This window comes from Chamaea fasciata, unplaced genomic scaffold (assembly GCF_029207755.1).
Source record: "Chamaea fasciata isolate MVZ Bird 193981 ecotype frontalis unplaced genomic scaffold, bChaFas1.0.hap1 SCAF_2, whole genome shotgun sequence".
NCBI lineage: Eukaryota > Metazoa > Chordata > Aves > Passeriformes > Sylviidae > Chamaea > Chamaea fasciata.
In genome coordinates, this window is record NW_027094087.1 from 16,483,879 (window position 1) to 16,544,826 (window position 60,948).

Genomic DNA, 60,948 nt, shown 5'->3' on the forward strand with positions numbered 1-60,948 from the left:
CTTGCACTGCTGCGGGAGCTTCTCTACTTCTGCAGAGCATGGATAGCATGCAGGGCTGCTGCTCCAAGCAAAGCCACAAGAAACAGCCGGCCAGAGCACTAGACCTGCCGAAAATTCAATTTCTCGGTTCCTGGGCTGGGAGACGCACTGCTGCGGTCCTTTTTTTGCTTCTGCCAGGTACGGACAGTACGCAGGGCTGCTGCTCCAAGCAAAGCCATAAGAAACATCCGGCAGGAGCCCCATGTCTGCCGATAAAGCGATTTCTCGTTTCCCAGGCTAGGAAATGCAGTTGCACCGCTGCGGTAGCTTCTTTGCTTGTGTAGAGTACGCATAGCCCGCAGGGCTGGTGCTCCAAGGAAAGTCTTAAGTGAGGGCCAGAGAAATGGAGAAAGCAGGGTAGGCTATTGGCTTCATTAACACTGGTGCCAAGCTGCCAAGCATCTCCTTTTACTGAGTGATTGAGATCACTTGGCTTTACCTACTGAGAAAAAAGAGTTTCTCTTTTTTACTAAAGTTCTCTCAATGGTTAATATTGCTTTGCTTTTCCACTCGTTATCTGGTGCATGTATTTAGAGCTATATTGCAGTTCTGAATTAAGGGAAAAGCACAACTACACTGATTTAGAAAACAGATTGTGACTCAAGTTTGGGATTCCTTTTTCATTCTTCTTTTGCTCTAAATGGTTTCATCTGCTAATAAGACTGCTCTGACATGTTCTTCTTTATGCAGACAGCTCCTTGGCCTGGCCTGTGCAGAGGTAAGTACAGGATGAGGAGCTGTGCAGGACAATTCCTGTTTGTTTTCCTTTCTTGGCTTTCAATGAGACAGGGGTGACAAAGGACCCTATTCTCCACTTCACTGAGTGAGGTAGTCTGAGAAGGGCTAGAGGTAATAGTTTTTACACCTGAATGGCTGAGTAATATTGTGATAACCTTTCCCTTAAACTGAGTGTGGGAGATACTGGGAAAAGGGAGGGAGAGCAGTTAAGGGCAGAAGTATTGCTGGACACAGCATATATCCTTCTGAGCTATGTAAAGTGCTGAAAAAACCTGATTTTAATCCATGTAAAGCTACATCTGCTCCAGCCTTAGTCAGTACGTTTTGAGGACCAGGGACCACCTCTCATTTTATCTTGCACAGCAATTACTATAGGATAGATCCAGGCTTTGTCAGTTGCTCTGCCCCCACTTCATTTACTCTGGCAAAGCAAAATAACTCCACACATACCTATGACAATGGAGCAAGTTTCCATCCCAGCCATGGACCACCTCAAATGGTTGGGAGCACGCTTGGTGGTTTGGTGGGATTCCTGGATTCTCAGCTGCCAGCACTTTGGTTTTCAGAGTGGAGTAGAATTTTACCAGGAGCATGTGTGTTTTCCTGACATATTATTATATGATGGTACAGGCAGTGAGGCACAGTGCAATTTCTTAACACAAATTATAAAGACGTTGGAAAGCTTGTTGAATTTGATGCAACTGTTTTGAAGCACCAAGAAGCATTAGAGACAAATTTTGACCAAAGATGACTGGTTCTAGTGAAAGTAGCAGTAGGGCACATGCTGGACAGAATTTGGTCCTTATCATATAAAAAGATCACATCCAGAATGTTTGTCTGCAGCACTTCAGAAAACATGGCAGTACACATACAGTTTTGTAGACTTCTGTTATTAATATTCTTGTTTCTGTTTGTCCTGTTCCTGTTCCTGTTAATTTTCTTGTCTCATTGCTGTTTCCAGTAAACTGTTCTCATCTCAACCCCTGAGCTCTGCCTTTTGTGCCTCCAGTTGAAGGTGGGGGGAGGGGAGTGTGGGAGGCTTTTTTAGTGGGAATACTAAAGTGGAGAATGCCATTCCCAAGCCATGATGGAAGAATGCAGACATTTAAGTTTTTAAATCAAATATTTAATCTATGTTGTGGAACATACCGGAAATTCCAGTTCACCTGCTGGCTGATGTTTAACGCCAAAGGTCAGACTCACCCAAGCTGTAGATGTGGTATCATTATTGCTAGAAATGTTTCCACTATCTAAGCATTTAATCACATTGGAAATCTTATAACTAGATCTCCACACTGCCTATTTTCTCAGTCCTTAACAGTGGCTAACAGTTGTGATAATCCAGAAATCTGTAATATCAACACAGATTCACAACTAAATGAAATTATTTGTATTTTTCTGTGTTGGAGGCAGTATTTGCAAGAAATCCTAGGCAATGTTGACCACCTGAGTCTGGACTAAGTAAAAGAGATTCAAACTCCCACCTGTGTCAAAAGGAGTGATACTGCTTTTCCCACTTAACATTTGAGGGCTTGATATTCATGAAACATTAGACTAAAATACTTTGATTCATCCTCATTAGTTTTAACTCTTGTTTCCTTTATTTTTCTCAGTACCTGAAGAGTGGAGAACCTTTAAGGTTCTCTACTGGTTTGCAGCCAACCAATCAGGTTTAGCTTAGCTGATAATATTTGGGCTCCATCCATCAGAATCCAAGCAAGATTCTAAATTCTGGCATTCAAAGAAAGTTAAACTCCAGAAATATTCCTGTTCTCTGTTCCCTGCAAATCAGAAACATTCCTATCCAGTTCTCAGGATTTCCTTTCTGTGTGGCTTTAGTGAGGGATATGCAAGAAGTGAAATATACATTGCAGGTTGTGTCTGTGAAGTGTCAAAGTCACCTGCAATGCATCTTTTCTTAAGCTAACAACTATCAACAGAAGAATATACCTTCTTCTCTTCTCTAAGTTTTCAGTAAAATTTAGCAAGACTTCCAGTATAATCAGTACAACTATTTAAATTCTTATCCACCTGACACAATGAATTTTACAACTGGTTTCCATTTGACATGTCCTTATGTAATGTAGCAGGTATAGAAGTTCTGTAAAAATCATAAAAGCATTTTTCAGCTTTCTAGTTTATATTAGAAGACTTCTGAACTCAGGAAACAAGAAAAGGCTTTCAACTTTGACAAATTATCTGGATGGGTACCCTTCACTGATGGGTAACCAAAACCTACCTGCTTTTATGTATCTGTTCTGATGAAAAGAATAACTCCTTCTTGTACTGACGCTCAAGCTAAGAAGGAGCTGGTTTGCATTTTATTCCCATATAATTGTTCAAGACAGCTGGTTTAGACCATCATTCTTGTCCAACCTTATACCCAGTGTTCATCAATGCTTGAAAGTGGCTGGAATAATAAAACTGGTAACACATTTGCATACCAAAAGTGATTGAACTTTTTAATTATGAGTGAGATGACTAATAAATGCATTTTTATTAAAACACAGAATGACTCCACAGCCTGAATGTGGCATGTACGGAAGGGGTCTTGGACTGCTGCTGAAGATTTGATTTAAAATTAAAAGAATCTAGAGCTCTACCAGGCTGCAAGATGATCTCCAGCAGAAATAATATCACTTTGGTAAATACCTCCCCTTGTGCAATCCAGCAAAAAAGAAAAAATAATTGTCCAAACAGATGGTGGTTTATTCTAACAACATGGTTTCTCCGTGGTGGTATTATTTCTAACAACATCCCAGGCAACTATGGTTCTGTTATAAATGATCAAGAGCCAATCCAAAATTCAAAGATTTATTTAGCAATTTCAAAAATCAATTTCAAAATGCCACAATAAATCAGGACAACATCGATTGAATGCTGGGTGGACAACCGGGACAGCAGCAAAGGTGCATTCCAATATTGCCCACAAATTCTGAGTCTCGGTGCAGGGTTTTTATACAGTTTTTCTGCCCAGAGGCACTGTCCATTGAAAAGTCCGAAATTTTACTTGTTCTTTTCTCCCTGAGTGAGGTTTTGAAAGGATTTCCTGTTGAATTGAAAAGACGTCCCAAAAGATTTACTGAATCTTCTTTTGGGGCACTTGATGAAATCATCCACTAGATTTTCCATTTCAATCGGTGTCAGATTCTTGAGTAGTTGCGAAAATGCGGCCCGCCTTTGATTAATGGGCCATCTCCACGTTATCTCCACTGTTTCTGTTGCAAATTTCGTGGTGGCAACGTTAGACCAAAAAAGATTTTGGAATTCTGGAGACGCCCTTGGACTGCCTCCAAGAATCCAGGTTTTTTAATTACAGTGTATGATTTTTCCACGTACAACTTTAATACGCGAATTTATACAATGCATCTATTACAGTTCCAATGATGCATGCCCTCCACTCACCTGCACTGGTATTTATTCTAAGTTGGTCTCATACAGTCAGCTAAAAATTACACCGTGTTTTGAAATTATGCCCTGTGATTACAATGTTTCCTTTTATGAGTTACTGATCAGTTTTTGTTCCAGTGGTAAACTTCAACAAATCCCCCCACCCCTGTAAATTAGAGATAAAACCTACTTCCCTTCCCTTCCCTTCCCTTCCCTTCCCTTCCCTTCCCTTCCCTTCCCTTCCCTTCCCTTCCCTTCCCTTCCCTTCCCTTCCCTTCCCTTCCCTTCCCTTCCCTTCCCTTCCCTTCCCTTCCCTTCCCTTCCCTTCCCTTCCCTTCCCTTTCCTTTCCTTTCCTTTCCTTTCCTTTCCTTTCCTTTCCTTTCCTTTCCTTTCCTTTCCTTTCCTTTCCTTTCCTTTCCTTTCCTTTCCTTTCCTTTCCTTTCCTTTCCTTTCCTTTCCTTTCCTTTCCTTTCCTTTCCTTTCCTTTCCTTTCCATCTTTACATGCTCTGGTTTGGGACCTACAATTAGAAGTAGAAAAAACAAGATGACTGTAAAACTAGGAGATAAACAGCTGCTGAGCCCTTTCACCACCACCACCCCACCTAGCTGCCCAGAATTAGTGTGGCAAGCACGTAGTGTGTGAGAATGAGGTGAGAAATCTATGTATAAGAACACATTAGTGCCTTGAATAGTAATTAGACTGTATTGCCCAGGAGGTCTTTACTTACACCAGGGTAAGCTGGCACCCAAATTCACTGAGCGGTGGCAGTGTATTGCTATCACATGGAAATTACTGGTAGTTAATCCAATTCCTCAAACAGCTGAGAATGTTTCCCCAGCAGTTACCTCCCAATTACAGCATTAAAACACCTCTGAAAAGTTTTGAAGTGTGGATTTTGGTTTCTGTGAACTGAAGACACCTCTGTTCTGGTGTCAGAGGGTAAAGATTCAGGCAGTTACAAAAAGAGTTCTGATAGAAACTCTGCCACTGCAACAGCTTTCTGGGAAATGGGGAGGTGGAAGTGAGCTATGGTCAAGATCAAAAGCTACTTAATTGTCCTGAAGACGTTAATTATCAAGAATACCTTGGTGACCTCATGTGGCTGAAGTCTGAAGCTACCATTGCATTTCTCATAGACGTCCCTGGGAGTGTTAAAGGCCAGGCTGGACAGGGGCTGTGATCAACCTGATCTAGTGGAAGATGTCCCTGCATATAGCAGAGGGTGGAATGAGATGGGCTGTAAGGTCCTTTCCAACTCAAAATATCCTGTGATTCTATGTAGGGATGGGTGAAGGAGAGGCAACTGCAGGTCAGAGCTGGGATGGAGGAATGAAGGAATGAAGGAATGAAGGAGAAACAAGGAGTAAGAATCCTTCTTCAGCAAGTCAGGAAGCTCTTATCAGGGCAGAATATATAGAAAGAGAACAAAAGTGAGCTCCTGGGGCAGGCTTTTTGCTAACTTCACAAGCCTGTGTTTTGACAAAGAGTAAAAGAAAAGGGAAAACATTTCTCTAGAAGAGCTACCCATGATGCTCCTTCTGTGGTTTCTGATTAGTGTGCTGTATATCCAACCCAGTGTTTGTTGTTCCTTTCATGCAAGAACTAGCAGAAAACTAGAACCCAAAAGCTGCCTCAGAGTCCCTGCAGCCTGCAGTGCTGGCCTGGGAGGCGTAAGGCCACTGCTATTTTGCAGGTGAAATCTCTGCAACAGAGAGGGGAGAAGGGAAGCTGCATTCTCCACTTAGCAACAAAAAAAAATACCAATTATTATAGGGAAATACTTACTTCTGGTAGCAAAAACCTGCTTCTGAAAAAAAGTATTTTGAGTGATCTGAATGTAGTAAATAATTTGTTCATTTTTTGTCCTGAGTGGGGGGCCTCTCAGGCCAAAATGAGACTAGACATAAATAGCAGCAGAAAATTATTTGTTTGACTGTTCCGGCCACGCATGGTTTTAGAGGTGTATCCTCCTTCCAGCATGGAAACCCATGGTTTATTATGTGTTATCCCAAAAGTTTTCTAGCACAAGATTCTATCCCTGTTCTTTTTGTTTAGCAGGTTTTGACTGCTAAAGATTTTTCAGTGCTTATTTAATAGTAGCATCATTTCAGGTTTTTTGAATCTGCTTTGATAATTCCACTTTTTCCCCCTCTAATTGCAGGTCTGTGTATTTAAAAACTGCAAAAAAGCAATAAAAAGCCTTTGACTAATGTTTGAGAATGCTACTGTCACAAGGAAAGTTTATCCTATTCAATGGAAGTTTGAAACCTATGAAATTGATTTCTTCCATTCTTTCTTCAGAAAAAAACTAATTAAAACCCCTCATTGATCACTTGTACTAACATACGCCTTTCTGAAAGTGGTGTATTAAGCAAAGAGGAGTTTAAATCTATATAATCTTGTGCAGCTTGAGTAATGTACACAGGATGAATAGCAAACCCACCCAATTTAGATAAAAACAGCATTTTGTACTGAGCAGGGTGTTAAAATATAAGATTACAGGAAAATGCAATAAATCAGTCCCTGAATAAACCTAATCTGAAGTCTTGACTGCAGACTAGCTACGTAATCTGATCAGAAAGCCCTAGGGAGACCGTGGCCCTGAGGAAAACAAAATGCTGGATTTGCTGTCTTTACTCCATGGGAATTTTAGGAATTCCCTAAGTGGGCTGATGGCTGAGAGGAATTTTGTTTTCTGTCTCTTTGCTTAAACAAATACTGTACTTAGTTAGTTAGTCCATAGATAAATTGAGGCAAGTAAGTTTGTGATCAAAGCTGAAGTTCTTCAGCCTTTCAGGCTGCAGCATGATTCATTCTTGTTGTTAATAGCTTGAAAATTATATTTGCATCTGCTTGTGCCGCTGAAGACTGGGCTACTGGCATTAGGTTGTAGCGGTGGAGTACTCAAATGTAATGGAACAAATTCCTTCCCAGCTTGATAAAAATGCAAGATAAAATAGGCAATACTGTAGCACTGAACTTGAACAACACACTGACCCTTGAAATGTTCCCTGTATGGGTGTTTTGATTTTCAGGTGTACACAGACTCCAGGAGAGGCAATTAATCTATAAACACCTCTGTAAAATCCTCAAAGCCATCCATCCTATGCAGAGCTTCTCTCCACATCAGAGGCAAATGCTACAGTGGGAAAGGCTGGGACACGAAACTGCAGGGAGGCAGAATGACAGGAGAAAACTCAAGAGAAAGGAGGACATCTTCTCCTCCCAAAGAGTTGGGAGTGGTGATACTTCCCTTTTTCCCTCAATGAAGGTCACCCTCAGCAGGTCACAGCCTGCTTATTCCCAACCCAAGAGAGCAGAAAGGAGGCATGTGCAATTTTCATGCTGTGTTTTTTACATGCAGCCTGCACTTTTCCTAATAAGAGTAGGGGATCAGGATGAGTGGCAGGAGCTGCTTTGCCAGAACATACCTGGAGCTATTCCAGCTTGGAGGTGTGCATGGTACATGCTGTCTGAGAAGGCAGACACACACAGACCTGGGTACTCACGTTTGAATTGCATTAGGACAAGCATTTACATAAAGGAAAAGTGAGAAGGAAATGTTTTAAAGATTTACCAGCATGGGAGGAGAGAACTGATTTGCACAGATGTAAAGTAGAATGATTGGTGGAGTTGTGCTCCCTGGGATTTAAAGTCTGAGTGTAAGTGTATATCCATGCATAAAGCATGAATGTGTAGGCTCACAAATACACAATTGTATTTTCATACAAGAAGTACTTTTGTAATTGAAAGGTATGCACAGTGAAAGCCCTGTTTATTCATGTGTCCTCAGAAAGAGATTTGTTCTGGGAAGCCAGGTGTCCCTAGGATGGGTAGCACTGTCCAAACACCAGAGCTACCTTTGGTGGCTCGAGCTGAGCACTTCAGCACTGAAGGACTTACATTTATTTTTAAAATACTTTTTAAAATTTTCATTTTTTTATGCCAAACCAACTACTCCCTGGACCAAGGGCACTTACACTGAGTGAACTTTAGGAAAGAAAGCTTGACTGCAACTTTGGTTATTTCCCAGTACCCTTTCTAACGTGACCTGGACAAAAGTTCAAGGTGAATGTTACATGAAACTAAAGATCTGCTGATCCTGTCTTGGTTTGGGAAGACGGGTATCTGCTAGGTAATTAAAAAAAAAAAACAACAACTGCAGTTTCTTTTGGAATGGAGAGTGTAAACTCCCCCCTCCACACCTTTTTTTCTTTTTCAATTATAAATTACAATCAGAGGCTCTTAGGCAAAGATTTGGGAAATAGGAAGAGCAGTTCTTTACTAGTATGTAATACAAAGCAAACAAAACCAAAAAAAAACCCCCACCAAACAACTACAGCATTAATAACAAACGAAAACAGTACCAAGAACCTTGAGGGCTTTGTTTCACAAAACCCAGGGCAGTTTGGTTTCGGTGTCCCTGCAGGATCCTCAGAGCACCAAGCTGAAACAGTGGAAAAGTCCCGGGCTGGTAGCTGGGATGGCAGGGTGTCTCGGAAGGCAGGGGCAGGATGTCCTGGCAGCGCAGGGGGTGCAGGGTCACACTGTAGCAAGAGGAGCAGCGCCAAAGAAGCCGAAGGCGAGGCAGAACCAGCCCAGCTCCCGCGGGTGGCAGAGAAAACTCAGGATTCAGGCCGAACCGGTGATAGTAGATTTCCCAGGACTGGATCCTTTTGGCCACAGTGAAACTCTTCCAGCCAGCAACAGCTGTTCTCTCTCTCCCCGAAGGCTGGAAAAAGAAGAGCCCGAAGCTGCTTTAAGCTCTGTCTTTTACCTGCATTATCTTCTCCTTTCCACCTTTGTCCACCTCTTTGTTTCGGTTAAGTACTCTCAAGTATCCAACACTTGGTCTCCTTGGTAACTTATGGGGAAAAAATTCTTTAGAGAAAGAAGGAACAAACCTAACCCTCAACAGATCCCAAAACACGATGCTGAAAATTACCGTCTATTGTAGCACTTAATTTTCTATTGTTCAGATCCTAAAATAGGGGGGAAAAAAGTGAGAGCAGAAAGCTGCATGATCAAAAAACTGGTATGAAATATTAATGGTCACTAAGCAGCTGGAGACTGAAACTCTGGAGCAGGGCACCTTGGGGCCAGATATCTCAGCTCTGTTCACTCAGATCGTGGATGTTGTCATTGCCATTGAGACTCCAGAGCTACATAGAGATACTATATTTAGTTTAGTTTGTCCTTACTGTATTGTAATAGATACATAGTATTAAATTCGTGGATTAAAATTGTGTGTATTAAAACTTTGCAGTGGAATGTAAAAACCCCTGAATTCCTGGAAACAGTTCCAGGGTATCTCTTTGCATACCACAGTCTTTTCACAGTCCAAAGGTGTTACCTCGACATCTGCCAGAGAGATAACCAGGAAACAGCCCATTAAGCATGGGCTGACCACATCTTCACAGTTCATCAGGAGATCCGATATCCATCTGGGCAGCGGGTGGCAGAAACCTTCTGACAGAAGATTCGGAGACTTTTCATTCAGACGTCTTTTCAATATCTCAGGAAACTCTTTCAGATATCTCTTGCGGACACCAGACATTTCAATGATTATGTTATGTACATGATGTCATGTTCTTCGGGTTCTTTGTTACCGTCTTGTTTTCGCCTTAGGGTAGAAAAATGGTATAAAACACCTACCCCGAGACCCCGAATTTGTGGGCAGTACTCTGGAGAAGCACCCTTTGCTGCTCCCGGATTGTCCACCCAACATTCAATTGATGTTGTCCTGATTTATCGTGGCGTTTCCCGAAATTGCTTTTCAAATTTGTTAAATAAATCTTTGATTTTGGAAATTGGCTCTAATCATTTATAGCATGTATCATTGACTTTATTTATAATTTAAATGGCAGAATAAAACAGATCCTAGATGCTCCTTCCTTGAGCTTTCTCTTCTAATGCTCTTCTCAAGGCAGTTTTAACTGAACAAAAGGTCTCAAATCCTGTCAGCTGGAATAATTCCCATGAAAATTCCTGTCCCCTTTTAAGATTTGCCTAAAGGAGTCTTTGCAAAATGGAGCAAAATCTCTCCACCTTTCTTTGTGGTTATCATTCATAGAACTATTATTACCTTAGGCATAAAGGTATAGTGTAATAAACAATTGCAACATATGAAAGGCAAATTTTGCAGATTCTGTTATTTCACCTCCATTACAAAGCAACAGATTTGAAACACAAATACCTGCTAGGAAGAGTTACCGGAAAGAGAGAGAAACGGCCTCATTTATAAACATACAATCTATTAAATATTTGTCTTATTTATCCCCCTCCTTTAGAGCCAAAACAGTGACTTTCTCTGGATGGCCAGTTTCCTGCTTGGCTGAACTTCTCAGCTGTGGCTGGGTGTAGGATCAGTCTGCAGGGCAAGCAGCAGTGCCTCCTCTATCACTCAGTCCTGCCCTTTTATGTTTTCATGGGCCAGCACCCCCCATGGCATTCCTTCACCAGCCAGGAGGGTGGTCCAAAGTCTGCCTCGACCATTAATGCCACCTGTACCACACTGACAGGCACAAAGGGCTCACCTGGGAATGCTTAGAGGTGCTAGCCAGCTCCCTGCTCACTCTGGGAGGGGAGCCAGAGTGCTTGGCTATTGTTTAGAGGGGGTTGGCCAACCTGCTGTGCAGGACCTCTGGTGCCTTGCCCACCTCATGGCTCTGTGCTAGCCATCCACCTGAGAAGCCCTTTGACTGTCCCCATGGGACATACTCTGCTCTGCCTGCTTCCTGGGGACTTTGGGTGGAGGTTTAAAACAGAACTTTAGACAGACTTGGAAAGCCTGCTCAGCCGACTGGAGGGAGTAACTGGAAAGCCATAAGAGGAATGACAGAGGTCACCTCGCTTGTCCAGCCTGGAGAAGAGGAGACTGTGAGGGGAAACCTCATAGCAATCTGCAGCTTCCTCATGAGAGGGAGCAGAGAGGCAGGCACTGATCTCTGCTCTCTGTGACCAGGGACAGGACCTGAGGGAATAGCCTGAAGATGTATCAGGGGAGGTTTAGGCTGGAAAATAGGAAAAGGTTCTCCCCCCAGAGAGTGGTTGGGCAGTGAATAGACTCCCCATGGCAGTGGTTACGGCCTCAAGGCTACTAGAACTTAACAAGCATTTGGACAATGCTCCCAGGCACAGGGTAGGATTGTTGGAATGTTCTGTGCAGGGCCAGGAACTGGAAACAATGATCCCTGTGGGTCTCTTCCAAATCAGGATATTCTGTGATTCTATGAAATTTTCAGTCATAGCTTAGCAGAGGCACAACTGGCTCTCAACTGTTCAAACACTGTGTATGCTTCTCCATGATCCAGGATGGAAAACACCACCTTTGTGGCATGTTTTACATTCCTGTTTTCACAGCAGAGTACCTTCTGAATGCTAGAATTTCTGCTGCTAGCCTGGGACTAACTGTCCTGAATAAGCAGTGAGATTATTTGCAAGAACTCATAAGCAGCTTCACAAGGAAATGCAGCTAAAAAAATCATGAGGCAACGTGCTGTGGAGCAAAGGCATTCTAGTAGGGCACATGTAAGGAACAAAGACTAAGATTTGCTGTGATTCAAATGAAAAGATATTTGCTGCTTTTTCAAAAATAATGCCTGGCCTTTACATGCTCCAGGTTCTTCTGGGAATGGCCGATACTGGTACCACAGTAAGAACATTTGGCCAAAGTCAGGAGGCGTTAGGGTGCCATTCAGGGCCTGGACATCCAGCCATTTTTTTTCCTAGCAAACAGTGCACCTGTCCAAGCCATGAGCAGACAGTTTCTCCAGAAAGCTGTGGGAAATGGTGTCAAAGGCTTTACTAAACCCTAGGTAGACAATCCACAGCCTTTTACTCACCCACTGAGCAGGTCATCTTGTCACAGATGCCAGGTTGGTCAAGCAGGACTTGCCTTTCACAAACCCTGTAGGCTGGGCCTGATCCCTGGTTGTTCTGCATGTGCCACATGATGGGATTCAGGATGGTCTGCTCCATCATCTTTTGAGGTACCTGAGACTTTTCCTCATTCTTTGTCTCTAGGTTTCCCCAGCCATCCAATAAAGGAGATTCTCCTTAGCCCTCGTTTTGTGGTTAATGTACTTACAGAAACATTTATTTTATTGTCTTTTACAGCAGTGGCCACATGAGTTTCCACTCTTGTTTTCTCTCTGCATGACCTCACAATATCCTTGTTGGTTTCCTGACTTGCTGCCCCTTCTTTAAAATGTCATAAACTCTCCTTTTTACTCTGAGTTCCAGACAAAATTCTTCTCCCTCTGGCTCTTCTTTCAGCATAGCCTGCTCCTGTGCCCTGAAGATTCCTTCTTACAGCATGTCCAGCCTTCCTGGGTTGGTCTCCTTTGCCCTTCAGGACAGTCTCCCAAGGGACTCTGTCAACCAGGCCCTTGAACAGGCCAAAGTCTGCTCTCAGGGAGTCCAAGGTGGCAATGCCGCTAACTCCCCTCCTTACTGCTCCAAGAATCCAAAACTCTATCCTTTCAAGATCACTGTTCCCAGGATGGCCTCCCACCATAGTAACATGCAGTAGTCCTTCTCTCCTCACAAACAGCACGTCCAGCAGGTGCCTTCCCTAGCTTCCCCCTCGCCAGCTGTGTCAGGAACATCTCTTCCACACACTCTAGGAACCTCCTGAACTCTTCTCTCTGCTGGATTGTATTTTCAGCAGATATCTAGTGAGTTAAAGCCATCATGAAGACAAGGGCTGGCCATCATGAGACTTCTTTCTGCCTCTTGGTCCTTGGTTGGGTGATCTGCAGCCAACTCCCACCTGGATATCTGCCCTGTTTGCCTTCCCCACAGTTCTTACCCACCAACCCTTGACACTTGCATCACCACTGTCAAGCACTAGACAGTCAAAACACTCACTCACGTAACTGGACTATCCCAGCACATCTTATTCCTTGCCTGTCCCTTCTGAAGAGTTCACCACCACCCATTGCACCATTCCAGTGGTGCCAGTCATCCCATGTCTTTGTGATGGCAACTATGCCATAGTTTTCCTCCTGCACCATGCCTTCCAGGATCTTCTGTTTGCTGCCCATGCTGCACACTGGGGCAGATGCACTTCAGTTGGGTTATCAATCCCAATGCCTTCTTGGGGAGAGAAGCTACATTTCCTGTGTGACCATTCTTAGGAGCTTCCATGATTTCTAGCACATCAATTACACTTGCACTCTTGCTGCTTCATGGATCTCCATTTCCTGTGTCTACTGAGATGGTAGCCTGAACAACCTCACTAACACACCATCCTTAGAACAGTGTCAAGCCACTCCCAGACGTTATCTCAAGTGACCTGTTTTTTATGCCCTTCCCCCTTCAAATCCAATTTAAGGCTCACTCAACATGCCCTACTAACTCCTGCACAAAGATCCTTTTCCCTCTGAAACAGGTATACCCAGCCTGTCATCAGTAGGCATATTATCATCTAAACCATGCCATGATCAAAACCTCCAAAATTTTGTTAGTGACCCCTGGCTTAAAGCCGGGGATTTGTCTGTACAACTTTCCTGTTTCTACCCTGAGCAGTGAACTCCCAGACCAACCTCCCCCAGTTTTACTGCTGATGATGACAACCTGTGGTTGGGAATATGCCTGGGGTCAGCTGGGGTCCAATGTCCTGGTCATGTCCCTTTTCAACTCCTTTCACACCCCCATCCTTCTCACTGGTGGGGCAGCATGAGGAGCACCAAAGGCCTTGATGCTCTGCATTGACTGAAATATCCCTGGTTTATCAATGCTCCCTCCAGCAAAAATCCAAACCACAGCCCCAGGGAAGAAATGGAACTTCTCCTCTTCCCAACACAGTACATTATCCATCCCTTATTCTATGCCATGTATATCCTGCTCAGGTTCTGTGGTATCCAATACCCACCAGCCCCTTTCCACCCTTAGCTATCATGCACAGATATCACTCCCTTAGTCTATGGACCACTCTTATGAAATATCCACAAAATACTTATAAAATGTCCACAAATGTTCATCAAATTATAGAATCACAGAATGGTTTGGGTTGGGAGGGACATTAATGCTGATCTTGTCCCAACCCCTTGCCATGAGCAGGGACACTTTCCACTGGACCAGGTTGCTCTCCAGGCCCCATACAACATTGAACCTTTCCAGGGATGGGGCATATACCTGCTCTAGTTTCGCCTTTTGCATGGCAGCAGTGCTACCAGGGGTGTACCTGCTCTGTTGGGGGTTTATGCATGGCCACACACTTCGAGGTGTTCCAGCATGACCTCCACCACAGCCACAGATGCTTCAAGGTGTACCTTCTCTGGTGTGGTCTTATCCTTGGGCAACATTCCCTTCAAGGTGCTCCTGCTGCAGCATGGACATAGCCACGGTCACCGATGCTTTGGGGTGTCCTGCTTCCACATGGACACATCCACAGGTCACAGTAAGCAGAAGCAGCTGCTAATGAAAACCAAACTAATTTACAGTAAGGCGAGCACAGGAGCCCTGTGGTTTTACTTTCCCTTCTTCCTTGGCCTCCAGGGCTGCCCTATCCAGACTCTCCTCACACCAGAGCCTACTCCTCATCCCAGGTACCCCAAGGGGACAGTGTGTCCTTCTCCTCACCAGGGTTCCCCCAGCAGGATTCCTGCCCTCAGCCAGGGATAGTGCTGCTTGCACTTCCCCCACTACAGCAAATCCTTTGTGTGCCATCCCAGTGAGCCCCAGGGCCCCTCCACCTCTGTGTCCCCAGCACCTCCAGCTCTCATTGCCCTTACCCCTCATCACCCATAGATATGTATGAGATATGGGGTTGTGCTTGTTAAAGTTATTAATGGTTATGCTTAACAGAAAGCCCTGTGGCAGGGCACAGCAGCAGGCTGTGCAATCAGAGGTCAGTTGTGGGGTGAGAGGCAGTTGTGGGGAGAGACGTGGAACATTGTGAACGGGAAGCTGATTGCATGGTGAGACACATGGACAGCAGATTGCAGCTGAGCAGCCAATGGGAGCTCTTCTTCTGTTAAGTTTTGGTTACGTCTGGTGGAAACTAAAGGTAAATAAGAAAGGTGTTTCCTACAATAAAGCAATTTCCTTTGCATGCACAAGGGGGTCCATGTCTTTGTTCTCCATTGCTACAGATCCCTCCCATACCTGGTTGCTGTCCATCTCCCTGCTGGCTGATGGTGCCCCTCATCTGGGGAGGACCCTGCTCCTGATGGACACGAACCCTGCCAGTATGTGGGGGTGATGGGTGAGCATGGCCATGTTGCTGCTGTCAGCATAGGAGGAGTAAGAGGTGGCTGAGCCACATAAATGATAAAGTCTTGGGGGTTCACTTTGGCTTGGAAATGAGACTGGGGGCCTAGCTTCAAACTGCCATCCCAGTGTCATGAGCATTGGTCCCATGGTCCCCTTGCTTTGTCTCTGAACCTCCAAGTGTGCTGTGCTCTGCTGTGCAGACCTGGGTCCCCAAGGAGAGGTATTGCTGCTGACCTGAGCCACAGCCTATGCTGTCCTCAGCAGGATTGGGACTGGGGCAAGCACTGTATCCCAGGTCAGGAGCACCCTGCACCCATGCATCCATAAGATCACCACATGCTGCTGGCTGGGATTCCAGAGGGCTTGCTCCTGGTGGGTGACAGAGCAGGGCAGGTCTCAGCTGGTGCAGGTATCAGCTGGTCTGGGTCAGTGCTGGGACGTGTGGTGAGGAGGGGCTCTGCCTTGTGATGCAGCTGGGGTGCTTTCCCCCAGCCTGCCCTGTGTCTCTCAGCAGCCCCTCCAAGGCCCCACCACACTCCCTGATCTGACTTTGCTCCTGCTGCTACAGTTCCCCAGCCACTTGTGGAGCAACTAGTTGCTTCCCTGTCTGCAGCACTGCAGCATCTGGAGGCTTCCCTCAGGGTGGCTCTGCCTGCCATGGAGCATCTGCTGGCCAGGACCCTCGCCACTGGCAGCCCCCACACCAGCAAGACCTCCACCTCATCAAGGAGATGATGTTGGACATGGCCCCCACCTTCTTAGCTGCTACTGTGTCCATGAGAACATTTCAGTGCCACCAACCCATCCATGTTGGCTGCTCCACCTCCACCTCCCACTGGAAAATGGGCACCCTGCCCTTCAACTGGGATGTCATCTTCATGATGGGGACCTGCCTGCTACAGTGTCCCTACCAAGGACCTGTTCCATGAGGACAAGGAGGTCCTCATCCTGTTTTTCCAGATGTTTGAGGTTGCTAACATCGCCCTCTTCCAGCTGTTTCTGACTGTGCCCAGCACCTACAACTGTGATTTTGTGAGAGGTGATGTCCCCACAGGACAGTCTCTTCCACTGCTGGGCCATGGGGACATTGGCAGGGAATGGTTCTGTCCCATCAGTTCTGCCAGGACAGGGAGGTCTCGATCTTGGTTGTGAGGGGGTGTGCCATGGGCAGACACCCTTGTGCATCTCTGAGTTGCTCTGACCTGTGGTTTGCAGTGGGGTCTGTGCGCAGCAAAGTGTGATGCAGTGTGGCATGGCATGACGCAGCATGGCGTGACATGGCACGGCATGGCAGGGCTGGGTGCCATGCTGTGCAGTGAGAAGTGTGCTGCTGCCATCACACTGCAGCAAGGAGAAGGGGTCCGGGATGGAGCCACCAGTTTCACGGGGACAGCTCAGCCTGGCCATAGTGCTACTGCCCCCAGGACATTGGCTGAGCCTAGAAGAGGCCTTTGCTGAGTGGCAGCTGTGGTGTCAGGATGCAGCTGTGTGTAGGGTCTGTGAGAGGCTTTCCCAGGAATGGAGGCTGGGCTAGGGGGTGCAGCAGGGTTGCCTTGGGCAGGTCCCTGCCCAGGTGGCTGCTCCACTGCTTGCCTTCCCCTGGCTCCCAAGAGTTACTGTGGGACTGGGGTGTCCCCAGGGGACTCCTGTGGCTCCCTGGGTTGAGGGCAACTCATGGCGGCTGCATCTGGAGGCTTCTCCATCCCCTCCCATCCCTATCCCTCCCACATTTTGAGCATCCTGAAATGTGAAGTCCATAGCCCAGGAGTTGCTCAGGGGGCTTGGGATCTGTTCCCCAGCCTGTCCCACAGTCCAGGGGGGTCACAGCCCCCACAAGCACCTGAGGTAGCAAGAAGGGGGCTGGCACCCAACAACAGGGGCCCTGCCAGCACAGGATGATTATGGGGGCTGCCCGATGGAGCAGCAGATGGGACTCAGCAATGCCATGCTGAGGAACAGTCCCAACCCCCCCAGGTGCAGAGAGGGATGTGATAGGCCCATATTCTGGGGTGCCTGGGCCGCAGGGCTTCTCCATCCACCCTCTCCTCCCAAGCAGGGCACAGCCATTTTGCCAGGTATTCCCTGGGCAGAACTGGGACTGACTGTGGCTCTCTAGCTCTTTGCCAGGCAGGAAGGGGGTCAGGAGTGGATCCTGCCCTTCACAGGCACCAGGGCTACCTCCTCTCCCTCCCTCCCTCCCTCCTCAGCCCACAGGTGCCCTCTACCCCTGGCCAGTACCATCCCCAGGATGCAGGTGACACTGGGTAGCCTTGATGTACTTTAATAAACTCTGGGGTCCCAGAGCCTGCTATGGGCAGGGCTGGTTCCAGCCCAGGCAGCGCTCCTGACTCGGCTTGGGGCACCAGCAGCCCCAGCTGCAGTGGGGCCAGCACATGTGGGGCCATGTAGTCCACAAAGCAGGTCACAGAGACAGGCCTCCCTGGAGGTGTCACGTGTGTGCAGTGGTGTGGGGCTGTCAGAGCAAGGAGCTGCACTGCAGGGCGCTCACCCAGCATGAGAGTTGCTCCCCTGTCTCAGCCCAGGCCCCCACTCTTCCCAGTGACAGGGGCCAGTGCTGGGGACGGCCATTGCACCTCCCTGGTGTCGACACCAAGGGGACTGAGCACCACGCAGGTGAAGTTGGTGTGCAGGTGCTGGCTGTCGAAGGACCTGAAGTGCAGATCACGGTGCAGGGCCAACCCCGAGCCCTGCAGCTCCTCTCTGTGGACCCAGCGGGGACCAATCAGTGCCCACTGCCGATGGGCAGACCCAGAGGCCCTGCCCCAACCAGGGCTGCCCCGCTGTCACTGCCCCCCAGGCCCCCTGTCCCCATACTCACTGCACTGTCCCCTCATGCACAGCCCCGTCTGGGTGCAGGCTCTCCACGAAGAAGCCGTTCTCCAGCCAGTAGAGCAGTGTGAACTCTGGAAGCCCACTCAATGCCTCGCATGACACAGTCATGCTCTCGCCTGCAGCCGGAGGGGGCGTGAAGGTCAGGGGGGCTGCAAGGGTCCCCAGTGCCCCCCAGGCACAGCCCCCCTCCCCAACTAAGTGGTAAATTCCCACACCTCATCAGCACCTCGAAATCTTGGCTGTGGGTGGAGGATTCACCTTGTGTCTGCTGGAGGAACTGACCCCCACTGCAGCCTCCACACCCTTAGTCCATGCCATGGCCCCGAGGGTCTCTCACCTGGGCGGGGGAGCTCTGCTGGCACCCGCAGGATGGTGATGCTGGGCGGCTGCAAGGCCATGGCGCCTGGGGGAGCAGAGCGGGGTGAGGTGGGAGGTAAGAGTGACCTCGAGACCCCACATTTTTATAGTGGGTGAGGAGGCAGGGTCTTCCCGGACCCCTGAACAGGCCTCTTGAGGGGCATAGAGCCCAGGGCTTAGGCTCCCCGGTCCCCCAGCAACCCCTACTTACCTGTGCAGCAAGTGGCCAGGCTCCAGCAGAGCAGGAGGATCCAGGCAGGGTGTCCCCGGGGCTCTGCAGACAAAAATGGAGCTCAGTGCTGGGGTGGTTCCCGCAGCATTCCCTGAGCCTGGGATGGTCCTGTCCTCTCAGCATCCTCCCAGCTGGCCACGGTACCCCCAGCATGCTCCCCCCAGGACTCCCCAAGTCGGCGATCCCATACCGTCGTATCCGCCCAGCACCTCCCGAGTCTGGGATAGTCACGTACCCCCCAGCATCCTCCTCCCGGGGTCCCTCAAGTCGCGGCTGGTGCCCCCCAAGGCTGTTCGCCTACCGCTCCCGTACATACGGAAAGCCCGTGGTTCACACACGGGGCGGCTGCGCTCGGGCTTTATGACCGCGGCCCGGGGAGGAGCGAGAGGCAGCGCCGTGACTCACCGGGAGCCGCCCCCGGCCCCGGCGACGTGGCGCGACGCCACCGCACGGGGACCCTCACCTGGACCTTGATGTGTGTTGAGGGGTCCTGTGCCGCCATGTCCCCGAGCCCTCTGAACGTGCCTAGTGTCCCCAGCACTCCGTGTCCCCTGTGCTCTGTGTCGCCTGCACCTGGGGATACGTGATCGGCATCCCACGCCCCTCCCCCCTGCCCCACATCTCCCCTCGCCCCTGGGGAAGCATCCATGGGCTCCCCAAGGATGGTGGAGTGGGGCCTAGCTGGGCCCCCCAGTGTCCAGCACATGGGGCTCTGGCTGAGTGTCACAGGATTCTGAACATGCTGGTTTGCTCCCCCGACGCTTTGGGGTCAGGGACAAGGCAGGGACTGCAGAGGAGGAAGGGGGGTAAAGCCCCCAGGAGACTGAGTACACTGGCTGGGGGAGTCTGGGTGCTGGCCCCTGGGGGTCCCAGCTGGTGCAGGACAACAACTTAGCAGATAGAAACCTGCAGGGCTTTAGTTCTTGGCTGCAGGAAGCCATCTCCAGTGTCCCACAGCAGTCTCACACCCCCAGAGCCAGCCCCTTGACAGCAGATGTGATTTTGACAACCCACTGGTTACAAAACCAGGGACCATCCCCAAACACCTCACCCTCCAGCAGCACCAAGGCTGGAATCTAGTGCAGGTGCGGCAACAGGGCAGAAACAGCAACCTGAGTCACAGGCCCTGGCAAGGCTTGGGAAAAAGTCCCTAAACTCCCAGTGAGTTTTGTTATCCATTCCCAGAAGAGCAGGAAGGTAGTGGGAAGGGGAGTTATCTTGGAGACGCGGCAAGTGCAGTAGGTTCCTGACCTCCTGCTGGGATAAGGCCAGTGGCTGCATCCTCCCCACAGCAATCATGGGTGTCAAATGGGCAGAGACGAGCCAGAGGCAGCTCTCATGGCAGCACCCAGTTCCTCTGCCACCTTCCTGTTCCCACCACCATCAACCAGCTTAGCTCTGCATGCTACAGGGTGAAAGATGTAGGCAGGGAATGCAGATGGCTGCTTGGTTATCATCCATGCAGTATCTTTCCTCTGGGGCAGACAAAAGGAGGAACCATGGCCCTACCATGCAGCAGAGAAGACGATCAAGAAAAACCCAGGGCTGTGTCTCTGTTTCCAGGGCTCTTATTTCGGTGTTTGGCACAACACTGCAATGTGGTTTCACCCAAACGAAAACTCGGAGGATGCAGTATGGCGCTGGGGTTCCCCAGGGGGAACACAGACGACACATACTTCCTGGCAGCCATGCCACCACTGTGGCCACTTCCCAAATCCCCTGAGCCAGAAGCTGCCTTGTAGCCCTCCACCAGACCCCAGTGCCCTCAGGGAATATGACTCAAGTCTCCAAATGCCAAAATACCACCGATGGCCCTGGGATTGGGGACTTTGCCCCCACCCACTACCAAAAATTGAGCCCAAGGCCACTTGCATCAGCATGGCTCCTTACCAGCATGGCCAGGAGGATGTCATGGAGTAATGCTGGGGCAGGGAAACACCAGCACCAGCCCAACCTTCACTCCATCCCTTTTATTCCAGTGCCAAGAGCAATACCCAGTGAGGGCGGACCTGCGCCCTGGGGCAGGGGCACCCGCTCTTGGCAGCTCTTGACATACTGTTACCATCACCCAAAAGGGCACAGAGAGGAACAGGACTGGCCCCACTCCATGCCTTGGCTGACCCCCCCCCCCCCCCGCCCCCCGAGCAGTCAGGGGATACCACTGGACTCCAGGGAGGAAACACAGAAAATCTGGGAGCATATAAAAGGGTTCCTCAAGGCAGAGCCCGCCATCACCATGCCAGAGAGCAGCTTGGTTCCTGTTGGCATACTCATGGTGCCCAGAGCAGACCTGGTATCCGGGGGTAGCCAGGCGACCTTCCATCCCCTTTCAGGGCGCTGGGCTCCAGCCTCTCCTCCACAGCCCCCATATCCCATCCTCGCTGCCAGCAAGGCTGCTCCAGGGTGCTGACGTTGGAGCCGGCAAAGCCTTGACCCTTCTTCCCATGGCCTCCCCTGACAGAGTGGCAGGAGGGAGCTGGAGAACAGCCCCCAGCCCAAAGCTCAGCCCAGCAGGGCTCTGCAAAGGACTGGAGAAGGGCAGGGAAAGGGGACATGTGTCTCTTTTTGGCTGCAATAGAAAGTTTTAAATATGCTCATTAAAAGAATTGCTTTTTAAAAAAGTCCTCCTCTAGCCCTGGCAGGAGGGGCCCCGATGTTGCTGTCCTTGGGGGTGGCCAAGGTCCTGAGAGGTGACGGAGCAAAGCCAGCATCCCCAGTGGCAATGTCCTCTTGTGGTTTCGTGGCTCCCCACTGCCTGCCCTTACTCCAGCCCCAGGATGTAGTTGATTCCCTGGACCAGTCCAATGATCACTGGCTGCCAGGCCACCAAGTAGCGCAGCCAGTCCAGCAGCTGCCCGTACATGACATGTGGTCTCTCCCAGCTGGGCAGGAAGGAGTTAAAGAGCTGTGGGGAAATGGATGAGAAAAGCATGGCCACCCACAAGCCACCCAAAGGTGCCCCAAAGCAGGGACAGAGAACACAGGTGCCCAGGGAGGGATGGACAAGCACTCAGGGAAGGACAGACATGGGTCCTCATGGAGGGACAGCTGTGGCCAGGCTTGCCTTGGGTTTTGCAGGGTCTCTGCCACAGCCACATGCTGCAGTGATCTACTCAGGGTGCCAGGCAAGCCTCTTGCCCCTTCTGTGCTCTACCCACTGCTTCCCTTCCCAAAGTGCTGGCTCCCAGTAGGAGAAAGGATACGGATTACTGAACATCCTCTTGAGATCCACCTTCTCTTTGCAGTATGGACATGTCTGCTTCTTCCCGACAATGCACCAGCCCCGGATGCAGAACTCATGAAACCTGGGGAGTGGCACGTTAAGGGGAACTGGAAGAAGAGGGGGATACACAGCTCAATGTGGAGGAAACCACCAAGCCCAAGGAAGTCCCCCCTGAGCCATGGAAACATTCTGCCATTTGAGGATGGTACATTGCACAAACCACAACCCTTTCCAAGGTGCAGCAGCTTCCAGGAAAAGGGGAAGGATCTCACGGGACAGCAGGACAGAACCAGGGTGGTAGCATGAAGGCCCTGACCAATGCATGGGCACCAGGGAGATTCAAACTCTTTAGTGATGGTGCCCAAGCGCTGAGAAAGTTTGGACAGCCTGGGAAAGCTCTGTGAACTGCATGCATTTTGGAAGCCTTCTTCAAAGGCTTCCTGGAGATTAACATTTAAGGAATTTCTCCGTAAGTAAGGGTCTGACTTACAGGTGCATGCTATGCTCTGTCACAACCATTTGCACAACCTGAGAACACCCTGGAGAAGTTACAGGAAAACATGAGGTAGCTGCAGCTGACTCTGCCACATACAGGGGTGTCACTGAGTGAATAAACTTGCCCCAGAATTATCTCTGCTGCTCAAACCATGGAAGAATGCCAGGGAGCAGCAACAGGAGTCATGTCCTTGTCAGTGATGCAGGAGTGCCCAGCCAGCCGTTGTCCCTGAGGACCACCAGGAGCACCAATCAGCTCCTATGGTAGCCACACCATCCCAAGCTGCAGCAGTTCCGGGGTCTTGCACAGTGTCAGCCATAAATCTCACCAACACTTTACAAGAGTTAAATTTAGGCTCTGAGTTTTGCCAGCATGACCTTTGCTCAGGCCCAGTTTGGAAACCACCTCGCAGGCAGTGCCAGAGGACATCCTATCTCCACACTGAATCACCATGGGTAAAATCCCTGACTCACTGCCCCAGCTGGGGCTGAGCACCAACCAGGACTTCAGTTTCAAAACACACTTCCCATCAATCAGCTGACATGAAGGGCTGAGTGACTCCAGTGTGCTGGAAACCCTGGAGGAGTTCTGAAGAAGGAGGAAGCTGCTGGGCTGTGACCATAGCAGGTAGCAATCAGCATTCCTGGACCAGGGGGCTGTTTTCACGGGGGGTCAGCAGTGTTTCCCCACAATTCTTCCTTATGGACACTCAGAACCCACTGCATTGCGTCTCTGATGAGGGGCCAGGGTAGCATGGAGCAGGGATGCCTCATGTCCTGACCTCACACCATCACTTCCCCTACAACATTTGCTAGGGACACTGCCAGGCAGATGGGTCACAGCAGATTTGGAAAAAGCAAGTAAAAACTGAGCTGCAGCTCCATGGCTCAGCTGAGGTAGCTGGGGAGGAGAAGGAAGAGGAAACAATCACTTGTTACTGGCAAAGAAGTAATTTCAGGGACACCTCTTCCCATGCCAAGTCAGTGATGACATAGGCATAGATCACATGCAAATTTAGCTGGATAGCCCCAAGTCTGAGCACAGGCATTTCTTCACCCAGTGCATGGGACAGGAGCTCCCTGCTGCCCACCCCAGTGTGGGGCCAGTGAGGCAGGGGCAGGCACCTGCAGAGAAGGATACACATGATTGCAGGAGAGGCGGTAGGTGTTCTCAATGATCCCTTCCTCATTGACATCCACGAAGATCTGCTGGCCACAGACGGCACAGACGCTGTCGGAGAGGTGCTTGGTGGGCATCCCTGAGGCGCTGTAGAACTGAGCGAGGGCAGAGCACAGGGAGAGTGGTGACAGTGGCAGGGCATGTGTCCCGCACCCATGGTGGCACAGCTAAGCTCTAAGGAGGGCTGGGGCAGCACCTCAGGAGTCCAGCCCTGGCTTTTGGGGCTTAAAAATCTTGTTACAGGTCTGGCTGTACAACTACAACAGGACAGCTGCTCAGTGATGCAGTGGCCCATCACACCCCAGCCCCATGCACCCCCTCCCCATGTTGAGGGGCCACCCCTCTTTGCACTCCAACAGCCAGGTGGGTATTCAGCTACCTGCCAGGGCCGTGCACCCAGGGCAGAAACTAGGGGAGAGTGCAGGACAAGCTAGAGGTCACAGCTTTGACCCAGAACTACAACCTTGGGCTGCTAGTTAGATACAGCCCCCACTTCCAGCCCTGCAGGTCCCTGAAACTCATTCAGCAAAGCGCAGAGCAGCTGCCCCTCTCCATTTCCAAGTCTGATGGCTCAGCACAGGCCTGACACAACACGGAGAGTGCAGGCACAAAACCAGGTCCCACACACTCCAGCTGCAAGGGACCCTACAGGATCATGGAGTCAAACTCTCCGCTCCATTGCACTACCCGAAACTAAACAATATGATTAAGAGACTCTTCGAACTCTGGCAGACTTGATGACGTGATCATGTCCCTGGGGAGCTTGTTCCCTCTGGGTAAATAACCTTTACCCCATGTCCAACCTGCACATCACCTGATTCAGCTTCACTTCATTTCCTCATGGCTTATTGCTGGACAACCACCTCCCCTGGCCACACACTGATGCACCCCAGGACACAGCTGGTGCTTTTAGCTGCCAGGACACACTACTTACTCACATTCAACCCAAACTCCCTAATCCCTTTCCAGAGAACTTTCTCTGGACTCTTATTCCCAAATTTGTCCCTACAACCAGGATTACACCATCCCAGGTGGGGAATCTGGCACTTGCCCTTGTTCAATTTCACACAGCTGATGCTTGCCCAGCTCTCTCTCCAAGGAGGTCACAGCTCCTCCTGGTTTAGTATCATCAGCAAAACATGCCTCTGGCAGAGTCCTGGCACAGCTTTGCTCTGAGTATCCAACAGAGCCCTGAGAATCTAAGAGAGACCTAAGCTGTGCCAAGGTGTCCTAGTGTGGCAGACCAGGGCCTAGAGCAGCACAAGGAGCAGTAGAAGAAAGCTCATAAACAAGGAAACAAAGTCCAGGACCCTAAACAGCTGCTGAAAAGAAGAAACATGACCTACTCCACTGCTGTCCTAGGTCATGTATTTTTGGTGGGGTGGGTTATTTTGATACCAGGAGTGGGTGACAGATTTTAGGCCACTGTGTCCTCTGTCCACAGGGACAGCTAAAGTTGCAGCAGGTACAAGGCAGGAAGCCCACAGCGTGAATCCTTCCCTGGTGGCTGCAGGTCACAAGTTAATGCAAGCACAGTAGTGTTAGAAATGGGAATGTTCATTGGCACTGGAGATTTTAAAGGCCCAGGAAAAGAAATATTTGTCAGTTTAGCAGGGCTATTCCACTTCTCCATAGAACAAGAGAATGGCTTGGGTTGGAAGGGACCTTGAAGGTCACCCAGTTCCAACCTCCTTTCGTGGGCAGGGAAACCTTCCACTAATCCAGGTTGTTACAAACTCCATCCAGTCTGGCCTGTAACACTTCCAGGGGATGGGGCAGCCACAGCTTCTCTGGGAAATCTGTGCCAGTGTCTCACCACCCTCACAGGGAAGAACTTCTTGTCCTGGAGATGGGACCCTGCAGAGGCTGCGCTCTTCAGGAAGGATATCAGAGCAACTCTTGTTACATTAGATCCAGTGACCCTTCGTTGAGGGGGGGAACTCCCATTTGAGGAAAGCCAAAACTGCTGCTGAGACCAACATGCTTCACGCCCCCTGATATGGGGCCCAACTCTGGCCTAGGGGACAGTCCATCGTGAACTCACCCCGATGGTCGAGGCCATGTAATCTGCACACATCTCAGCAAAGTCCCGTTCCAGCACTCCATAGTAAAGACCGTAGAAGAGGAGGGAGATGCCAAAGTCCATTGCATCTTCGGGTTTGATTCTACAACAGAAAAACCATCAACGAGGCTTTTTGAGGGTAAAGCCACTCTAACCATATTCCAGAGAATGTGTTATTCCAGAGAAGCAGCTGACCTCTCTAACAATGAAGCTAGTTTGGGCTAGAGTTCTCTGCCACCACCCATGGACTGGCTGCTTCTTGCAGTATAGCCAAAAAAAATGCCACTGCTGCCCCCAAGCTGGACACCACGGAGCTGGGGGAGCTGCCAACAAGTGAGCTGGAAAGAGGGCTCTCCAGCAACCTGGACCAGTTCAGGTACCAGCACCTTACCTGTAATCCTCCCAGGAGTGAAAAGACACCCCAATAGTCTCTTTGGCCCAATTAATCAGACTGCCAAGTAAACTGTTTTCCCAGAGTAATAGCCAAAGGTGTGTTCCACCCCATCGCCCCAGGAGTGGAAGCTGAAAGATTCACTGACCTGAATAATAAGTTAAGACCAAAAAGCGTAAACATGACAGCCATGTACCCCACGATCCCAGTAGCATAGCTGATCTTGTATATTAGTAGAAACCATTTATAAACCAGCCTGTAAAGAATTAAAACAAGTAATTTAATTACTTCATTTTTTCCTGAATCAAAGTGTGCAAATCATCTGAAGAGTTTTATTTTTCACCCGTTGTGTTTTTGCAGACACTTCACCTACCCTACACATGTGCAAGAGCTTCCGAATTCAACCTATCAAAGTCTGCTCAGTCTTGACTTCCAAACCAGAAACCTCATGATCTCCAAAGGCAATAACAAAGCATGCTGCATGCAGGGAATGCCTTGGCTGAGGACACCAGCCCATGTGGAATCTACCTTTCCACCCCCCACCGAGGTACCAGGTATACTGGGCTGGCAGCCAGCAGCCAGTTAAGTGCTTCACACCGTTTCACACGTGCAGGGCTCTCATACTCCCAGGGTGCAAAGCTTAATACACATCTGTAACAGGGAAACTGGAAAGAAATCCTTTTTAATGGTAACCCTGGGGCTTAGGAGTTTCCCCAGGAACAGCAGACAAACCTGGGTGTTGTCTGTACCAGAGGCTTTCGAGTGGCCCGGAAGGTGACAAAAGCTGTGACTGCTGAGAAGAGCACCCAGACCACCAGGAACCTCCACCAGTTCAGCTTGATAGTGAAATACAGAGGCACTACCCACATCTGGAAGAGGGTCACCATCTGCAGGAACAGAGGAGAGACATTTGGAGCTGGTTCTCTGCGCCTCAAACATCAGAAACACCCTGTCAGCTGTGGCAACCATTTTCCTGCCCGCATCAAATGGCCCTGAATTGTACCAGGAACCTGGGGAGGTTTGACCTGTGGCACCTAGAGAAGAGCTCAAAGCTCAGCGCATGAACCGGAGAGGGAACAACTGAGGGAGCTGGGAAGGCTCAGCCTGGAAAAAAGGAAACTCGGCGGGGACCTTTCTGCTCTCTGCCTCTACCTGAAAAAAGGTTATAACCAAATGGGCCCCAGTCTGTGCTCCCAGGTTACAAGTGACAGGACACTAGGAAAAGGCTGCAAGTTTTGCTAGAGAAGGTTAAGGTTGCATATTGGGAAATCTTCTTCCCAGAAAGGGTGGTGAAACCCTGGCACAGGCTGCCTGGGGCAGTGATGGAGTCAGTATCCCTGGAGGGATTTAAAAGCTGTGTGGTTGTGGCACTTGGGGACACAGTTTAGTGCAAGGCTTGGCAGTGCAGAATGAACAGTTGGACTCAATGATCTCAGAGGGCTTTTGCAACTCAAAGAGTTCCGTGGTGTTGTGAGGGAGTCAGAGGCAGCAGCCACGTGATTCTTGGTAGCAAAGGGTACAGCTGGCAGGAGAATGCAGAGGAATCATCTCCAGAGGCATGTATGGGAGATGATCCACACAAGGAGTTGTTGTAAGGCAGCTGCATAAACCTTTGGCTTCCCAGGGTCCCAACGCTGCAAGCACAGACACCTCAGACAGGTATTAGGTATTACATGAGGCAAGAAGGTTTTGCTTGCCTCTGCATGACAGCCTATTCCCAAAAGGATCTAGAGCTGGGCAGCTGAGCTCCCACAGTGCTACTGGAGGGAAACAGGCAAACAGGTTTGGTTTAAAGTTCACAGAAGACTACAGGTACTACCTGGAAACATTAAATCAATATTATTATTATTATTATGAAAAGGAAGTCAGAGTGAAGTTGCTTCAGGTAACTACCAGACCCAGACAAGCCAGTGGCATCAGCAAGTGGCAGGTCTGCTCAGCAGAGTGCTGCAGGAACCATCAAACCCAAGCTGCCAGCAGCAAGAAGCCCCCATTGCTTCCAAGGAAGCACCCATAAAATGCAGCTGCCCTCAGGACAAGCCCCAAGATCTGCTTGTCCATCCCTGCTGTTGAAGTACTATGTCACACAGAGTTATTTGCATCAGTTCCAACAGAAACCGGAGGCCTTCAGGTTCATCCATCCTCATCCCTAGCCAGAATCCCCCATGTGCTGGGAGAAACAAGGGAATGCTGGGAAGACAGGGTAATCACAACACGAGACAACAGGAAAACCAGGAACGCTTCTCTCATCAGCAACAGGAGGGCATCGCTCAGCACTCACATCCAGCGTCAGGAGCAGAAGGGCTGTGGGGGTCACTTACATTGTAGGAGCGAGGGTGCCGCTGCTTCCACTGAACCAGGAGGAGCTGTGCCACCACGAGTGTGGCGATGAGGATGAGGACCATTTCGGCATGCATTGCCTCGTGCCCGCGGTGCTTGGCATGCATCCGCACATGCTCCACCCTGCAACAACCAGGAAAAGGCGGCTGAAGAGCACACTGGCACAGACTGCATGCTGGGGTACAAACACCTCAGGAGAGCCAGGAAGACCAAATGGAAAAACAGCACTAAGAGGAATTGTGTTTGTGGACAATGCAGAGGGGAAGGGACAAAAGGCTGCTCTGGGACCAGCTCATTTCTATGCTGTGAAAGCCAAGAACAATGCTTTGCTCATCTGAGCGTGAAGGAGGTGGAGAACTCCCACTGACGTACCTGGACTAATGAACATGGAGCGCACAGTCGACAAAACACACAATCCCAGTATGGGCAAGGTTAGAAGGGACCACCAATGGGGTCATCTCTCTAAACCCTCCTGATCAAGCAGCGTCTTCTCAAAGCACACTGCAACTGTTTGACCCAGAGCGTGCGCTAATTCTCACTATCAAACCCTCAGCCTGGTTTTGGAACCACTAACACTGTTGTCCCTCTTGTCCAACAAAGGAAAGGCTGGAAGGGTCGGGGTGGAGAATGGGGGGAACACCTGACATTTGGCAAAACCCCCAAACCCCAGCAAATTGCTTCTCTCCAGCCTGAGCATTCTGGAACAAGTAATTTCCAGACTGATACTTCCCAGGCACCTGGGGTTTCTTTGCCCAGCTTGTGCTGTCTGACGAAAAACCAAGGTGGAATGAAGAGCTGTGACATCCTTATGTCTTGGTCTCTAGGTGCTAATACTGTTCAAGAAGTTAGAGGAAACAAAAAATCCAAACCTAACAAATATGCCAAATTCTCTGATTTTAAGTCATTCTCTGGAAACTAACACAGAATCACAAAATCAGGCTGCAAGGCACCACAGTGGGTCAACTGGTCCAACCTCCCTGCTCAGGCAGGATCATCCTAGACCACGTGGCACAGGATTGCATTCAGACGGTTCAGGAATATCTCCAGTGAGGGAGACTCCAAACCCTTTCTGAGCAATCTGTTCTAGTGCTCGGTTACTGCACAGGAAAGAATTTCTTCCTCATGTTCACAAGGAACATTCTGTGCATCAGTTTCTGCCTGTGGCCTCTTGAGCCATTGCTGGGCACCACTTAGCAGAGCCTGGTCCACGCTCTGATCCCTCCCTGCAGACACCGACAGACATTGATGAGGTCCCCTCTCAGTCATCTCCTCTTGAGGCTCAACAGCCCCAGCTCCCTCAGCCTTTGCTCCTAAGAGAGATGCTCCAGTCCCCTGACCATCTCTGTCACCTCCACAGGACCTGCTCCACGAGCTCCCTGTCTCTCTTGTCCTGAGGAGCTCAGAAGTGGACACAGCACTCCAGAGGTGCCTCACCAGGGCTGAGCAGAGGGTCAGGATCACTTCCTTTGACCTGCTGGCAATGCTGCTCCCAATGCATCCCAGGATCCCATTGGCCTCCTCGGCCCACAGGGCACTGCTGGCTCAGGGACAGCTTGTTCTCCACCAGGACCCCGAGGCTGTATACCTTCTCCACAGACCTGCTCCAGCAAGTTGGCCCCCAGCCTGTGTTGGTGCAACACTGAGAGTCCAGTCTGACTGTGATTTTCAATAAGCATCTGGATTAAATTGGTTTGGCTAAGGCAAAAAGGAATTTTTCAAGTCCCTTACTGCACAACAGACATTGAAGGGCTGGGAGGGTGTCCAGAGAAGGGTAAAAGAGCTGGAGAAGGGTCAAGAACACAGGTCTGGTGAGGAATGGCTGAGGGAGCTGGGGGCGCTCAGCCTGGACAAAAGGAGGTTTGGTGGGGATCTTCTTGCTCCCTACAAGACCCTGACAGGAGGGTGGGCCCAGGCAGGGGTTGGGCTCTTCTTCCAGTTAACAAGTGACGGGAAAAGAGAAAATGACATCAGGTTGTACCACAGGAGTTTTAGGATGGATTTTGGGAAAGTTTCTACACAGAAAGAGCTGTCCAGTGCAGGCATAGGCTACCCAGGGCAGCGGTGGAATCCCCATCCCTGGAGGGATTTAATAGACATGTAGACATGTGACATCTGGGGACATGGTTTAGTGGTGACCACGGCAGTGCTGGGAGAACCGTTGGACTCTATCATCTCAGAGGGCTTTTGCAAGCTAAACTATTCTATGATTCTATATTTAGCAGCAGTTTGAAAGAAAAAAAAATATTATCGCCTTTTAAGATAACTCATACCTCCCCCCATCAAAAAATAGTGATCCTTTTCTGCCCCACTGTGATCACAGGTTGTGCTGCTGGTAGCTCTGGTCAGTAGCAGGTGCTCAATTGAGCTCTATGCTCCAAATCAGCTCCCAAAACACTCACCTCCATCTCTCCTCTGGGGACAAGTGTGAAAGATCGACCTAGGGAGAAAAAAACAAACAAACAAACAACCATGAAATCAGCTGCTGGGAAACTCTAGATTCAGATGCCTTAAATAAGAAACCTCAACATGTCTATAGTGCCAGCACAGCCCAGAGCTGTCCTTCACCTTCCCAGGAAGATCAGTGACTCCGCCTGCTCCTCCGCCACTTACACTCCTGTATTTCACTGGAGCCAAAGCTCTGTCCACCATCCCATCTGAGCAGAACAGAGAACTGGCTTCAATTCACAACTCAGCCAGGTGTCTCAGGGCATAGAATGGTGATCTCAGTGAAGCCAATGCTCTCACCTATGGTAGGAGTCCAAAGTCCCACTAGGCAGCAGGACAGGGAACAGTATGTCACACACCAGCAACGAATCAACACTAAAAAGATTTTAAAATCACAGTAAAAGAAAGATTTAGGCCTTGCTTTGCTGAGGTAATTGGAAGATACTCCTAGACATCACAGGCAGGAGCTACAGAGAGCAAGGGGAGCTGCGGTTATTAGTGATGATTGACAATGGATACCACAGAATGCTTTGACTTGGAGAGACCTTAAAGCTTATTTTGCTCCAACCCTCCTCCTGTGGGGACACCGCCACTAGACCAGACTGCTCCAAGCACCACCCAACCCACCCCTGAACACCTCCAGGGATGGGGAGTTCACAGCTTCTCTGGGCAAAACCTTCCCTCGAAATCTTCACCTAACTGCTGAGGAGCCTCCAGCACCAGTCATGTCCCCACAAGGGCTCACTGACCAGGCAGCCCACCCTGACCCAAGGCACAGGGAAGGGAATCCCACAGCTCTTCCCATCACCTTTTCTTGGTGAGACACAAACTCAGATTAAATCAAGAGCAACTCATCTGGGCTGGGAACATACATGTGGGGTTTACAAATCCTCACAGTGCCAGAGACACTCCAGGATTGCTGAGGTGTTGGAGATGAAGGTTGGAAACAAGCCATAGCACGGACTGTTATCACTCTTTCCTGCACACACCGGAGATGTGTACACAAGAACAAGCTCCACCTCACCCCACTGGGTACAGGGCCACAGGCTTGGATACAGCCTTTATGCTGGGGCTCTCCCCAGCTTTGTGCAGCAGTCACCTCATCTGCCTGGTCACCACCACCAGCACACAGGTGTCCCCCAGGCAACAGCTCTGATGCCAGCCAGGCTCAGCTGAAAATGCACAGCTGCCTCCTTTCCTCTGTGGCATGTAATTATATCCCAGGGTGAGGAGGCAGATAAAAACACACGGCAGCAATCTGTCTGCCTGATGTGGAACATCTGCTGAGCTTCACCCCAGAGCAACACCTGCAAGAAATTCAGCCCTTGAGAATCAAGTCCTGAAGAAACATTTCAGGACTTAGACGCAAAATCTAAAGCTATGAAAATCCTTGTTGGAGCTCACTGGCTTGCATCAGATGCCAAGGGAAGGTGGTGACAACCTGACACCAAGGAGGGTGTTTGTATCCACCAAATTCCCCAACCACCTAAAGCAGCCACATCCAGATGCATCAATTCAGTTGCTGAGATGTAACTTGGAGCAAGAACTGCTCCAAATAAACAGGAAAAAAGGAGATTTTAAAATGTTTGCTAGTCACTGTGCACAGGAGAAGCTGAGAAACCCCTAGTGCTTGTTGGCTCCACCACAGGTCAATACCTCTATAAGCTCTGGGAATCACCTGAGTGCTCCCACTGCCTCCCCCCATGAGACCCCCACTCCTCCCAGGCTCTGCCCTCACCCTTGCTGAAGTGAGGATGAAGACATTTGACAAGCACCTTCTAACCACAGCAGTAATTTTCATTCCTATGCAGCAGCTCAGCTCACTCCTCTGTACCACACTAGCAGCCACTCCATCCAGTGTTGGTCCCATCTTACAGACTGGGATATTTACCAGCCTCTTTCCTTCAGCATCTTCACTGAATCTCCAAATTCTTCCAGTAAATGCATTCAAGCTGCCTCAGCCCCAAACCCTGTGGAAATACTGCTGGCATTGCTCAGAGCGGGCTTCTTCCGAGATGTGCTCCCAGGCCAACCAGGGATCCATGGCCCTGGACACAATTTTCTCTCAATTAGAAGGACTGAGCTTCACCAGATTCCCCAGAGCTCAAAGCTCCTGAAATAACTTTATTACGGGGGGGCCAGGACATGACAGAAAGAATGTTGGGAGGGATCTGATGACTGTCAGACAGGACTTGGCAGAGCAGCCACCCTGAGTCAGACCTTCCAGTTAACCCCTCCTTGATCTGCACACTCTCTTAGCACAGACATTTTGGACTAGGGCTAAAAACGCACAGCAATGGTGAAGGAAGCACCTGCTCTTGCTAGCAAGCATTCATTCCATTTCTAGTTTGGGGTTGAAGAACCTCTACTCCTATATCTCCCTTTACCAAGAAGGGTTTGACAAGAACATTTAGGGTGACTGAAGCAGCTCAAGATGAGCTCTACCAAGTGTTGAGGACCAGCCTACACCTGTTTCAGCATCCTCCAGCTGCCACACACAGAGCACAGGACCCAGGGTGCAACCAACTACAGCTCTTAGACAAACTTTTTGTTTTTAAAAAAAGGAATTAAGAACAATTCTTCTGCTCTTTGTCTCCTCTGTAACTCACAATCCTCTCAAAAACCTCAGCCTCCTCTGGGTGATGGCTAGAAAAAACTGGATATCTAGGACTAAAGTCCAGTCCTCTCCTTGGACGTGGTATCATGGCCTTTGGAAGAATCTCGTGCCACTCCCTGGTTTTCTGCAGGGGCTGATGCCCCAAAGCCTCCACAAACCTAGGATTCCCACCACTGGGACAGTCACAGAATAACCCCCTCTAGAAAAGCACAAAGGCTGTTGATATGGATAACACCAAAGCTGGAGCCACATGTTCCTCACAGCCCAGGGAGCTGGGAGGATCTCTGGGCAAACATACATGCCACTGTGTGCTGGCTGTAATCTACTTATGCTCTAAATCTCCAAAGGAGGCAAGAAGAATGCCTTGAGGATGGAGAATAAGCAGCTGCTGATTTCGGTTCAAAGCTCCAGAGCAACCGACAGCCCTGATCTCACCTTTCCCATTGCCCTAGCCTGAGTCTTTGTCTCCCAGCACCTATCAGGAACAACCTGAAATAAGAAGAAGACAAATCTCCACAGCGCTGTAAGTCCAACCAAGGCAGGTTGGGACAAGGCATATCCTTTAGAGAAAGTCTGAACAGATTTTGGAATCTCAATTCTGTGTTTTTTCAGCTCTTAAGACACAGGAACAAGGAGCAGGGAGTGGAAATGTCCCAACTGATCTAACATTTGGGTAAATGGAAATTAAACCTTTGCCTCCTCAGAGGCAGAGCCAGGGCCATGAGACACTCGGTGTTATTCTGGGGGAATGTTAAACTGCTTTCAGGTCCCCACCACGAGTGGCTCATCAGCAACCTGCTCTGCCCAAAGAGCTGCCAAGACCTCAGGACAATACAAGCAGATAGGTTTTGTACCAACAATTTGTGGAATCACGGGGATAAGCACGTCCTATATGCACCTCATCATTCACTGCCTCCTTGTAACACCCTCTCTGCCAGCCCCCGATGGAATGAAAAGTGGAAATTTCACTTCTGAGGATCAGAAATTTGGATCTTCCACATTTTTACATACAAAGTCACCAAGGAGTATCTTAAAATATAACCAGCAGCACCTCAAGAGTAACTGATCTGTGGTTTAATCCTCCCATCACCCTACTGCACCACTCTCCTGCAGCAACACAGGGCACAGGAAGGAGGTACAAGCTCCCACAGCTCAGCCATCCACTAGGGAATCTCCACAACTTGGTCCTGCCAGGAATCTTCAAAACAACCATCAGCATCTCAGAATTTTTAAGCCACGCCATCAATTCTCGAGAAAAGGCACAAAAAAATAAAAAACCAACAAAAACCTGACTGTACCAGCTAAATGACTTATGACCCCTGTGTTACCACTCCCACAGCGCAGACAGGATGGAATCAGGTTCTCCTGGCTCTCTACAAGCGAAGTAAAATTCCCAAGCATAAAGCACAATGAACGGTGAAGAGCCGCTGCAAAGCCCGGGGCAGAAGTACCAGAAAGTGGCACGCACACTGTGACAGACGCACCCACCCTGCTCCCAATTCCATCTTTCCAGACAGATTTTTTTTTTTTCAGTTTTGTAATTTTTCATCCCCAGGAACGCTTAAAAGCCAGCATGGGAACAACATCTGGGCCTCCATCCCTGCCCTCCTGTCCCCAGGGCCCGCACTGTCCCTGCCCTATCGACCCTCCGAAGCTCCCAGTGCCACCCTGCCCCGGGACTCTCAATGTCCTCCTACACCAAGGATCCCCCCCCAGCCTAACCTTCCCCACGCTTACTTGCCCCAAAGACCTACAAGCTCAGAGTGACCCAGAGCCGCCGCCGTCCCATTCCAGGGACCCTCCGAGCTCCTCAGCGCACATCCCTACCCCGCTCCCCCGGACCCTGCGTCCCCCAGGCCCCACGCCCGCTGCAGCTCCCCTTCACAGAGACGTCCCGCAGCCCTTCCCCACCTGCCCTGCTCTGCCCGGTTCCCCCCCACCCAGCCCCCGCCAGCCCCATTCCCCGCACCTCCTCCACCTCACGGTCAACGGGGCCGCCAACCTCCACCTCCAGCACAGCCGCCATCTTCCCCTGCCCCCCTAGTGGCCAACTCTTTCCGCCGCCGTTAGCCAATCACCGGGCGAGCTGCCGCATCTTGGGCCAATCGCTGGGCGCGGCGCTTCCCCGGCGGCCAATCAGGAGAGGAGAGGGGTGGAACGGCTGCCAGACGCGCCACTTCGGGCGCATAAAACCGGTGAGCTGTCACGGCTGGGGAGCGGCTCTCGTTTCTAGGCGCGCAGCGGGATGTGTAACCCCCACTGACAGCACCAGCCGCCTCCCACTGCGGTGTCGGCAGTGTCAGCGCTGCTGGGCCGCCTCCCTGCCCCCGCCCGCCCCTTTCCGCCTCCGTCCGGCGCTGTTCCGGAAGGGGCGCAGGTGGCTCCCGAGCTCCGCCCGCGCGGGGCCGTAGCGCGGCATTGGCCGCGCGCTGTATATCCCGACAGGTATCGCGGCCGGGCCGGGTCGGGGCCTGAACCGGAGCGCGGTCGGGAGCGGGGCTGGAGCGGGGCGGGAGCGGGGCGGGAGCGGCCGGGCGGGCGGTGAGCGGCGGGACGCGGCGATCAGCGGGTCACGTGATTTGGGCGGCGGAAGGTTTGGGATCAGTGCGACTGGGGCTGTGGGGTGAAGCACTGGGTGCCACTGGGTTGGGGAATGGCGTGGAGAGGCTGCGGGGTAGAGCCAGGGGTTTAATAGGGCTGGGAAAGTGGGGAAGGACTGGGGGGCTATAGCGATGGTAGAATAGCTCTGGGGCGTTGCTTGTGGGTCTGGGAACACGGGCCGTGGAGCTGGAGGGAGTTGTGGGTAAGGACTTGAGGGCACTGGAGAGTAGGGCTGGGGCTTGTGGGCTGGGCTGGATGTGGGTGGCACCCGGGTGGCAGAATGGGGCGGGAGCGGGGGTTGTGGGGTGAGCTGGGGACGTAGGGGTGGCTGAAGGGCGCTGGGGGATTGTGAGTCAGATATGGGGGTTGCTGCTGGGCCAGTAACCTGAGGGGTGGTGGGGCAGGTCTGAATGGTTTCAGAGCCAGGAGATGCCCAAGCTCATCAGACTCTCCTCTCTCCCCACCAGGCCCTGGAGGGATCCAAAGGGAAGTTATGTTCTGGCAGAGTGTTGGCTCCAAAGGATGCTGAATGGCTCCGGTTAAAATCAGCTATGTGGTGTCCTTCTCTCAGGTTCATGGGGGTTTCCTCTGGGGGTCGGGGTGTGGGGGTGATCCCTTCTGAGCTGCTGGGGTCTCGGAAGACACGGGTCAGGGTGTGACAGGGTGCAGTACTAGCTCTCCTTATTAGGCTGAAGGGCAATGATTCACGTGATTCTTGCTCTCTCAAAATGGGGTGTTGTTCCTGTAGGTTACCAGAGAATTCCATGCTTCTCCCCTGTGATCAGAACAAGCTGGAGTGGATGGTGTTTAGGGAGGGATTGGTGCATGATTCTGTACCTCTGCTGTGTGTGCAGGACCCCAAGTACCTGGCAGAGAGCCTGCTGAGTGAGGATGGCATACAGCCCTGGCTTGGCTGCCCCAAGGATCACAGGGGGCAGCTGAGTGTGGAGCTACAACTAGAGAGAGCCAGTCCCATTGGCTACGTTGACGTTGGTACTTCCCTGTCTCCCACCTGTGTGCAGCAGCCAGGGCCATGCCCCACAATGGGGTCAGCAGCTCTGAACCCCCTTGCCCCTGTCCTTCTCGCTGCTCCCCAGGGAACTACGGTTGCGCCTTTCTGCAGATTGAGGTTGGACGTTCCTCGTGGCCCTGTGACCAGCCCTATCTCACCTTGGTGCCCACTGTCACACTGATGACACCAGCTGACTCAAAGCTGGACCAGAATCGCTGTGGGGTTTGGATGTTTAAGGAAGGTAAGGATTGATCCAAAGGAAAAAGGCATGGGGAAGAGCTGTAGGCCTGGTGGTGGGATGGAGCTGTTTAGGGGGGCGGTGCTAGGATGTGGCTGATAGAAGGGTAGAAGAGGACAGGTGGACTAGGGATCAGGGTTGTTTCTGTCCTCAGGAAGCTGTACTAGCTCTGCTTCCCTGCCCCAGCCTCTCTTGTGCCCATAATCCCCTAGATGTCCTGGGTGGCACAGCAACAAGCAGAGGTAGGAGTGGTGTTGGGATAGTGGTCAGTGCTGTGCCCCATCCACCCCAGATGCTCTTCACCACAGCAGATTTCTCAGAGCTGACAGTGGGGCAGAAGTGGGACCATGTGCAGCTCACCTGCAGCCAGCCCTTCAGTCCATATAGTGGCTTCGGGCTCTCCTTCATCCGCCTGCGCGCACCACAGGAGCAGGAGCCTGATCCCCCCTGGACACAGTAGGTGTCTCTCACACCTCCATGTATCTATCCCTCTCCATGGGGAGACAGCAGGAAGGGGCCGCTCCTCCACAGACACCACTTGGGCCCCATGGAAAGCCCAGGAGGTGCCTGCTGGGCTGAGCTAGGGGCTGTGCCAAGTGTGGTGGACACAAGATACCTGTCTCCATTGCCTGGGGCCTCCTCTTGTCCCACAGGAGGATGATGAGCTCTCAGACAGACCCTGGTGCTCCAGCCCTGCCTCTCACTGCACTTTCTTTTCTGAACCATCCTTGTAAGTGGCCTGGTGTGATCCCCTCCATCCTCCTTGGGCAGTGTGGCCTGGAGCCCCTTGAGGTGCTTCCTTGGTTCCCAGAGCCCCAGCTCCCACTAGCCTTGTCCCCTGGTTGTTGGAGTCCAGGGCATTCCTCTGGGTGCCCTGGGAGGTCATAGACCTCGGCAGAGAGGTCTGGGACCCAAGCAAGAGGGTTTGAGATCTGTACAGGAGGGTTTGGAATCTGTACAGGGGGTTGTAGACCCTGGCACAGAGCCCAGAGAGACACAGCCTTTGACTTCAGTCCATGGAAAAAAGCTTCTAACACTGAGAGAAGAATTACAAGTCACAAAGATGTGACAGACAGTAGTGTAGTGTGTCACAGGATGGAAAATTTTGTAGTTTTAGGGTTCTTAGTATGTAGGTGCATGGGGAACAAGATGGAGAATTTAGGGTGTTGCCCTGAGTCCTTCCTTCTTCTCCCCTGACCTCCATTTTCTGGTGATGGTGGCACAAAGTAGTTAAAGGAGATTGGGTCAGAGTAGAGATGACCCCTTTAGTATAGGTAATAGGCATTGGCACATAATTGTAAATAAAATGTACGTAGTTATCTGTATAAAAGGTAGTGACCTCCTATTGAGGAGGGGAGTCGTCCTGTGTCCGAACAGCTGTGAACATCTCAGTCGGGCACAGAGAACATTGTAAGATAAGGAAATAATAAACAACGCGAGAAATCAAGAAAAATAAGACCTTGAAGACTCTGCTTTCTTGCATCTGGCTAGAGGCCTTCAGAGGGCAAAAAAGACTCACTCGAACCACCACCTAAAGTCTCAGGACAAGAAAACCAAACCCGAGACCTGGTGAGGCTGACACTTCCTATCCCTAGGAAATCCAGGGAGGAGGAGCAGCTGAGGAGCCGCCTGTGGAAGCTGGAAGGGGCTGCCTGGAGCCCAGCCCACCTCAGCCGCTCTGCCCGGATGGCGCTGTTGGCAGCACTGAACCAGGCACTGAGGCCCCGAGCTGGCACAAGCACCCTGGGGGATCACCCAGAGTGCCGGCTGAGGATGTGGGAGATCCTGCAGTGCCAGGTAGGTGAATCTGCACAGCCATGTCCTGGGGTGGTCCCCCGACACTGTGGGCAGCAGGGCAAGGGGGAATTCTGCCCCTCTGCTTTGCTCAGAGACCTCCCCACCTGCAGAGCTGCCTCCAGCTCTGGGACCCCCAACATCGGAAGGGTGTGGAGCAACTGGAATGAGTCCAGAGGAGGCCATGGAGATGCTCTTGAGGGCTTGAGCCCCTCTGCTGTGGAGACAGGTTGGGATACCTGGGGCTGTTCAACCTGGAGACAAGAAGGTTCTGAGAACTTGGAGCCTCTTCCACTGCCTAAAGGGGCTCCAAAAGAACTGGAGAGGCACAATTGCCTGGGAGTATAAGACAAGGGACAATGGCTTCAAATTGACAGAAGAGAGGGTTAGATGGGATATTACAAAGAAATTCTTCCCTGTGAGGGTAGTAAAATACCAGCACACGTTGCTCAGAGCAGCTGTGGCTATCCCATCCCTGGAAGTGTTCCAAGGCCAGTTTGATGAAGCTTGGAGCTGCCTGGTCTAGTTGAAAGTGTCCCTGCCAATGGTGGGGCGCTTGGAGCAAGATGAGCTTTAAAATCTCTTCCAAACCAAACTGTCCTCTGTCTCTGTGATTCCTGCCTGGTCTTCCCCAGGCTCTGCACTGGATGTCCCTGCAGCCCCCTCGAGCACCTGCAGGCAGCTGGACAGGCACTGTGCTCCCAGCCCTGTTGGCAGGTAATCCCATGGGTCACTGTCTTCCTCCTGCCCTCACCCTGGTCGTTTACCGCTCTCAGTCTTTCCCAGATAGTTCTGGGCCCAGCCCTTCACTCTTCTGTGTTGGCAGAATGTGGCACAGGATGCCTCCAGCATGTGACCTCTCTGCAGGGCTCCAGCTGCCACCTCAAGGACACCCAGGGTGAAAAGAAGAGCCCGAGCCTGTGGCCCCCTCGAGAGACGCGTCAGGAGGAAGGACGGGGGACAGGCCAGGGGTGATAGGGAGACAGGTGTCTGCCCCATCTGCTCAGGTGAGTGCCGGGCAGGGGACACTGAGCAGCAAATGGGGATAGTGGTGGCAGTTCTGTAGCTGGGACACATCACTCCTGCCGGTGCCCTGGCACTGGAGGGACATCACAGTGCATTCCCAGGCTGCCATGAGAACCATCAGGGAGGGTGTCAGTCCAAACCCCGTATCATCCCAACACCACTGTGAGTCTGTGACAACCACATCACCTTCCCTTTCCACAGGCTGCTTCCTGCTGGATCTGCTCCCCGCAGACGCCTCCCACTGTGGAGAAGACCCCACCACAGTCTGGCCTTTCTTGTCCCCTGATGCCTGGGTGTCCTGCCCCATTTGCCAGCTGCCCTTTGGCCTGGCAGAGGTGGAGCAGCATGCCAGCAGCTTCGGGGAGACATCAGGGTGATGCCCTCTCCTCCCCCCAGTGCCTGCAGTAGGACAGCAGAGCTGGGGACAAACCTTGTGTCACCACCCCTGGGGGCTGAAGCTGCAGTACTCCAGGCAGCAGAGACACTGCAGCCCCTGGACATTTTTGGCAAAGCTGGTGTGAGGATGGAGAAGGCACTTCCACCTCCGTGGCCAGGTTTGGTGGGGTTTGAAGCACTGAAATGGCAGGAGTCGCTACTGGAGAAGAATAAGTTAAAGGAGAAAAAAGAAGAAAGATGGGAAATCTGCACTATGACTGCTTGGTGCTACAGCAGGTTCCCTGGGTGAGCATCCTGCCTTGAACTGTGTAGTTCATGGGGATGGTGATAGGACAAGGAGGAGGTCATGCTTTTTCTCCCCTCAAGCCCTGATAAGGGTTCCATGTGGACTATAGGAGGAGGAAGCCAGGAGCCCCAGAGCAGTTAAAAATACACTTTATTTACAAGTAGAAACATTTCAAAATGGTGCCTCAGCTTCCCAGGGATGAGCAGGAGGACAGGGCAGTTGGGGGAGTCCCACACAGAGGGAGCAAGGGTGGTGGCCCTAGGGATGCTAAGTTTCACCTCTGTCCCTGTAACTGGAGCTGCAGGATATCCCTGGGGAGAGCTCAGCCCCTCCAGCCACAGCCTGGTGCCAGCCCCTGCACTCTTGTGTGTTTCTAGCCCTCAACCCCTGTGCATCCCCTTGCCTTGGGTCCCAGAAGGGTTTAGGGTGACAATGGGTGTTGAAGATGCTGAATGACACCTCTGAACCTGCAGAGGACAGGCAGGGCCATTAACTCAGGGTGGGACAGGACAGAGGGGTCCCTCCTGCTCCCCCCTTTTCCCTCTGAAGCTTACCTGCATGGCTGGCTGCTCACTCTCTTGACTGACCTGGGAGCCGCTCTGCTCACTGCGGTCCTGGGTGGTCTGGGGCCGTGGGAAGCAGCTGGTTGGCTTCTTGGACTGGAAAACAGGGGACTGGCTAGTACGGTCACCCTGGTGGTCACCCTGCTGGGGGGCTGGCAGCAATGAGGGAACCAAGGGGGTGGGGGGAGGGCATGGGAGCAAGGGTAGCAGTGCCCGGGGAAGGCAGAAGGCTCAGCCCTTTGCCTCTGGAATGGTCTCCTTGCCAACACTGGGAGCCTCATGAGTACTAGACACACCACCGGATACTAGGAACACTGAGCACTGGGATCCAGGATCGTGGGAACATATGGCACATGGGGATGTTACCCACAGGGCCACAGCAGCTCCCTCAAAACCTGGAACATCTGTTGTTCCCAGTAGGATGCTGCAATGGGGGACTGGGCTGAGCTCACCGGGGGGGTGTCAGGGCCCTGGAGGGTCTCCTCTGAGAGGCGCTTCCTCCGCTGCCGGGTAGTGATGCTGCTGGCCTGTGTGCTGCCCTGGCTGCCTGCGTCGCTGCCGGCGGCGATGATCTGGGAGGGCTGCATGCTGGCACGTTGCAGCGTCTCTTCTGGGTCCCCCATCTTCACGTCCTCATCCATGATGGTTCCCGAGGAGGTGGAGGGCTGGGGACGGGATGTGGGGATGTCACTGAGGGGCACTGTCTGTTCCCAGACCTCCATCCAAGCCCTAGCTCTGGAGAAGGGGTTGCCTGACCTCCCCCTCCCCCCCCATACCATGTTCTCTAGGGGGTAGCTGGTCTTCAGGTGGGGGGGGGGGGGGGGTGGGCCTGGTTCTGCCGCTGCAGCTCTGCAATGCGGTTCCAGTCATCCATCTGCTCTGGCTCATCCTGGCACGTGCCCAGGTTCATGGTGCTCTGGCCTAAATCCAAAGCAAGGAAGGATGAGGGGGGTCCCAGGTAAGACCTGAGTCCCCCAAGCCAGGATAGAACCCCACAGACAGCAGTCCACGTGCCTACCCTGCCCACACACACCAAGGCTGGAGATGCTGGTCTGCTGCAAGTGCAGGGAGCTACAGGTGACTGGCCGGTACCCAGGGAGGCCCAACAGTCCTGATTTGCCAGAGGTCTTCTCTGGGAAGGAGGTTTCCATCTTCACAAGAGTCTCCTGGGAGGGGAAGCTGGTGAGGGAACGGCTGGAGGCACCCGAGCATAGATGGCCCTTAGCAGGGGAAGAGGTTCTTGTGGACTGAGCCAATGGGATGTTCTTGACGCTGACCAGTTCAGACTGCGCCTGTTTCTGGGAGAGAAAAATCCAGAAACACGGGGATCACAGATGGGTTTAGGCTGAAAGGACCTTAAAGCTCATCTCCTTCCACCCCCTCACTTCCCTTGGCAGGGACACCTTCCACTAGACCAGGTTGCTCCAAGCGCCGTCCAACCTGGCCTTGAACACTTCCAGGCATGGGGCAGTCACAGCTTCTCTGGGCAACCTGTGCCAGGGCCTTGCCACCCTCAAGGGAAGAATTTCTGCCCAATATCCCATCTAACCCTGCCCTCTGTCAATGGGAAGCCACTCCCCCTTGTCCTGTCTCTCCAGGTCTCTTGGAGCCTCTTTAGACACTGGCAGGGGCTCTAAGGTCTTCCTGGATCCTTCTCCAGACTGAACACCCCCACTCTCAGCCTATCTCTAGAGCAGAAGGGCTTCAGCCCTTGGAGAGCTTCTGTGACCTCCTCTGTCCTCTCTCCAGAAGCTCCATGTCGTTCTGATGTCGGGGGACCCAGAGCTGGAAGCAGCTCTGCAGGTGGGGTCTCATCAGAGTGGGGCAGAGGGGCAGAATCCCCACCTTGCCCCACTCCCCACTGTGCTGGGGATCAGCCGAGGACATGGCTGGACTTTAGGATGCCAGTGTACATTGACAGGTCATGTTCAGCTTTCCAGTTCCCAGCATGCTGGGTCCCTCTGCAGTGCTGCTCCTGATCCCTGCCTGCCCCAGCAGGGCCCCCCTGCTCACATCTGTCATGGTGATGTTGATGGTAGTGCGGTGCCGGGCTGAGCACGTCTTACAGCCGGATTTGAGGGAGAAGTCACCCGGGAAGTTGGCGCCACTCTCCTGCTGTGACGGCGTCTCACAGAGGATGGGGGTAGAGACTCTCCAGGGATGACTTCGTCTGGGGCAGCCGCTGAGACAGCAGTGACTCTTCACTGTCTGATGGCTCCATTGAGACTTCCAACTGAGAGCTGGTAGCCTTCCTGCAGAGACAGGGGACGAGGGTAGCACCAGCAGGCTTCAGGCCATCAGGAACAGTGGATTTTTGGGGTGCTGGCAGCAGATTAATCTGGTACCTGGTGGAGCTGAGCAGCTGTGCCTCATCGAGGCTATCAGTGCTCTGGTCAGCCATACTCTGGCAGGAAGTCTCCTGTCCCTTTACTGTGGCAGTCATCACCTGGAACTTGCTGAGTTCCCGCTTCTCTAATAGCTCCTGGTTCTGCTGCTTCTTGGCATCATAATGACTTTTTGCCTTCTCCATCTAGGACATAAAGCAGAGGAATCCTGTCAAGCTTTCCAGCAGTGTCAGGGACAGTAGGGCCATGCTAGCCCCCAGCACACCTGCCCTTTGTAGTACTCAGCTGCCTGCTCCTTCTGGGTGAGCTGCACCTGCAGCTCTGCCACCTTCTCCTGATGGCTGGCGACCGCTGCCTGCAGCTCCCCTTCGAGTGCCTGTGGGCAGGGAAGAGACTGGCTTAGAGTCAACCCAGGTGAGTCCCCTGGCAGCACCAACAGCTCCAGGGTTCAGCTCCCAGGTTTTTGGTCCCTCTTTACCTTAACTCTCTGCTGCTGGGTCCAGGTGGCCTTCTCATGCTGAGTCAGCTTTTTATTCAGCTCCTCCACCTGGAAGAACGTGGCTTGGTGAGACCAGCTTCAGGCACAAAACTACAATCTTCCTGTGGAGGAGCACATCCCCTCCTCTCTAGCCAGCTCTAGGGCACGACGAAGAGATTTCTTGCCACATGGACAACCGTTCAGCACCACCCACTGCTAAGGAAGACTGCAGGACACAGCAAAGTGACAGTCACCCCATGTTAGTCCTTACAGCAAGACTGGTTGGAACTACCCAAGCATAAGGAGCAGCATGTGCTGGAAGCAAAGCCTATTTTAAGTTCCCAGTGCCCCAGGGCTTGCAACCTGGAGTCCCACAAGTCATCCAGCACTCCTGACACAGGTAGATGGCTGCTGCAAGTTCTGGCCTGGCCAGGCTCTCCCTGCTCCAGGGGATGCTTGAAGAGCCCCCAACCCCCTGGTCATAGCCACAAGGCCTCTGCAGTGTCCTGAGTAGCTCTGGCTGGGACTGGACAGGGAAATTGGGCTTTTCCTGCATTGTTTCCCAAGTGCTAATTCCTACCACATCTGAGATCAATGCTGCTCTAGCCACATCTGGACCATGCTGTCTGAGTGCAGCTGTTCCTACCAGTTGTGCCAAGGGCTGGGCCTCGGTTAAAGGTGGGAGGGGAAGCCACCACAGCACTGACAGTCCCACACTGAGAATCTCTGGATGCTCCTAGCAGCCACTTGTTGCGTGGAACCAAGTGGCCCATGGCTGGGTGCATATTGTGAACAGTTCACAAAAGAGGGTGGCTCCAGTGTGAGGTGACAAATAAGGAGGGCTGTGCACTGTCACTGAGCAGCCAACACTTGGTGTGTGTTACCTGCTTAGTTTGGTCCTTTTGGATTATCTCCAGCTGCTCCACCTCAAGCACAAAAGGTAGAGGTGAGTACACAGCTGGCACACAGGCTGTTTTTCATAGACTCATGGAGTCATTTAGGTTGGAAAAGCCATCTGAGATTGAGTCCAACCATTCCCCCAGCTCTGCCAAGACCACCACTAATCCATGCCATCAGGTGCCACATCCACATGTCTGTTAAATCCCTCCAGGGATAGGGACTCTTCCACTGCTCTGAGCAGACTGTGCCTTGGCTGGACAACCCTTTCAGGGAAGGAATTTTTTCCTAATATCCCACCTAAGCCTCCCCAGGCACAACTTGAAACCATTTCCTATTGTGTCATTTGTTAACTGGGAAAACAAGTTACCTGGGAGACTCCTATCTGGTTGCACCCTCTTTTCAGGGAGCTGTTTCACGCTTTCAGGGGAGAGAGGGTCCCCCCCAAGCCTCTTTTTCTCCAGGCTTAGCCCCCCCCAACTCTGCTGCTGCTCATCAGACTGGTGCTTCAGAAACATTTCAGCACCTCAATGTGACAGTCCCTTTCACACCCAGGAATGTTTCCCACACCCCCAGTCCCTGTGCTGAGCAGGACATGGATTCAGGGGTGTGCAGAAGGCTGAACACCCTTTTTCCAGGAGGGCTCCCCCAGCCACAGCCCTCCTGCTGGGAGCGGAACCCTTACCTGAGTTGTCAATCTCTGCTTCGCTTCCAGGAGTTTCTTCCTCTCTTCCAGGGCTGGTGCTTTGCTGCTCTCATACTCCTTACTCAGGTCCTCCAGCTTCTGTGCTGCCTCCTTAGCCTCCTGCCTGCTGCTGGTCACCAGCTTCTCAGACGCTGCCCGCAGCTGCTCCAGCTCCTGCGTGTGCTGCTCCCTGGCCTGGCCCAGTTCCTCGGCCAGGCTCTTGCTGAGCCCCTGGTTCTCCTTGGCCAGCTGAGCATTGGCCTGTTGCAGCCCTGCCAGCTGTGTCCCCGCCTCTGCTGCCTTAGCCTGCAGCCACTGAATGGCTTGGTTCTGTTCCGCCAACTGCTCCCACAGCGCTGGCACCTCAGCTGCCTCTAGCTTGGCCTGTGCTAGCTCGGCTTGCAGGGCAGCCAGGAGCTGCTCCTTCTGTAGGCACTTGTCCTGGCAGACCTTTGCCTTCTGCCGCAGCTCGTCCTCCCACTCACTCTGGCAATGGCGGTCCCTCTTCAGGGCCTCAATGGTAATCCGCTGCTTCTCCATCTCTTCTTGGAACCACTGTACCTCCACCTTCATCAGTGAGCACCTCTCAGCTGCACGGGAGGCTGCGGTGGCCATCTCTGTCTGCAGCACCCGCAGCCTCTCCTCCAGCTTCTTGCTCTTCTCTGACTCAGCCAGGATCAGGCGTTTCAGCTCCTTGCTCTCCCCTTCCTTCTCCGTCACCTGGCGACAGAGGATGGAGACCTCATGCTCCAGGCTGCTGATCAGGCTGTTACTCCTCTCCATCTCTTGGACACACTGGGACACTTGCTCCTTCCAGCTCTCCTTCTCCTGCACAGCAGAGTGGAGGGATGCCAGCTCCTTCTCTGCAATCTGCAGCTGATCTATGGTGCCTAGATCATAGTGGAACATAGTGCATGTTCCTGGAGGATTACCTCTCGTTCTTCTTCCTTGGATTTGAGCTTCTCCTGGGAGAGCTGCTGCGAGACTCCCTCCAGTGCCTCAGCAGCTCTCTGGGCATCTTCCTCCAGCTTGGCCACATGCTGGGCTGCCGTTTGCTCTGTTACAGCCGTTTTCTCCTGCTTGGAGGAAATTTCGGCCCTCAGCTTCTGCTCCTCGCTCTCCTGTTGCTTTGCCCATGCCTGAGTGCTGGACAGGTCAGCCTGGAGGCCAGCCAGCCGCTCTGCCTGGGCCTCCAGCACAGCCACCTTCTCCTGCTCAGTCTGTAGCTGCTGGCAGGTCCAGCTGTGCTCCTGGCTGAGGGAAGAGACAGACAACACAGAGTCTGGGGATGTGGGAGCGACACGGTCCCACCTAGGCAGAAGGAGTGTGTGTTCCTGGAGGATTACCTCTTGTTCTTCTCCCTCAGCTCCTTCATTTCTCTGGGCTCCAGCTGATCTTAAGCTTGCTTGGCAGTTGTGAGTCATTCTGGACCGAGGGGTGGAGCTTCTTTAGTTGTATACCCATTATAAGCGGTCTCCAGGGAGTGCGGCGACCCGGAGTGGGCAAACGGGCGTGGCAGCTCTCTGTGTGTGGCCAAGGCAGTTTGCGCAGGCAGGGTTGCTAGTTCTCTTGCTGGTAAGGAGTACTGTGTGTTGTTCGAGGTATTTCTACTGGCTGGCTGGTCTTGGGATTTCTGTTAGTAATGGTTTCAACACAGTCGAAAACTGTGGTTGGTACTAGTGTATGTGACCAAGTGGAGCCTCCAAAAAAGGATGTGTCTGTACAGACCCATTCCGGCCCAGAGTGTTTGAGCTTATTGGTTGTTTCAGGGGATGTTGTGAAGGAGGCGTGCCTGAGGTGTAAGCGAGTGAATGACCTCCTTTCACTGGTGGCTGAGCTTAGGGAGGAAGTTGAACCATGAAAGAGTGTCAGGGAAAGTGAAAGGGAAATAGACTGGTGGAGTCCAGCCCTTCCATCTTTAAGGGAAGCCCATCTAGATTCAGAGGACTTGTATGCCTCCCACTCCCAGGCAATAGAAGAGCACCTGGTAGATGAAGGGGAGTGGAAAAGGGTCCCTGCTCAGGGAGGTAATAATAAAAACTCCCCCTGACCCCCATCCCCTAGCCAGGTGCCACTTCAGAATAGGTATGAGGCCCTGCATCTAGAGAGCCGGCCAGATGATTTAGAGGGAAATTATCTGCCCAGTGAGCCTCCCAGTTATGATTCATCTATAAGACCTCTAACATCAAGAAAAAAAGAAGTGTAATCGTAGTAGGTGACTCCCTTCTGAAGGGAACAGAGGGCCCCATATGTTGCCCGGACCCATCCCACAGGGAAGTCTACTGCCTCCCTAGGGCCTGGATACAGGGTATTACTGAAGAGACTTCCTGGGCTGATTCAGCCCACTGATTATTACCCACTGTCGATACTCCAGGCTGGCAGTGATGAGATCGAAAAGAGGAGTGTCAAGGTGATTAAAAGGGACTTTAGGGCACTGGGTCACATGGTTGATAAGACAGGGATCCAAGTAGTGTTCTGCTCAGTCCCTTTGGTGGCAGAGAAAAACGATGGAAGGAATAAGAGAACTCACATTGTTCACAAGTGGCTTAAGGGTTGGTGTCATTGACAAAATTTTGGGTTCTTTGATCATGGGGCAACTTTTATGGCATCTGCTCTGTTGGAACCAGATGGGATTCATCTCTCTGTTAAGAGCAGAAGGTTCTTAGCTCAGGAGCTGGCAGACCTCGTTGAGAGGGTTTTAAACTAGGTTTGAAAGGTGAAGGGGATGCAGCTGGGCTGCCTGGAAGCAGGCCCAAGGGTGCTAAGCCTGAGTTAGGGGTGAAATCAGTAGCCCAGCTGAAGTGTATGTATACCAATGCAAGCAGCATGGGTAACAGGAAGAGCTGGAGGTCATGGTGCAACAGCAAAGCTATGATGTAGTCGCCATCACAGAAATGTGGTGGGATGACTCACATAGCTGGAGCACTGTACTCGATGGCTACAAGCTCTTCAGAAGAGACAGGAAAGGGAGAAGAGGTGGTGGGGTGGCCCTTTATATTAGGGAGGCTTTTGACATCATAAGTATTGGAACTAATGAAGATGGTGTTGAATGCCTATGGGTAAGAATTAAGGGGAAAGCTAACAAGGCTGACATCCTACTGGGAGTCTGTTATCATCCACCCAACCAGGAGGAAGAGGTGGACAACTTATTCTATAAGCAGCTGGAGAATATTTCAGGATCATCAGCCCTTGTTCTTGTAGGTGACTTCAACCTGCCAGACATTTGCTGGGAACTTAATGCAGCAGAAAAGAGGCAGTCCAGGAAATTTTTAGAGTGCATGGAGGACAATTTTTGTTGCAACTGGTGGGTGAGCCCACTGGGGAGGGACTGTGTTAGATCTGTTGTTTGTAAGTAGAGATGGGCTGGTGGGAGATATGGTTGTTGTAGGCCAATTGGGGCACAATGATTATGTAATTATAGAGTTCTCAATATTTGGTGAAATCAGGAGGAACACCAGTAAGACTCTTACGCTGGACTTCTGGAGGGCGGACTTTGGCCTGTTTAGGAGAGTTCTTCAGAGAGTTCCCTGGGAAGCAGCTCTTAAAAACAAAGGAGTTCAGAAAAGCTGGGTGTGCTTCAAAACAGATTTTGAGGGCACAGGAACAGACTGTCCCTGTGTGAGAGATAAGTCAGTGAGGTAAATGTCCAGCCTGGATGGGCAAAGAGGTTTTGGAGGAACTTAGGAATAAAAAGAGGATGTATCATTTTTGGAAGGAGGGTCAGGTCCCTCAGGAAGTATTTAAGGGGGCTGCTAGAGCAGGAAAAAAATTAGGGAGGCCAAAGCTCAGTTTGAACTTAAAATGGCGACTTCTGTAAAGGATAATAAAAAAATGTTTCTACAAATATGTTAATGGTAAAAGGAAAGGTAAGGCCAACCTTTGTTCTCTGTTGGATGAGGGAGGGAACTTAGTAACTGCAGATGAGGAGAAGGCAGAAGTGCTTAATGCCTTCTTTGCCTCAGTATTCAGTGGGAAGACAACCTGCCTTCAAGACAACTGTTCTCTTGGACTGATTGATGGTGTCAGGGAACAGAATGGTCCCCCCATTATCCAAGAGGAGGCAGTCAGAGAACTGCTGAGATTCTTGGATGCTCATGAATCTATGGGCCCAGATGGGATCTATCCCAGGGTGATGAGGGAACTGGCAGAGGAGCTTGCAAAGCCACTCTCCATCATTTACAATCAGTCTTGGCTCACTGGTGAGGTTCCAGATGACTGGAAGATGGCCATTGTGACACCCATTCACAAAAAGGGTGGGAGGGAGGATCCCAGTAATTATAGACCAGTCAGCCTGACCTCAGTACCTGGCAAGATAATGGAATAGTTTATACTGAGTGTCATCATGCAGCACTTAGAGGATGGCCAGGGTCTCAGGACGAGCCAGCAGGGGTTTAGGAGAGGTAGGTCATGTTTGACCAACCTGATCTCCTTTTATGACCAGGTGACCCGCCTGGTAGATGCAGGAAGGGCTGTGGATGTTGTCTATTTGGACTTCAGCAAGGCCTTTGACACTGTCTCCCACAGCATACTCCTGGAAAAGCTGGCAGCCCACGGCTTGGACAGGAGTACTCTTCTCTGGGTTAGAAACTGGCTGCATGGCTGGGCCCAGAGAATGGTGCTGCATCCAGCTGGCGGCCAGGCACTGGTGGTGTCCCTCAGGAGTCTGTGCTGGGGCCTGTTCTGTTCAGTATTTTTATTGATGACATGGATGAGGGTACTGAATCTTTCATTAGTAAATTTGCAGATGACACTAAGCTGGAAGCATGTGTTGATCTGTTGGAAGATAGGATGGCTCTGCAGAGAGATCTGGAATGGTTGGATGGATGGGCTGAGTCTAACAAGATGAAGTTTAATCAGTCCAAGTGTCGAGTCACACTTTGGCCACAATAACCCCCTGCAGCGTTACAGGCTGGGGACGGTGTGGCTGGACAGTGCCCAGGAGGAAAGGGACCTGGGGGTACTGGTCATTAGCCAGCTGAACATGAGCCAGCAGTGTGCCCAGGTGGCCAAGAGGGCCAATGGCATCCTGGCCTGTATCAGGAATGGTGTGGCAGCAGGAGCAGGGAGGTCATTCTTCCCCTGTACTCAGCACTGGTGAGGCCACACCTTGAGTATTGTGTCCAGCTCCGGGCCCCTCAGTTTAGGAAGGATGTTGGGATGCTTGAGTCCATCCAGAGGAGGGCAACAAGACTGGTGAAGGACTTGGAAAACAAGCCATATGAAGAACGACTGAGGGAGCTGGGGTTTTTTAGCCTGGAGAAAAGGAGACTCAGGGGTGACCTTATCACTCTCTACAACTTCCTGAAGGGTGGCTGTAGTCACATGGGGGTTGGTCTCTTTCTCCAGGCAGCAACTGACAGAACGAGAGGACACAGTCTTAGCTGTGCCAAGGGAAATACAGGTTGGATATTAGGAAGAAGTTTTTCACAGAAAGAGTGATTAAGTACTGGAGGGAGGTGGTGGAGTCACCATCTATGGATGTGTTTAAAAAAAGACTGAATGTGGCACTCAATGCCATGGTTTAGTTGAGGTGTTAGGGCTGGGCGGGACTCGATGATCTTGAAGGTCTCTTCCAACCTACACATTCTGTGATACCTTTTGTTATAAATGCACATTATATAGTTGGCTTTTCACAAATATTAACATGACCACTATATGTATAATTGTACTGCATTATGTTTTATTAATAAGAGTTTAGAAGGGTAATGAATGTGTATTTTCTGATTATAGCAGAGGGTTAAGACTGGGGTTTTTTTATCTCTTCTTTGTAACGTCTAAACCACCAAGCCAGAAGTTATGGGAGCCTTGTGACTGTTAACTTTGTTTTCTTATGCAAATGAAAAGAACCAGAAAACCTCAGAAGAAAATTTATACCCATGTTACCAGACAAAGTGGAGTCACCTACAAAATAAATCTATTAGATAAGATGATCGGGGATACTTAAAACAGATCAAAAAAAAGAATGTTTGATTAACATCTATTGAATATTCCATACAGCACTCCTTAAAGATAGAAGTCCTAAAAGGGTGAGGGGGGGCTACGGGCAGACCTTGTGCCAAGCCCCCTCGGCTGAGAAGTTTCGCTTATTCTGTCTCCTAATTTGTCTATTTTTTTATTTTTATTAAACTTATAAATTTTTTTTAAAAGAGAGTGGAACTCTGTTTTAACACCTTTCCTCTGTAGAAATGGCTCCAGAGTCTCATTCAGGCACTTCTCGTTATCCAGCACAAATTTGAGGATGGATGCCAATTCAACCTGTGTTGGAGGAGCTGCAGAGTTCGTGGCTCTGCTGCAGGTCACAGGCAGCACCACAGCAGGCGTGTGGCAGTGGGCAGTGCTGCTGCCCAAACGTGTCGCCACAAGCTTTTGATAGCCCGAAACCCCCAGTAAGCACCACAGTGCCCACTCCATGTTGTCTTTCAATGGGACCCAGGAGGGCAAGTCTCGGAGCACCTTCCCCTGAAGGCACTGCTGCTCTCCCCTGCACCCCAGATGCAGAGAAGGAACCCCAAAGGGATTACCTGGGTCTTGTAGTCAAATTCATTCCAGTCCCCAGGATTCTTAGAACGCATGGAGGTGTGATAGAGGAGCAGCACGGCCACCTGCAGCAAGGCAGGAAAACCATCACTAACCCCAGGCCAGTCACAGACAGACTGGTGTTGTCTGGGACTAAAACATGCCACACAGTTACCTTGGCCAGCACCAGCTCCTCTCCATCCAGGAGTTTCTGTGCAGAGACCAGGTTTTCTGCAGCCAATTTGTGCCTGCAGTGTCTGCAACATGAAGAATTCCCCGTCGTCATGCACGAGCCACTGGGCATGCTGCCTCCCCTGAGGTGACACTCATGGCCAGGAGGGCACTGTAATGCATCCCCAGGGACAAGGGACATGGGGCAGGATGGGCTCCAGAGCTGAGATCCCAGTGCTCAGCCTTGGCCATTAACTCTGACCGACTTTCATTTCCCCCCCAGGAACCCCACCCTAAATACCAGGCTCCCCACATTGACACCTCCCCTGCAACATCAGTGTTTCTTTCCTTTTGTCCTTTTTTACTTACAGATTTTTTTCTATATTTCTATTTTTTAAATTGTTGGAAACACTAACAACTGGGTACTTAAGAAAACAAAAGAAGTGATCAAGCTCAGGGGAGGAGGGCATCTGGTTGCACTTTTCTTATCTGGGAGTTTCTCTTCGAGGGGCAGAGATACCATGAGAATTGGACAGGTAAAGGATGGGGCTGGGGCAACTGCTAGCTTTCTCTCTGGGGCTTTGGAGGAGGACAGTCGGAGCTGCTGCCACTGGAGCCTAGCCCAGAGCTGTTTCTTCTGCTGTGGGGTGAGCTTCTGCTCATGAGAGCAGCCACTGACCTGGGACCTTATTATCACCTACCTCACTAAAAGAGGGACCTATTACCATCTTCCCGGGTGCCTGGGATCCTGAGCTCGTCTCTCACTGCCCTGCTCAGAGCTGGGCTGCTGCTCTCCTGCCCCTGCCATTTCTTCAGCACTGCTCTGAGTTTTCCCTGCACTGTAGCCCCTACACCTCCTGCCTGCTAATACATCTTGCTGGCCCGGCTTGCTGCTTCCGAGAGTCCTGCTGGGGCACCAGGATTGACTGCCTCAGGGGGTTGTGAAGCAATGCCTCTCTTCCATCCCTACCCACCTCGGCCGAGACGCTATTACCACGTGCTCCCTTGAGCTCACGCCACAGCCCTCCCTGCAGCCGCGAGGGAATCATCGCACCTGCTCTGCCCGCCCAGAGCCACCAGCGCCCCTGGCGGCCGTGATCGTAACTGCACCAAAGGGGAAAGTGCCTGCGGCCGAGGCAACTGTCACTGGGTTTGTGGTTCTGTTTGTTGTTAATGCTGTAGTTGTTTGTTTGCTTTATTATACATACAACAGTAAAGAATTATTATTCCTATTCTCATATCTTTTCCTGAGAGCCTCTTAATTTCAAAATTATAATAATTCAGAGGGAGGGGGTTTACATTTTCCACTCCAAGGGAGGCTCCTGCCTTCCTTAGCAGACATCTGTCTTTCAGACCCAGAGAACAGGTCAGCCTGGAGGCCAGCCAGCCGTTCTGCCTGGGCCTCCAGCACAGCTACCTTCTCCTGCTCAGCCTGCAGCTGCTGGCAGGCCCGGCTGTGCTCCTGGCTCAGCGCCTGCATTTCCTCCTTCAGCCGCTTGCACTCTTTGTCCTCCCCTCGGGCAGCAGGAGAGGCTCCCATGGGCTGCTTCCGGCTCTCCTCCAGCACCTGGTATGTGGCCAGCTCCTCACCCCTCTCCGGCAGAGCTGCCTCTTGGTCCTGAATCAGCTGCTGTCTCTCCGCCTCCAGCTCAGCAATCCTGGCCAGGTTGCCCTCCAGGCACTCAGCGGCCTGTCTGTTCTCGTCCTCCTCAGTGTTCCGCAAGGATTCCTCCAGGAAGAGCAGCTGCTCCTGAAGGTGGCTGTTCTCCCGGGCCAGCTTCTCCCTCTTGGCCAACCTCTGCTGGCTCTCCTTTAGCCTGCCTTCCAGCTCCAGGATCTGGGCTTTCAATGCCTCTGCTACCACTCCCTGCTGCCGTTGGACACCCAGCTCCAGGATCTGGGCTTCCAGTTCACCGACTTTGTGGCTCAGTGCAGCCTTCTCCTTGTCCACAGCCTGCAGCTGGCTGCTTAGGGATGCGTTGGCCTGCTGGAGCTGCTGCAGGGCAGAGTCCCTTTCCCGCAGGGTCTGCTCATGCTGGGCACTGAGGGCAGCCAGCTGCTCAGCCTGGCCCTCAGCAGCCTGTGCTTGCAGGTCTTGCTTCAGCCTCTCTCAGGCCCGGTGGCTCTCAGAGAGGGAGTTCTGGAGGCTGGTGACAAGGCTGTCCAGCTGCTGCTTCTCCTCCTCCAGCTGCACTCCTTTGGCCATGAAGCTGGACACCTCCTCCTTCAGCTCCTCCAAGAGCAGGGAGACTGTATTGGGTCTGAGTGAGACAGAGAGATGCTGCTCAGCAGTAGCCAAAACTACTGGTGTATTACCAACACCTTTCCAGCTACCCATGCAAAGCACAGCACTGTGAAAGCTTCTAAGGGAAAATGAACTCTTAATATTCCACACCCCCCCCCCGCCCCCCCCAGCAAGGATCTGGGAGTGGGAAAGATCCTGGGAGCAGACACAATGAGGCCAAGTAACCCAAATTAACCAAAGGGATATTCCACACCATATGATGTCAGCTCAGATACAAAAGCTAAGGGATGCAGGAGATGCTCCCTTCACAAGCAATTCATGCTGTGGGAGGCTGGGGAAGCCATCAGCTCCCTGGGAGCAGTACTTGCAAATTCAGCCCAAAAGGGGCTCTCCCAGAGTGCTCAGCCCTACATCCCCTATCCAGCAGCAGAGAGCAGCAGACTCTGCCCCACATGGTTTTGCCATGCATCTCCTGCCACTTGCTGCTCTCTCCAGCTACACTAGTTTACCATCCAAGCCCTTGCTGCAGGAGCCCCAATGTACCTTTGAATTGTCCCCCATGACTTCTCCCTTCTCCTGGGTGCTGCACTCCTCCAGCTTGGCCAGATGCTCCTCTAGCATAGAAATCTTTCCCTGCAGAATCTCGATTTTCTCTTCTGAGCATTTCTGGGGACAGAGATGGGACTGAGCATAGTGCAAGACAGAAGAGCCAACCAACCAAGGAGAGGCACAGTCACCCAGTCAGTACTGACACCATGCTTTTCCAGCAGCTTTGTCTCTCTCCACTGCCAGGACAGCAGCCTGTCCCACCATGGGGAATTCTTCCTAGGAACAGGGAGAGGCTTCCTACGGGAGCTGACAGTTCCACAGCTTCTCCCTGTGTGCTGGCACAAATGGGCAGCAGGCTCCTGGCTGCTGCACCCTGCTTGCAGTTGGCATGTCCCCAGCTGGGGGGGGGTATGGGGGGCTACCCACCACTCCCCAGGCCCCCTCACCTTATCCTGCAGGGCAGTATGCAGCTCCTTCTCCAGCTGTTGCTGCTTTTCCTGTGACTGTGCCATAGCACTGTTGTGCTCCTCCGAGAGCTCATTCAGGGCTTGCTGCGGCTAGACCATATTGCTGGCAATCTCCCGCAGCTGCCAAGTGAAAATCCATTCAGTCCAGAAGAGAGTCAGAGTGTGCCTTTGCTGTCCATGGCTCTGCCTACTCCCCAATCCCAAGAGCTGTAGCACACATGGGCATCCTGGGTTCTGGGTGCTCACCATATGCAAGCAGCTCCACCCAGTCCCCATTCCCCCACCACAGTTCCTATTTGGATCAGGATCCAGAGCCCAAGGCAGGCTTGGTCGCTGGGTCAAAGATGGCATTAGCAGAACCATAAACATCCCAGCATCAGGCACTGCCATTAAATCCTCCCCCCTGGGTTCCATCACAACCAACTGAGCTATGGGGACATGGAGAAGGCACTGCGCCCCATACCTTGAAGGAAAGATCCCCATTCTCCTCGGAGAGCTGGTGGATTTTTCGGTCCATCTGGGCTTTTTCAGTCTTCAGGTCCTGGCACTGCCTGAAGGCCTCATGCAGGCGCCCCACCAGGCTGTGGGAAAGGAGGTGGAGAAGGAGGGGTGCATGCTGGCGGCTGGCAAGGATATCACCAGCGATCGGTGCTGCTGGATATTGCCAAGGAAACCAAAGGTTCCAAGGGACCTCCATGCCTTGCTGTGACTCTACCATCAATCCAGTTCTAAAACTGGGTCCCAACATGCGGCAAAGCAGAGCAGAGATAAGCAGTGTTTGTGCTTTGCAGAAGCCCAACTGCTCCAAACTGAGAGCAGAGGCAGCTGTGGGACTCCAACCATGCCCCCGCAAAGGGAAGTAAGTGAGGAAAGGACAAAAAAAACATGGCACTTCCAGTGGAGGTTGGGCAGCCTTCCTGAGTAAACAATTGCACAGGGACAGAGGACACAGTGTGACAGGTGATTTCAAGTGTGTGACAAAGCCCAGTATATGAGATCAAAGAAAAGACATGGGAAAGGGGCTGAAGTCAGGAGTTCCAGGATCACCCTGAAAGCTTCCCCTTTTCCAGGCCAGGTGAGGCCCACATGGACAGCACACCCTTTTCACATAAAAGGAACGGCTGCTCCCATGCAGGGTTTGGGTTAACAGTGGGCTGTTAGAACAGGCTGCATAGTTTGGGACTGGATCCATGCCCACTGCAATAAAAATGGGCTGCAGGCCATAACTGCCCTGAGGGCACGGGCAGCGTGATGATGGCACAGCTGTGTCCTGGGCTGATCCCACAGTGTGGGCAGAAAGGGAGGAGGGGATTCTGCTCCTCTGTGATGGGACCTCACCTGCAGAGCTGCCTCCAGCTCTGGGGACCCCAGTATCACAAGGACGTGGAGCTGCTGGAGCAAGTTCAGAGGAGATGCTCCGAGGGCTGCTGGAGCCATTCTGCTCTGGAGACAGGCTGGGAGAGACCCAGGGGTGTTCAGCCTGGAGTAGAGAAGGCTCCAGGGACACCTCAGAGCACCTTCCAGCACCTAAAGGGGCTCCAAGACAGCTGAAGAGAGACTTTGGACAAGAGTCTGGAGCGACAGGACAAGAGGGAATGGCCTTCCTCTGATGGAGGACAGGGTTAGATTGGATATTGGGCAGAAATTCTTCCTTGAGAGGGGTGGTGAGGCCTTGGCACAAGTTGTCTAGAGAAGCTGTGGCTGCCCCATCCCTGGAAGTGTTCAAGGCCAGGTTGGATGTGGCTTGGAGCAACCTGGTCTAGTGGAAGGTGTCCCTGCCCATGGCAGGGCATTCCATGTAAATGAGCTTTAAGGTCCCTTCCAACCCAGACCCCTTCTTGATTCTGTGCCTGCTGTCTCCTCCCCAGGGCACAGAAGCAGAGGAACAAGAACAAGGTTTGCTTTCTCCCAATTCCTGCGCTGCTAGGGAAGAGACAGACAACACAGGGCCTGGGGATGTGGGAGTGACAAAGTCCCACCCAGGAGGAAGGAGTGCGTGTTCCTGGAGGATTACCTCTCTTCTCCCTCAGCTCCTCCATTTCTCTATGTTCCAGCTGGTCTTCAGCTTGCTTCTTATTGAGCTTTGCCAAGCAATCAATTTGCTGCTGCATCGTGGTGATCTGAGCACCTGGGGAAGGGGCAAGAAAAGGCCCATTACTAACTTTTCATGTCACCTGAAGCCCCCACAACAGCATTTCTGCACAGAAGCCCTCTGCAGCAGAAGATCAAAGAGTCAGGCTACCAGCGCTGCTGCTCAGCATAGGTGTTACTTCAGTCGTGGCTTTTGTTGCCCAGGATGCATAAGGGAACACAAGACAGAAGGAGGAAGCTGGAGTCTCACTTGCAGCCTGGCAGGATGGACCATGCATGAGCAGAGTTGTGGTGGGGTCACAACAGAAAATTCAGAGAAACAAGGGGAGATCTCTGCCCCACAGACCCCTCCCTGCAGCCCAAGACATCCTGCCAGTGACTGACCCTTCTCCATGATGAGCTTCTGATTCTCCACCACCTCCACCTCCAGCTCTTCCCGGTTCTCTCTCTCAAAAGCCAGCTGCTCCTTCAGCCGCCGCAGCTGAAACTGGGGGGTCTGCATGATGTCCCCCATGGGCGAAGACGGAGTGCTGGGCAGGCTGCAGGGAGACACACACACAGAGCTGCATTATCCGGAGCCAGCACAGGCCCCATGCAGCCAGACCCACTCTGCTACCCCCATCTCTGGGGCAGGTTCTCCTGCCTGGCTCCCCAAGGAACTGCTGCTTTAAAAATCTAGGAACAAAACAACACACATACAAGACAACTTCAATAAAGGAGGTAATATAAAAGCTGGTCTTTAATTGGAGGCCTCCAGGGGCAAATATGGAAAAATGCCCCTAGAGGCCTCCAATCAAAGACCAGCTTTTACATTACCTCCTATATTAAAATTGTTTTCTAGGTGTGTTCTTTTTTTCCTAGATTTTTAAGACATCAGTTCCTCCCCCTGCTGGTTCAACCCTCTTCTGGAGCCTCCCTTTTGCTAGTTCATTATGATAAAGTGTCTTGGGAGAGTGGCACGTCCTTGGTTCCCAAAAGAACCATGATTAGGATAGGGTCTTTGGAATGTGTTTTTCCTTTCTGTCTGTCAGGGTAGGAAAAATACTGGAGACAGATAGGAACTATATAAGTATACAGTAACAATCTAGAGAGCTACGAATATGTGAAGGAAATAAAAAGCAAAACTCATTTTGGCATCAGATTCACAGGAATAACTTTGATGCCACATCACTTGAGCAGAAAGGCCATGCTCCTCTTCTTGCCTGTACTAACACCAACCTTTAAGTGCTGGGCAAAATCTACCACCAGCATGCCCAGGTGGCCAAGTGCATCCCTGCTGGTGTCACCCACAGTGTGATCACACAGGGTTGAAGTGGTGACTGCCCCTCTGCGCTGGGGACTGTGAGGCACCTCGAATCCTGGGTTCAGTCCTGAACCCCTCACAAGAAAGACACGGAGGTGCTGGAGTGTGTCCAGAGAAGGGCAACAGAGGTGGGGAAGGGTCTGGAGCATGAGTCTGATGAGGAGCAGCTGAGGGAGCTGGGGGGACTCAGACTGGAGAAAAGAAGACTCAGGGGGCACCTTCCTGCCCTCTGCCTCTACCTGAAAAAAGGTTATAACCAAGTGGGCCCCAGTCTGTGCTCCCAGGTTACAAGTGACAGGACACTAGGAAAAGGCTGCAAGTTTTGCTAGAGAAGGTTAAGGTTGCATATTGGGAAATCTTCTTCCCAGAAAGGGTGGTGAAACCCTGGCACAGGCTGCCTGGGGCAGTGATGGAGTCAGTATCCCTGGAGGGATTTAAAAGCTGTGTGGTTGTGGCACTTGGGGACACGGTTTAGTGCAAGGCTTGGCAGTGCAGAATGAACAGTTGGACTCAATGATCTCAGAGGGCTTTTGCAACTCAAAGAGTTCCGTGGTGTTGTGAGGGAGTCAGAGGCAGCAGCCACGTGATTTTTGGTAGCAAAGGGTACAGCTGGCAGGAGAATGCAGAGGAATCATCTCCAGAGGCATGTATGAGAGATGATCCACACAAGGAGTTGTTATAAGGCAGCTGCATAAACCTTTGGCTTCCCAGGGTCCCAACGCTGCAAGCACAGACACCTCAGACAGGTATTAGGTATTACATGAGGCAAGAAGGTTTTGCTCACCTCTGCATGACAGCCTATTCCCAAAAGGATCTAGAGCTGGGCAGCTGAGCTCCCACAGTGCTACTGGAGGGAAACAGGCAAACAGGTTTGGTTTAAAGTTCACAGAAGACTACAGGTACTACCTGGAAACATTAAATCAATATTATTATTATTATTATGACAAGGAAGTCAGAGTGAAGTTGCTTCAGGTAACTACCAGACCCAGACAAGCCAGTGGCATCAGCAAGTGGCAGGTCTGCTCAGCAGAGTGCTGCAGGAACCATCAAACCCAAGCTGCCAGCAGCAAGAAGCCCCCATTGCTTCCAAGGAAGCACCCATAAAATGCAGCTGCCCTCAGGACAAGCCCCAAGATCTGCTTGTCCATCCCTGCTGTTGAAGTACTATGTCACACAGAGTTATTTGCATCAGTTCCAACAGAAACCGGAGGCCTTCAGGTTCATCCATCCTCATCCCTAGCCAGAATCCCCCATGTGCTGGGAGAAACAAGGGAATGCTGGGAAGACAGGGTAATCACAACACGAGACAACAGGAAAACCAGGAACGCTTCTCTCATCAGCAACAGGAGGGCATCGCTCAGCACTCACATCCAGAGTCAGGAGCAGAAGGGCTGTGGGGGTCACTTACATTGTAGGAGCGAGGGTGCCGCTGCTTCCACTGAACCAGGAGGAGCTGTGCCACCACGAGTGTGGCGATGAGGATAAGGACCATTTCGGCATGCATTGCCTCGTGCCCGCGGTGCTTGGCATGCATCCGCACATGCTCCACCCTGCAACAACCAGGAAAAGGCGGCTGAAGAGCACACTGGCACAGACTGCATGCTGGGGTACAAACACCTCAGGAGAGCCAGGAAGACCAAATGGAAAAACAGCACTAAGAGGAATTGTGTTTGTGGACAATGCAGAGGGGAAGGGACAAA

General features: G+C 51.6%; 3 protein-coding genes and 1 pseudogene across 8 annotated transcripts; 1 reads left to right on the forward strand and 3 right to left on the reverse strand.

Annotated features, from left to right (window-relative positions):
• Positions 1-8,370: 8,370 nt before the first annotated feature.
• Positions 8,371-19,428, reverse strand: IL18BP (interleukin 18 binding protein). Of its 3 annotated transcripts, none has more exons than XM_066209409.1 (5): positions 19,068-19,428; positions 18,812-18,874; positions 18,581-18,646; positions 18,230-18,359; positions 8,371-8,902 (listed from the first exon to the last, which is right to left on the reverse strand). In XM_066209409.1, exons 1-5 carry the CDS (start codon positions 19,144-19,146, stop codon positions 8,803-8,805), a joined length of 438 nt encoding a protein of 145 aa, XP_066065506.1. In that variant the 5' UTR covers positions 19,147-19,428; the 3' UTR covers positions 8,371-8,802. The 3 variants fall into 3 exon arrangements, with proteins under 3 accessions (XP_066065506.1, XP_066065491.1, XP_066065499.1); XM_066209394.1 differs by lacking the exon at positions 8,371-8,902 and adding an exon at positions 17,655-18,111; XM_066209402.1 differs by lacking the exons at positions 8,371-8,902; positions 18,581-18,646 and adding an exon at positions 17,655-18,111.
• A 1,547-nt stretch (positions 19,429-20,975) lies between these two features.
• On the reverse strand, positions 20,976-35,820 carry RNF121 (ring finger protein 121). Of its 4 annotated transcripts, none has more exons than XM_066209427.1 (9): positions 35,669-35,820; positions 30,923-30,960; positions 28,505-28,646; positions 26,916-27,070; positions 26,332-26,439; positions 25,775-25,895; positions 23,692-23,825; positions 22,036-22,137; positions 20,976-21,714 (listed from the first exon to the last, which is right to left on the reverse strand). In XM_066209427.1, exons 1-9 carry the CDS (start codon positions 35,771-35,773, stop codon positions 21,594-21,596), a joined length of 1,026 nt encoding a protein of 341 aa, XP_066065524.1. In that variant the 5' UTR covers positions 35,774-35,820; the 3' UTR covers positions 20,976-21,593. The 4 variants fall into 4 exon arrangements, with proteins under 4 accessions (XP_066065524.1, XP_066065532.1, XP_066065522.1 ...); XM_066209435.1 differs by having other exon boundaries at positions 20,976-21,737; positions 35,555-35,686; XM_066209425.1 differs by having other exon boundaries at positions 35,564-35,679.
• A 36-nt stretch (positions 35,821-35,856) lies between these two features.
• On the forward strand, positions 35,857-41,539 carry XNDC1N (XRCC1 N-terminal domain containing 1, N-terminal like). The gene is made up of 7 exons (XM_066209443.1): positions 35,857-36,030; positions 37,041-37,179; positions 37,284-37,439; positions 37,745-37,892; positions 38,090-39,233; positions 40,098-40,237; positions 40,458-41,539. The coding sequence occupies exons 3-5, from the start codon at positions 37,379-37,381 to the stop codon at positions 38,322-38,324; spliced, it is 444 nt and encodes a 147-aa protein (XP_066065540.1). The 5' UTR covers positions 35,857-36,030; positions 37,041-37,179; positions 37,284-37,378; the 3' UTR covers positions 38,325-39,233; positions 40,098-40,237; positions 40,458-41,539.
• Positions 41,319-60,740, reverse strand: LOC136303151 (nuclear mitotic apparatus protein 1-like; annotated as a pseudogene).
• Positions 60,741-60,948: the final 208 nt, after the last annotated feature.

Excerpts from the sequence above, each read along its gene's own strand:
- IL18BP (XM_066209394.1), bottom strand. The coding sequence starts at position 19,146 with ATGTACGGGAGCGGTAGGCGAACAGCCTTGGGGGGCACCAGCCGCGAC. Across the intron at positions 18,647-18,811 it reads CCTGGCCACTTGCTGCACAG|GCGCCATGGCCTTGCAGCCG; the intron begins GTAAGTAGGGGT and ends CTGCTCCCCCAG. Across the intron at positions 18,360-18,580 it reads AGCAGAGCTCCCCCGCCCAG|GCGAGAGCATGACTGTGTCA; the intron begins GTGAGAGACCCT and ends CTCCGGCTGCAG.
- RNF121 (XM_066209427.1), bottom strand. The coding sequence starts at position 35,773 with ATGCGCCCGAAGTGGCGCGTCTGGCAGCCGTTCCACCCCTCTCCTCTC. Across the intron at positions 28,647-30,922 it reads TCCCCAGAGGAGAGATGGAG|GGTGGAGCATGTGCGGATGC; the intron begins GTGAGTGTTTTG and ends TGGTTGTTGCAG. Across the intron at positions 27,071-28,504 it reads GGCACCCTCGCTCCTACAAT|ATGGTGACCCTCTTCCAGAT; the intron begins GTAAGTGACCCC and ends CTGTTCCTGCAG.
- XNDC1N (XM_066209443.1), top strand. The coding sequence starts at position 37,379 with ATGACACCAGCTGACTCAAAGCTGGACCAGAATCGCTGTGGGGTTTGG. Across the intron at positions 37,440-37,744 it reads GGTTTGGATGTTTAAGGAAG|CAGATTTCTCAGAGCTGACA; the intron begins GTAAGGATTGAT and ends TCTTCACCACAG. Across the intron at positions 37,893-38,089 it reads CCTGATCCCCCCTGGACACA|GAGGATGATGAGCTCTCAGA; the intron begins GTAGGTGTCTCT and ends CTTGTCCCACAG.